At 43.5% G+C, this 72089-nt stretch overlaps 3 protein-coding genes across 3 annotated transcripts; all 3 read right to left on the minus strand.

Moving 5' to 3' along the window:
• Nucleotides 1-341: 341 nt before the first annotated feature.
• On the minus strand, nucleotides 342-5986 carry tslig3b (tRNA splicing ligase complex subunit 3B). Its single transcript, XM_039651105.2, has 8 exons — nucleotides 5811-5986; nucleotides 4860-5008; nucleotides 4608-4727; nucleotides 4299-4459; nucleotides 3946-4026; nucleotides 3569-3685; nucleotides 781-948; nucleotides 342-669 (listed from the first exon to the last, which is right to left on the minus strand). The coding sequence occupies exons 1-8, from the start codon at nucleotides 5846-5848 to the stop codon at nucleotides 493-495; spliced, it is 1011 nt and encodes a 336-aa protein (XP_039507039.2). The 5' UTR covers nucleotides 5849-5986; the 3' UTR covers nucleotides 342-492.
• Nucleotides 5987-7697: 1711 nt separating this feature from the next.
• On the minus strand, nucleotides 7698-20447 carry spred1 (sprouty related EVH1 domain containing 1). Its single transcript, XM_039651101.2, has 6 exons — nucleotides 19796-20447; nucleotides 13973-14141; nucleotides 12867-13035; nucleotides 11636-11685; nucleotides 10595-10738; nucleotides 7698-10515 (listed from the first exon to the last, which is right to left on the minus strand). Exons 1-6 carry the CDS (start codon nucleotides 19822-19824, stop codon nucleotides 9913-9915), a joined length of 1164 nt encoding a protein of 387 aa, XP_039507035.2. The 5' UTR covers nucleotides 19825-20447; the 3' UTR covers nucleotides 7698-9912.
• Nucleotides 20448-31653: 11206 nt separating this feature from the next.
• On the minus strand, nucleotides 31654-54226 carry LOC120462453 (nuclear factor 7, ovary). The gene is made up of 6 exons (XM_039651091.2): nucleotides 53582-54226; nucleotides 47784-47879; nucleotides 47325-47555; nucleotides 47226-47248; nucleotides 47026-47144; nucleotides 31654-32418 (listed from the first exon to the last, which is right to left on the minus strand). The coding sequence occupies exons 1-6, from the start codon at nucleotides 53987-53989 to the stop codon at nucleotides 31925-31927; spliced, it is 1371 nt and encodes a 456-aa protein (XP_039507025.2). The 5' UTR covers nucleotides 53990-54226; the 3' UTR covers nucleotides 31654-31924.
• Between the last annotated feature and the right edge of the window lie 17863 nt (nucleotides 54227-72089).

Here is a 72089-nt window from a genome sequence, read left to right on the forward strand (position 1 = left end):
TAGATGGACTTTAATCATGTATAGATGCACTTTAATCATATATAGATGGACTTTAATCATATATAGATGCACTTTATTCATATATAGATGCACTTTAATCATGTATAGATGGACTTTAATCATGTATAGATGCACTTTAATCATGTATAGATGCACTTTAATCATATATAGATGGACTTTAATCATATATAGATGCACTTTAGTAATATATAGATGCACTTTTATGGGCTTCAAATTTTCACCAGCCATTCACAGCCATTATAAGCTTGGAAGAGCCAGGGCATTTTTAATCTAACTCTGATTGTATTTGTCTGAAAGAAGAGTCATATACACCCAGGATGCCTTTGGGGTGAGTACATTTTCATTTTTGGGTGAACTATCCCTTTAAGAAAACACTAGTTTAAAAGAGAGGAAATGACGTCTCCTCACAGACGCACGTGAATGCGCTTCACTGTCGGCCAAACCTTCAGTAATTCGTCCATTATATCACTGTCAGTGATGGTACTGCCCCCCTCGGCCTCCTCTCCTCCATCGCCCTCCTCCTCCTCCTCCTCCTCCTCCTCTTCCTCCTCCTCCATCACTTCTCTTCCTCCACATGGGCATCTCCGGCAGAGGCGCCTGGATCTCCGACGGCCGTCCCCCGCGATCAGGAACTCGTCCCATCAGGATCTGCCGATTACACCACACTCAAATCATCAAGTCAACTCGCCTTCATTTATCATCATCATTATCTTAAAAAGCATGGCGTGAGCTGGCGTGAGATGGGTTGAGCTGGCGTACCCTGTTGACGGCGCAGGCGGTGTTTTCTCGGCTCGAGCCGCTGCTGGTCTTCCTCACGTAGCAGACGTCCTCTCGAGCGGCGAGCAGATGCGCCACACACACCGCCGGCTGCAGCGGCAGACAGAAGCGCTTCGGCTGATACGCCCGCGCCATCCTGTCAACCCGGACCTGGAGAACAAACACAGAAACTCACAGCTGTGCCAACACTCCACATCAGACGCGGCAGCGCCAGTTTCTGCTATACAGCGGCTCTCAGTGTGATCGTGTTGAACAGAAGAAATGAACCGGAGATTTACAACTCAGAGACACACCCACCTATGACATCATCACCACCGACCAATGGGAGTTGGTCACAATTGCAGTATATATAGACCGACTAGTTTCTCATAATTCTGAATATTTTCTTTGCAATCACGAGTTTATATCTCCATTTATGACTCCGCTTTTACAGAGATACCAGGAAAATAATGCAACAAAGTTTGATTCTAGAAGAAAATAGCATCACAGTCCAGCTTAAGTAAGTTCAGTGATGCTTCATTTTTGTTTAAACTAAATTATTCATTTATATATATATATACAGCCACTCTGGAGAAAGCCGTGATGTCATTGACCAGTTTAGTTCTCATATTATAGGTGTCAATGCAGGAGATTAATAATATTGTTGAATATTAAATTAAATGTTTTTACCTCAACTTCTGACATTTTTCTTCCTAATTACGAGATATTTAAATTTCTGACACTTTTTCTTCGTAATTACGAATGTCTCAATTTCTAACTTTTTTCTTTAATGGAATGTATGAATGTGTTTAAAAGCTAGACAGTGTCGTGTGTCGGGCTGGACCAGAATATTCGAATATTCGTTCGTTGGGTTGGTATTCGATTTGAAAATGTGACATTCGAATGATCATTTTGTTTTTGTTTGTTTGTTTGTTTGTTTTTTGCACACCTGGCATCCCAATCGAAACGGTTCTCATTCGTGCTTGAATATGTTTTACAGTATAAAATCTGGTGAAATATAATATTTAACATAAAACTTCGTTATAGCTATTTAATAAATGTATTTGCTTCTTCTTGGACGACTAAAAGTGTTCCTGCAACGGGAGTATACTCTGGCTAGAGAGCAGAAAACAGCGGAGTTTATCTGGACAGAAGTGCATGCCTGCGCTTGTACGTATTTTGGGTTAGGCTGCATTGCTTTGACATTGTGGAAAATAGAATAATAAAAACGAAATGTATTATCCTTTTTATACGTTATTATCGATCTAAATGAATTACTGCGAGACTTTGAGATTTTACTGGGATCTCACGTCACAATTTAATTTTTTTTATAATATTCCGTTTTTCTATATTTAAGTTATTCGTTTTTATTTATTTAAATTCTGTTTTTATATATTTAAATTTTGTTTTATTTATTTATTTAAATTTCATTTTTATTAATTTAAATTTCGTTTTTATTAATTATTCGTTTTTATTTATTCATGTGTGTGTTTTATAACACAAATGCAGTGTCCGTTCTCGGAGCATACGTTCTGCTCGTGTGAGGTGCGCCGCTCGCGCTGTTCTCTAGTTTATTAAAAGTTTATCAATTCTGAACGTGCCGCGTCTCGCCTGTCTATCTATATTGCACCATATAGAGATTGAGGCCCTGCTTACACGAGAACGCTCTCGAGTGAAAACGTAAATATATTTTATCGGATGTGCCTTTCGTTTACACGGCGACGGCGTTTTTGAGGCTTAAAAACGCAAAAAAGTGAAACCACCCTCCAGAGTGGAAATCTTAAAAACGCTCCACCGCCGCGTTCCCGTGTTTGCTTGACGGTGAAAGTTGTACGCAGGCGCGTGGACTTGGTGTTGTTGTAGTATGCACTCCTAGCCGCCTGAAGTGCACACTACATTGAATTTCACACACTTTTGCGTCTCCATTTGCACGCGGATTTCCCACACAAAACGCTCGTCTAAACGCAGAATAAAAAGTGATGACGCAACGCCACTTTTACGTTTTCTCTTCAGAATCGTTTCCGTGTAAACATCGCCTCAGAAGCTTCAAAGCTCAAAAAATGGTATTCGGACCAGCCCTAGTCGTGTGCAGTGTCGTGTGCAGTGTGTGTGCAGTGTTGTGTGCAGTGTGTGTGCAGTGTTGTGTGCAGTGTGTGTGCAGTGTGTGTGCAGTGTCGTGTGCAGTGTGTGTGCAGTGTCATGTGCAGTGTGTGTGCAGTGTTGTGTGCAGTGTGTGTGCAGTGTTGTGTGCAGTGTCATGTGCAGTGTGTGTGCAGTGTCATGTGCAGTGTGTGTGCAGTGTTGTGTGCAGTGTGTGTGCAGTGTTGTGTGCAGTGTGTGTGCAGTGTTGTGTGCAGTGTCATGTGCAGTGTGTGTGCAGTGTCGTGTGCAGTGTGTGTGCAGTGTTGTGTGCAGTGTGTGTGCAGTGTTGTGTGCAGTGTGTGTGCAGTGTCATGTGCAGTGTGTGTGTAGTGTGTGTGCAGTGTCGTGTGCAGTGTCGTGTGCAGTGTCGTGTGCAGTGTGTGTGCAGTGTTGTGTGCAGTGTCGTGTGCAGTGTGTGTGCAGTGTTGTGTGCAGTGTGTGTGCAGTGTTGTGTGCAGTGTTGTGTGCAGTGTGTGTGCAGTGTTGTGTGCAGTGTTGTGTGCAGTGTGTGTGCAGTGTTGTGTGCAGTGTGTGTGCAGTGTTGTGTGCAGTGTTGTGTGCAGTGTTGTGTGCAGTGTTGTGTGCAGTGTGTGTGCAGTGTTGTGTGCAGTGTCGTGTGCAGTGTCGTGTGCAGTGTGTGTGAGCGTGCCTTGGCTCTGTCGCTCCAGCTGAAGGACTGCACCGTCACGTCCAGCCGCTTGATCAGCATCCGCCGCCGACACTCGTACTCCGCCGCCAGCGCGCCGTTGATCTCCTCCAGCGCGTCCTGAACACACACACACACACACACACAGATCAAACACACACACTCGTACTCCGCCGCCAGCGCTCTTCCTCAAGCGTCCTGAACACACACACTGATAACACACTCATACTCCGCCGCCAGCGCGCCGTTGATCTTCTTCAGCGCGTCCTGAACACACACACACACACCAGACCATGCAGCTCATCTCCCGTTATTCACATCCACTCTTTGCACAAAAATGACCTCAAGCGAGCGTAAAAACTGTGGATTAAGGGACTCACCCATTGGTCGGGACGAAGCGTGCTCTTGAACGCAGGATCTCCGAGGTGTGTGTGTGGAAGCTGCGTCAGCAGAGCCGTCACCTGCACACACACACACACACACACAGAGATGCTTAGCTGAATATCCCTGTCCTTCACACACACACACACACACACACACAGGCCCCGTCCACACTACTGCGTTTCCGTTTAAATACGGAGACCTTTTGCTACGTTTGCACCTCCCGTCCACACTAACACAGAGAAGTTTAGAAACACTGCAGCTGCGTTTAGCATTTTGAATCTCCGGAGGGCGTTTTAGTGAAGACATGTGTGTGTGTGTGTGTGTGTGTGTGTGTGAGGCGCACACACACCTGCTGCTGGACGGCGCTGAGGGCGTGGGGTCCGGCTGGATCCGGCAGCTGAAGCGTCTCACACACGACTCTGAGCTCCTGCAGCGCTGAGTCCTTCACACACACACTCGAGTGTTTACAGGCCTCCATCTCAGCCGCCTGCAGCTCCGACGCCACGAACACTGAGACCACACACACACGGGTGAAAAACACACTCACACACACACGGGTGAAAAACACACTCACACACACACGAGTGAAAAACACACTCACACACACTCTCTCACTCTCTCACACACACACACACACACACACTGGTGAAACACTCACAGAGGATCTTCAGGCAATCGCTCGTCTCTCTGATGTCCCCGTTCATGATCCGTGACGCCAGTCCCTCATACGGACAACAGCAGTCCTTCAGCAGAGCACTCACACACCTGTGGGGGTCCTCTACACACACACACACACACACACACACACATCAAACTAACAAGCTGCCCATTTTATTCTGTGATTCAGTTTATCAGTTCAGTAATACAGTCTTCCTCACATGCCGTGTGTGTGTGTGTGTGTGTGTGTCACCTGTGATGAGCGACTCCTGTGTGTGTGTATCTGTGACGCGTGAGAGTCTGCAGGAGAGCCACGTCACCAGACTGACATATTCAGATGAGCTGAAGCCCCGCCCACACGCATCCAGAAGCCCCGCCTCCTCCGATAGCGGCCCCTCGTACCTGCCAATCATCACAGGTTTATGCATACATCCATACATAATTACTTTCTAATGGTTTTGGGTTAGTAAACAAATTAAAAGGTGATTGCTAATTTTGTGTATTTCTACCCTCTAACTACTGATTAGCAACATTTAAACTATAACTAGAGATGGGCAGATCGAGGCTTCGTGAAGCAAACGTGCCATACAGTTTCCAGGCTTTGAATGAATCCGACACCCGTCTCCACGGCGACACCTAGTGGTCACTTGCAGGTGTTGATCTGAAACAACCTTTACAACGAGCCATTCAAAAATGTGTTTTTTTTTATTACTGTTTTTATTATTATTGTATTTTACTAATATACGAAGCTTGTAACCTGTAGTCTCTTCACATTGCAAAGTGCATATAATGTTATTTTGGTCAAGAAAAATGAATATTAATTAAAGAAATCAAGCCACAATGTCTCAATTTCTTATAGATTTTTATTCAAAAATATTAATTTCTCTGCTGTCGAAGGACTCAAAGGACAATTTTTTTAGCAAACACATACAAATGAGGAAAGATTACTGCTTTCTCTTTCCAGTAAGTTAGGGGATCATCCCTAACTATAACTATACTTGCATTACTTTTAATTTGCTCTTCACAATAAACACAACACTTATAACCACTATGACGATCCCAGAGGAAAACACGTTAACTGCTCATCATCGTGCAACAAATAATTACATCCGACCATTAAACATCATCATTTGATTTGATCACAGTTTCTGATCATTGTCATAAAAACAAACACTATTTCTCATGTGATTGCTCTCCTGCTTACCCGAGCTGATCCAGGATGTCGAGAATATCGCTTTCCATCTTAAATACATTCACATTTGATTAAACGAAAACCATAAATCACAAAAATGTGCATTAGTGTTTCATTTAAATCCCCCACGAGCGCGCCTGCAGCAGTGCGGCACTGAACCGGGACCGGGCAGAAACCACCGCAGAACTAGAGTTCCTGTCGACACACAGGCTCGGGGTGTAATCTTCTGACTGTGGTCGCTTGAGTGCCGTCGACTGGGCTGTAGTTTCCACTGTTCATCAGATTCTGTCATAAACATTCAGCATTCAGTATTCGAGCATATCACACAGACAGAAGTGTGGAAATAACGGTGTTATTGAATATCATAACTGATAAGCCCTTAAATAAGAAACCATTCAGCTAAAAACGGAAATTTAGCCAAGAGCTCTTGATGTTATGTTTTCAGTGGAACACAAAAGAAGAGTCACGTGTGTTCGCTTTCTCTAATTTTAACCCTAAGCTAGAGTGTAAACGGGTTATAACTTATTTAGTACTTCAAGCGCCTGCACGTGCACTGTCCGAGGACGTGCAATCTCCGTCATCAGGACAACCACAGCGCGTGCGCAGATGTCGAGGCAGATAAGTCCACAGTCTATGGTCCATCTTCGTCATTATTGCGAATTAAATTATTAAGTCAAAATTATTAAATGCATGAAAAAATATTGATGTATTTTTGGGGATACATAAAATTCGCATTAGTAAGAAAAGTGTGTTGGCTATTTTATGCCAACATGTGAAGTCTAGCTAGCTCATGTTGGTGTTTTTTTTTTAATTTTTTTTATTGATAACAATAACTAGTACAAACAAGAAGAACATCAATATACAATCAAGCGTTTGTACAGACAAAACCAAGCTCATGTTGGTGTAAATGTCTGCTCAAGATAACAAAATCGTCTCTTCCTGTGAAATTGGCGTAAAATATTGGTAATAAAATTAAAACTAATAAAAAAAATTACAGTCTATGAATAAAACACAAGTTTCTGCGTTTGAGCCCAGACCATCTGAGATGCTGCGATGGCATTTGTCCACAGGAGGAGTTCAATGAAGTGTGTGAAGTCTTTGCATGAAGGTCTCTCAGTTTCATGTGTCTCACGTCACGGGGAATGATGAACACACTCCGCTCGAGGGGAACTGGGAGATCACACATCACTGATAATGTGTGTGTGAGTGTGTGTGTCGCTGGATGTCATGGTTTGACCAGAGATGATCTTCGGCTTTGAGCTGGTCTGGAGTCGGTCAGTGAGGGGAAAGTGTTCAGTTAAGGCACGCTTACACGACACTGATGTACTAAAAATGTGTTTACTTCTACGTTATCAAAATTATCCCGACACGGATCCTCGAAAACGACTGTAAAAGCTGTGTTCTGCTGTCGGACCAGTGTGTGTGTGTGGTGCCTCTGTAACGGAGGCCAGCTAGTAGTTGCTGTGCGAGTAAACCTCACTCCCCTGATCTCAATAGGCGCTCTAGCAACAGATGCTAGAGGCTGCAGTCTTTAGCCTCCTTGTTAGCGCGTCCAACTCTCAGGCCAGTATTAGTGTGTGTGTAGTTGTGTAACGTTATCAAACCTTTGCACTCTGAATCCCATTTTCAAAAGTTCGAGTCTTCAGTCCCCAATGCTGTTGTCGTACAAATGAACGGCCAAAGCGCATACATTTTTCCGTTCCAGTTGTAAAGGGAGTGTGACATTAAACGGCCCCATGTAGAGCAGTGGCTAGAAGAAATGAGAAAGCGGCTTTGGCGTGAGCTAGCCATCAGAACACGCGTCTGAAGAAATGAAACGCACAGTAAACAGTTTCTTATTTACTTAAACATCGTTCTCATATATGAAGACATCCTTTAGCTCAACACACACACACAAAGTTCTATTTATATTCACCTTTTATTTGTATGGTAATGTTAACTGATGTAATAAGTGTACGTGTAACATAAAAACAATTACAAACATTTGTATGCATATTTACATTGTATATTTATGAAAGTAACAAGCTACATCTGTATACTGAAAATACAACTATGACATGAGTTACTGCACTATAAATATTACATCATATATTTAGTATTTTCAAACCATAATAGAAGTAGCTATAGGTGTAGCTAGCCGAACCGGAGCGTTAGGAGAGAGGGATGAGGCACTTCTGCGGAGGGGAAGAAAACTACAGTTCACAGAATAAACCACTGAAACACTGAAGAGTTCAAGAGAACGACACCATCTCGCCTACGGTAGGTTATGCATTCCAGAGATATATTTCCATGAAGACAGAAGAACAACACGAATAAAAACAATAGCAGCACATGATTAAACTGGTAGTCATAAAATCGCGACGGTTGCGTGACGTCACACGAGGAAAGCGTTGCATATCCGCGAGATCGTGGAGACCGCCCGCCGCCTCAGGGTTAAATACTACAACTAGATCGTGTTTAACAGTCATCCGCAGAGGAACGAGACTCGCGACGCAGTTAGTGATTGTTTCTAGCAGCTTCATAAGACGAGCTTCACAAACCTTCCATCTTTCGGCGATACAAAACTAGAGACAATCTCGATTAAAATCTCGGACGTCATTTATCATCATCATCATCTCCACTACTTTTCAATGTGAAACAGTATTAACAGGTGATCTATGTACATAATGCTGTCAAATCAAACCACGACACGTACCATCAGCAGCGATCACGAATGCAGGAATAGTGTTCGTTATTTACAGCGGGTCGTCATGGAAACGCGCGTTCGCGTTACCGTTGCTAGGGGAAACTTCGCGGGCGAAATCCTGTCAATCCAATCAGAATTCCGCGTGCGTTGTGAGGGACAAAAAAAATGTGCGTTCAAGTCATGTCATAAAGATCTTATTTATTTATGAACTTTTTTATTTATTTATGTCGTGAACACCTGTGGGAAGCTCGGGATTTTATTTAACACACGATCTTTACGAATTGTGGGCGTGTCAGTTAGCGAAAACATGGCGAATACCACAATACTTAAGGTATTTAGCTGTGATATAGTCATTTACAGCGAAGTAAGCTAACTGCCTGCACGGATTATGATGGCATTATAATATACAATATAATATGTAATGATAAAATTTGCAGTGGCTTCATACCGGTAAATTAAAAATATAAAAAAAGCAAAGCACATTTCTTTGTTCTTCATTTTCTAGAACTAGGACCTTGCTGTATTTTTGTGTAATTAATTAAGAGAAGGTACACCGCCATCTTACTCAGAAGGAAGTGACTGTCATAAACACGACTTGTTCCCACCTCGTAAATACGAACTTCCCAAGAGGACTTGAACGCACAAAGTTATCAGACCAACAGAAAGCTGATTTTAAAGTGACTTCTGTGCAAGCGGTGCTTCATACACTAGTGACAATAGACAGGTTTTCCGCGCGAAGTTTCCCTGAACGAAGGCTAACGCGAGGAACGGGACTGTGTGTGCGGAGGTCAGAGATTCTCATGGAAATACTTGCATAGAAAGTTAACCGTGACGGGATTTCACCCACAACACGTTTCAAATACATGTGTCAACTAACACATCATCTTTGCACAAAAAAAACATCTGGTTATTAGTCAAAACAAGGTTGATTTTAAAAACAGAAAACACTTTTTAAACATGCATGTAAAATATAAACACTTGTATTCCACAGTAAGAATAAACGTCCGTTTTCTGTGGCTCTCCAGGGTTTTAAACCGTCAGCGGTTAAAAGTCTCGAACAGGAGCGGGATTATAAGTGCCTGTTGGATTAATGATTGACAGAATCAAAAGAAAACATCTGGAATATATTCTACAGCCGCGTGAAACAAGAGTCTTAGCGACCGCTGTCGTTAATGCTAACAACATGTTTAGCGCATCTGCGCATTAGCGCGCGGTTAATAACTCACGGAAAAGCCAAGTGTTAGAACCACTGTACAAGTACACAATATCATTTCTTCATAGTTGCACGCGATGTGTTAGCGTGTTCTCCGTGTCCGTGCGGCGAGGACGCTCCTGCCGCCGCTAACGCCTGCGGTCGACGCTCTCTCCACAGGATTGAGTCGTGCTACGCCCGTCGAGGGCCGGTGTAAATCCACGGGCTCGTCCCGCTCAGCCGGCGGCCTTGTGCTTCCCGCCGCAGCATCGACAGGCCTCTCCGCAGCGGTGGCAGGCTAGCAGAGGCGGGTAGCAGCACATGCAGGGCGCTAGCACCGCCAGTCCCAGCAGCGCTAGCCAGCGCAGGCAGAAGTGCGGGTCGCTGGTGTCGCAGGAGCAGGGGTCGGAGAAGTCGCCCTCGGCGTCGGACATGCAGTGGTAGAGCATGCTCTCGGCACACAGCATGCAGCTCACCCTGTGGATGCACTGGCGTATGGGGTCCGGCGCGTCCTGGCACTGCCCGCGCCGGTTGTCCTCGCGGTTGAACACCTCGCGGCAGTAGATGCAGCGCGAGCGCTCTCCGTCCTCGCGCCGGCGGCGGGACGCTTTAGTCGCGGGCTGCTGGGTCTTCACCGCGAGCTTGAGCCGCTCCGGGGCCTCGGCGTACGGGTACGGGATCTTCTCGTCGGGGGCCTCGCGCTCCGGGTCACGCTTCCACAGATCCGGGTGCCGGTAGTCCTCGTAGCCGCGGATCAGCACATCCTTGCGCGGGTTGATGCGCACGATCTCCTCCTCGTCCATGTGGAAGCTCACGTGACGTCTGGGGTTGAAGGAGACCTGAGAGAGACACACACAGTTTGTATTTCTGCACTTCTGATGGGTTTTTGTGAGTGTGTGTGTGTGTGAGTGTGTGTACCTGTGGAGGCAGGAACCGCTGGTTAGCAGTGAGCGTCTGGTCGAAGGGCTGCACTCGCACATAAGAGCCGCGGAAGTGTTCAGTGGACCCGATGGCTCGAGGACAGAAGACGTCTCTCACCGGCGTCTCCACACACACACTCTCCTGTCAATCACAGCACACACACACTGTGACGCCCCAGATTACAGAAGCTCTTACACCTGCAGCTTTGATGAGCTCTTGTTAATTGAACACATGGAATATCTGGGTCATTCCTACAGAAGGTGGATTTTATGTCCCCATGAATGAATACTGCATATTTGACATGAAATATTAATCAACTTTAATGTCACATGGCCCATCCAGACACCTATATGCTTACCTTGGCGAAAGCCATGTATAAATTATCATGAGGTTTAACATCTACTCTCGTGTAATGGGAATAATAACAGGTCTCCTATTTAACACAGATTTATAATGATTGTTACCTTAGAATAATGAAAACTTTTTAAAACACTTTGACAGGCAAATTCCCACAGTCACGTTTCTCAACTTCACTTTCAAGTAAAGGGCCAATCATGAATGATTTGTTCATTTTTAATAAATCTTTTAAATGACTCTGGAATCATTTTGTACATGCGCATTTGCGTGGCATCCTTTCGTTTCATAAACATCATCTTTACAAAACATGTTTATTACACACGTCTGACGTTCACACCGGTGAAGCATTACTGCGTCACGCATCAGAACACGGAGGTCATGTGACCCACGCGTGTGAAAGCAGCAGCTCAGACGGCCGACGCATCATAAGAAACAGAAAGAAGAAATGTCACACTGATAATGCCGTGTGTGTGAGTCACATGAGTGAGGAGTGTGTGTACAGGTCTGTTTATATCTGCTCCAGTAATGAACATCCTGTGGTTGCTAAGAGACACTTCCTGTGAATACAGTCTCCTGTCAGTACTTTCCACACACTCACACACACATTTATCAAATGTTTATTATGTTGATATTATGCTCTTTGTTGAATGGTAATTCCCTGTGTGTGTGTGTGAGCCTCACCAGTGATGAAGCGTCCTCGGGTGTGTCCGTGTCGCTGTTCTGCGGGCCGCCTGCAGGTAACACACACACACAATCAATTCACAAAGGACCAGCGTTAGTTACACAAGCATCTCTAGCACTGAACATCACTGAGACACACACACAACAGCGGCTCATTAAGGCCCTTGAGCACGATAATAACTGACAATATTTGGTATTTTTAAATGATGGGCTTCTGCTGGTAAGTTTTTCTGTTGGGCCAATAAGTGTCATAGGCCGGACTTTTATTTTGACAGTGCTGAAAAACCAGAGCAGCAGCACATGAGCTCTTTATTTCATTTCATACTTTACTTGTAAATAATCACTATAACACTTTGTGTGTGAGAGAGGGGTTTGCAGTTCACCCTGAGACCGCTGTGAAACGCGCAAGACCCGCGTTACGCAAGCGGGAGGAACACCGATGACCCGCAAATTTTTAGCCGTTTGTCTGCTGTCTGTTAGCTTCACGTCACCTCGGGTAATCCGCCCCATTTCCGTTTATTTGACAATGACGCTGCCAAGTTGGCGACGGCCGGCTCCGCCCACTTTAGGGCTTTAAAAATGCTCTTCAGAAACACTACGGGTGATGTCAAGGACACTACGGCCATATTTATTTACAGTCCATGATGAAAACGCATTTCAGAAATGTTATACCATATCACAAACATTTAACATTTTAGGGGCCTCTGTGAGCAATGAGAGTGAACACAGACGTCACACTGCTGATGGACACAGAAGATTCTTGATTTATTAGCACACAGTAACGCTGTTCTGTCGATTTTTGCTGCCTTGTCGATAAATGCTACCGTAGCGCGAATTGATCACAGAAAGCCGATTAAAGTCGTATGAAATACAATTATAATACAATTCTAAGTTATGAGTAGCTACTGTATACTGTAGACTACTGTTTTTATTTTTAAAACGGTGTGAAAAGTAAAAATTATCATAAAATAATTATCATCTTTGACTTGTCAAAGTACATCTTTCCTCATAGTAACTGAAACTATCAGTTATTCTGTTTCAGCTGGCTGACCGTACAAATATTCATATGGTAGTAAGCATTTTTAAACGGAAATTATACATTATAACTGGAAAATGTACCTTTTATAAAAAAAAAAAAAAAAAAAAAACTGTGAGTCTGCACATGCGCATAACCGTAAGTAGCAAATCTCGATGGGTAGCATGAATCGTCAGAACAGCAGTAAACACTCACCTTGTTTAATGTCCTCCATGGCCCGCCGTATCCCTCGGTCGAAGGCCCTGGCGTCCGCGGGGCTCTGGAAGGTTAGTCCAAACTTCATGTTGCCGATCCTCCAGTGGTGGAAGATGGGATTGACTTTATTATACACCAGATCCCTCCGGATGCAGCAGTCCAGCAGCACCTGAGGACCAGATGAAGCTCTCCGTTACACGAGATCAGACCCGCGTCTGCGCAGACAGCAGCTCGCTGAGGCACTCAAACACTGCAGAACTACAACTCATACAAAACCCCCCAAAAATAATCATTATTTCAAATAAATGTTTAAGTCAAATATTTTTAAAAACAAGACCAAGGCTATGGAAGCTTGTTTTCGCCACAGAATATAAAGTTTTAAGAGATAATTGCAACTTTTTAACTCAGAATTTTGACTTTATTTCTCAGAATTATATGATATAAAGTCGCAATTTTGTTATAAAGTCACAATTCTGACTTTTTCCCCTCAGAATTGAAGATTAAAAGACACAATTACCTTTTTTTATTTATTTATTCAGTGAAACAAGCTTCCATACAAGCCAGCATTTCTTATTTAGTTTGATGTACAAAAACTAAAACTTAAATAAAACTAGATAACAAACAAACAAAAAATGTCAATTCTTACACAAAACTACTAAAACAACTTAAAAAATAAATAAATAAATAAATTAAAAAAAAACCTTCGAAATATTAATAAAGGTGTTATTAAATAGCTAACGCTTCAGTCAGGATTATTTAATTAAAACTAAACCTATAAAAACATTGGAAATTAAATAAACATTAAAGGAGAGAAAAGATTATATCTTTTCTGCAGGGCAACATAGTTTTTTTTTTTAGTTTAACTTGATGTGCTAAAATAATATCATTATAAAATATAATTTAAATATTTAAAATATATATTTTTAGTTTTACTGAAATAAACAGAAAACATGAAAATTAAACTACTTCAAAATATGAATAAAAATTAAATGTTTGCTATTGCACAGTTTGGTGGAGTGAAAACAAGCAGCGTGTCAGGCTGTTCACTGACGACATCAGCAGCGCCGAACATGCACTTCCTGTGAGAGTGATGATGTCACCGTTACCGATTTGTCCTTGAGCCGCTCCCCGTGGATGAGGAACTGGTCTTCGGCCTCGGCTCGGCTGATCTTGAGTACGGACACGAGGCTGAGGCCGCCGGCGCCCTGAGGAAGCCATCCGCCACTGGAGTCATCTCGAGTCATGACCACCGCTCTCACACGCGCAAAACTCTCACTGCGGGACAAGAGCACACACACACACACACGTCAGACACACGTCACTTCCAGCACATCTACCATCACGGACCGTTCTGTGCCGGTAATGACACTTGAGGCCAGACTGAAACGCATTAGCCGACGTGTTTGTCTGGCTAAGAGTCTGACAGCATTACAGCTTCAGTGGAAAAGACACGCAATAATATCCCGATCGTATTCAAAACCAACAAGAGTCGTAAAATCAACTCAAACGGTGAAGTCACAGATCACAAAATTCACAGTTCAGATCATTAACGGCTTTTGAGTCACAGATTTGATAATTTTTTCAGATCAGTCAAAAATAAAAATAATAGGGCTGTCAAATGATTAATCATGATTCATCACATCCAAAATAAAAGTTTTTGTTTACATGATATATGTGGGTGCACTGCATATGATTATTTTATATACATATAAATACACACACATGCTTATTTAATAAATATTTTCACTTATATGCTGTATATAGATTTATATTCACTGATCAACCAGCATTCATTAGCAGAATGCTAGCATGTTATGGACAACAACTCAACCTGTAGGAAATTGAAAGGACATAAGTACTCGTTCATTCAACTTTGGACCTATAACCCATATTGAACTTGCAAAACCTACAATAAAATCTGAGATTTCACAGCGGCAATCGGGCGAGAGAGACACATTTAGCCGTCTAGCCCCATAGACTCCCATTCACTCATGTGTGATCGCCCCCAGTGGAACTCTAGTGGAACTACAACCACAATTCGGTCCAATAGCACTCAACAGGGAGTGGCCAGGCTCTCCATAGACGGCTCTGTCCATAGGGAGATATTGTGTACATCAGGCTATAGATTTTGCTAACGCATTATCCGTTTTGCTGTCATGCTTTGGCTAGCTTTACATTATGACCCCGCTCTTATTTATGCGAATGCTTTTAAACCATTATAGACAAAAGAGCATGCAAATATCTGTAAATGTCCCGTTTATGTGACACTGGCGTGTGTGTGTGTGTGTGTGTGTTTGTGTGTGTGTGTCGTGCACACAGACAGCGCTCCAGAATACAGTTCTCTTTAACGCTTGAAGAAACGATAACACACACAATAGCGATGCTCGTGTTCGGCAGCGGCTGCTCTTAAAGGGACGGCGTCTCAGCTCATCACTAAAGAACGCTTGCAGCTATAATAAGAATTCATCTATTTTTAACTTATCATTTATGCAGTGCAGATTGTATAACTTTAATCACAGGTAAATATGACATTTATTATGGGTTTATGTGAGGATTGTTTGAATTTCACTTAAATTATTTTTTAAGCCTAATAAAATGTAAAAAAATAAATAAATAAATAAAAATTGACAGCTTTTAATAACACTGTAATGTTGAATGTTTATAAGTAATGTTTAAAATAAGGGGGTATTGTTCATCGAGACATCAATAGCTGTCTTAGTATCAGTGATACGGACATTCATTCATAAATGTCTCTACCTTAATTTGGAAATTAATTATGAAATTATGAGATTAAATATAGTTTGTAATAAATGTATGTTTTAATTAGGATTAATAACAGAACAAATGTGTGATTAATCAAGATTATTTTTTAATCGATTGACTTCACTAATTGTAACAGTGTTGTTCTATAAACCCACACGATTACTTGCTTTTAAAGGGCACCTATTATGGAAAATTCACTTTTACATGGTGTTTGAACATAAATGTGTGTTGGCAGTGTGTGAGCAAAACCACCCTAGAATGATAAAAATCCACCCAGTGTTTTTTTTACAATCTCGATAAATCATCTGCACTGCCCCAGAACGAGCTGTTCTGAGATTCAGATCTTTGTGACGTAGAAAGGGAGACAGGGGTTTGATTGACAGTGTGGTTGTGGCCTAGACCCCGCCCTCTGTGATCTGTACACACCATCCTCCATTGTTTTAACGACAGCCGGTAATGTCTCTTGGAAACATAAGTGTTCTGTCATGGGATGTAATAATGACATATATAGTAGTTTTTACTTATTTCCGACATCAGACCCACAGAAAACACAGTGGATGTATTGTATTTTGGAAGTTTAAGTGGTGCCTTTCCTTCGTAAATAAGTTTATGTTTGAGCGAATCATTTTCTGACTGACTGCTTTGTGAACGAGAGTCAATTGAAAGCAGGTCTTGCTTCAAAGTTAATCCTCTAGTGTGGATCGTCTGTTTGTTCTGTTTGCGATCCAAAAATTGTATGATTTTTGAGCAAATAGTCTTTTCAGTCAATGTCAGCCAATTCAACAACAAATGCGTCTAAAGTTGTTGTCGTCCTAGGATGTCTGTGTATGTAATTTAAACATTGTTTGTATAGTGTGTAACCACACATTTATAAATATATATTTTTTTAAAGATATTGTATTAAAAACTGCACATATGTTGTTGTTTTGTAAGTTAGCCATCTTCTCACATTTGCCACAGAAGCACCCGTATGACCAGTAAACATGACGCCACAGGTCCCTCATATAAATGTAATTTCGCTTGTACTTAGCAAACTTTATCACAGCATGTGTTTGTAGTTTCAAAAAATTGTGCCAACGTTAGTGTTTGTGTGTGTCTGTGTGTGTGTTTTGCACATCCATAATTGCAAAGGGGACGCGATTACAACCCTATAGTACATAAATGTATCAAATAACCATACCGAGACGTCCTGGTCCATTCTCATTTGTGTTTATTCTGCCGGAGTCTCTTCGTCATCTGGGTCTGATCAGAGACTATTTATATATTCCGATTGAAACATGTAAGGCTGAATGACATTCAAAACAGCGGGTCTCTCACTCTCTCAGCCCTTCTGCTTACACAGCTATCAAGTGACGCCCTCATCCAAAGGCAGCTCATTTGCATTTAAGGTGGTATACACCAAAACAGCTCATTTTTAAACAGGCCCCAAAAATGACATTTTCAAATGGTTATAATAAATTAACTATGGGGTATTTTAAGCTGAAACTTCACAAATACATTATGGGGACACCCAAGACCAATATTACATCTAGTAAAAAGGGCATAAGGTGCCCTTTAAAACTTAGTTAGAACCAATTATCATTGTATTCTTAAAGAGCCCCTATCATGGATTTGTGAAAATGACTGTTCATGTGGTGTGGAATATAGCTCTAAGGGAATGAAAACATCCTGCAAAGATTTATATCTGAAAGTGCACCGTATAAAAAAGTTATTGTCTTTCAAAAGTGAGAGTCGACTCTGAGTCTATGAAATGAATTGTTTTTGAAACGAGTCATTAGCTGGTTCGTAGTGACGTAGATACATACTGGCTGCACGCAGACGGAAGTGTAAACTTGAAGTCTACACATTCAAATACTTCATCATAGCATCATGTCGAGGAGACGCTGTGTTCTACATTGCAAAGATAGATCAGCCACTTTGTTTCCATTGTCCAGGGACGAGCATGTGAAGAATCAGTGGTTAGAGTTCATATTTGCAGTGATACCACAACAGTATAGCCCGATTGTGTTCTCATCATTTTATTGACGAATCGTTCAAAAACATAAATTAATTCAAATGTGGATTCGCAGGCGGTTGTTCCTGAAGGAGGGCTCAGTAACTTACTTACCCAGTGTATATGGATCAGCTTCCTCCTCCGAATCACAACCTGTAAGTATTATTAATAATTGTTGCTTTTGTGGGTTTTGAACGGTTTTATAGCGTAGGGTGCGAGGAGGGAAGGTGCAATAAGTATGTGTGTGTGTGTGTAAGTTACACTCAGCGCAGCTTCTAGGTCTCCAATGTCAATTTTTTTTAAATATGTGAAATGTTTGACGCTGTTATTGGAGTTGTCATAAAGAATGGAGCGTCTTGTAGTACTGCAGTGCTTTATCAATATGTTTATGCGTTATGCTAACAAACAATAACTGACTGGGTCATCTGACCAATCACCGCCGATTAACGTCACGCAAAGGAGTGGTTTGGAAAAATGAGTCGTTGTACGAATCATTTGGGAGTCGGTGAGCAAATCAGTTCAAAATAAATGCATATTATAAGTGTTTTTAATCCTTGCATGCATGTTAAACTGTTTTTGGGAACTCCTTAAACAAAAATAGGAACATTTCAAATGCTATGATGATAGGGGCTCTTTAATTTCTTAATGTATTTAAAGTTTAAAGTTAAACTAACAACACAACTCTCCTACAGCATTTATTTGTCTTATTATACATTTACTAATACACATTTTTTTTAATCTAAAGTTATATAATATTAATGCACAAACATAAACAAACAATGAAGAACATTTTTCTTAACATAAAAGTTCCTATAAAAATATTATTGTTAGCTCATTAACTAATGCATTAACTATGTTAACGGATGTTTTTTTTTATATTTTGATGGATGTTTATGATTCACCTTGGATCTAATGTTGTAATGTAATAAATTGAGTTCACTGAATGTCCATCACACAATCTTAGGCAAAATATGTCCAGACCTGGTTAATCAGATGGCCGATAATAATAATCATGATCAGGCCTGAATATATGATCATGAAGATGAAATGGCAAAACTAATGCAGTGACGAAAAGCAAAACGTGGGGAATAGATTATACACTATTAAGGAAACCAGCATTCCTCTCCAATCATGTGACAGGTCATGTGACACTGCGTGAATACTGGCAAAGTGGACTGAAGATATGACAAAAACAAAATGTGTTTCGTAAACATTAATTTCTTAAATATGATTAATAGAAAATGCGTCTACAATCAAAAGAGTAAGACAAGTAGATTTAAAATGTCCACTAGCGTTTGGTGGCATGGCATTACTTTCAATACGTTCTAAAAACTGCCATCAGACGTGTGTGAGTGTGTGTGTGTGTGTGAATGGGCACGCGGGTTCTTTATGAATGGAGGCGGGTCACGTGATCAGGGCAGCCCTGTCTCTCTCGCGCGCTGAGCTTCAGAAGGGAACATCACGAACATTACTCATAAACGCGGAAACGGCGAACACTGAACAGCAGATCAGTCGCAATGCGTCGTTGACAGCTCTCGTGTTTTGGACATTTTTATGAATGAGGTCTGCGATGATTGAGAAAACATGGCGCCCTGCTCTCTGAGGCCGCGTGTCAATCCCACTCGCGCGCCCTGCCCTGTGCGCGCGCGCCACGGGCCTGTCATGCGCGAGCCTGCTGCCTAGATAGGGCACTCACTAGGGTTTGAGACGCGGCCTGACACTGCAGTAAATAACATTAAACACATCACTAACATATAAAGCGTCCAAAATCAACACAGATCAAACGAGCAGCTCTCAAAGACCAAGGAGGAACCTGTACTGAGTTTATCTACCAATCCATTATAAAACTTTCACATCATATTTATTTCCAAATAGGCCCGAGTGTTTTCATTTGAGACTGAATAACGCAGATTGACACCTTGCCAATAGCTCATGTTGGTCTTAAACTGCCACATCAAAGCTGTGTATTGTTCCAATGGTAATAAATGTGTTACGGGTTTTGTAGTGCTCGATATATGATCAAACATCTTGAGTTTAGAAATGAACAATCAGATGTCTTTATAATATGGGTCTATGGAGACGAGACATACTCAGCAAAACAAATAACAGGCATATTCAGCTCCATATTCAGTGTAATGTACGTGTGTGTGTGTGTGTGTGTACACACACTTACTCGTTGTTTGGATTTGATTCTTCGCTCATTTTTTCTCACGGGGATTCAAATCCTGGAAATATCATCGAGTTCGCACTCAAGGCGGGGAAATAAAGTGCAAATATCTCCATTTTCTCCGTGAAACCGCCACGAAAGGCCATTATTGACAGAAAGCGACCCGATCTGCAGTCGATATGCTGCGCGAGACGCCAAAACAGCGGATTCAGATCGGGAATGGTGTGTGAAAGCAATGAAAGCAACACTTCGATCCATCGGCACTATAAATCACATCCTGAGGCGAAACCATCGGAGTCTTCCTCATCCTGGTCGGACAAAAATCCCAAAATCCCAGCGAAAGCGAGTTTGGAAAATCCACAGGACCCGATCATAGACAAGTTCACACGGCAGTATTTCAGCAATGAAACGAAGCCCTGTGTAATGTACGCTTCCTCGACGCACAGGGGGAGGCTGGAGCTGGACGACAGTCTCGCTTCGGAACAGAAAGTGTCACAGGAACGTGCAGAATGACTGCGATTCTTCGTGGGAACTTTGAGGATCTGCTTTACGCGAACTCCATTTTCAGCGCAGGCGAATCACATAGGAAAACTGGGCGGAAGAGCGGACGCGGCCTGCGCGCAACACAGATCCCTCCGCCGCACATTCCTGATCCCGCTCCTGACGTGCGAGCTCAGATGATTGACAGCGCGTTCTTGACATGATCCACTGAGTGATGTTGCACACCTGACCGACGTCATCTGAGGAAAGTCCGTTTTAAAAGCCACTTAGATACACCAAACATCATTAGAGTCACCATGAAATCCAAATGAACCATTATTTTATTTTATTTATTTTATGGAATATTGCAGCATTTATTAGACATGATTCATTGGTGCACATTAGCACCAGCTCAGTGTCTGTATTATTTTATTTCTTCCGTAAAATTACAATGTAAAAACACAATTTCCTTAAATGTACAAAAAATTCTGGGAATGTTCCTAAACCATGTTTGTAATGTTTGATTTGTTTGTTGAATCATGTTTTTTAGGTTTGCAGAACGATCCCTTAAGGTTATATTAAACTCTTTTAATCAATTTATTTTACATTCTCCCGCGTCCCATGGTAGAAGTGGCATTCATTTTATTCACAGACATTAAAAAATTAATAGCAATAATGTGACTAACTGATAACATTACATTCATTTCTTACCACTAACGCGTTCTCTTCAATTAGATGTGTCAAATCTCTCTGAAATCACACGATATAAGCAATTATTCAGTAAAGAGGTTGATAAACTGCTTGTTTTGACAGATTGAGCAGTTTTTTTGTGAACTGACCCTTTTTAAACCACTCATAAAAACAGTGTGTTGTCATCTGTGTCAGATTTAACGCTCTCTAGATGTTTATATGTGCATCTCCATAGTGCAACATCCTAATGTTTGTGATTCATTGGTGAAATTGCTTCTAGGGCTCATTCTCTGAAAGCAGCCGATCCAAGCAGATCCCATTGAAAAGTATTGTAAAAGAGACAAAACACAAGACTGTGAGGAAATGAAACCTTGCAAATGACATAACTGAAACAACTGTTGACATATTCATATATATATAACTGTGGATATCACCTTTATTTATATAGTGCTTTTTACATGTTTAAATATATTAAATTGATATATATATATATATATTAAAATGTTTGGCACATGTAATGTTTCAGTATTAGATTGGTGAATCTCTCATCAGGGGTCAGTAGTTATTCACTGGGAATAAAAAATTCTTTCTTTTGAAATCCATGAAAGGGAAATTCACCTTCTTTTTGCAGTAACTTTGACAGTCCCTCACGTGACCTTCGGTAACTGAGCCGTTCGTGATGACTGAATATTTCATTATTATTATGAACTTCTCAGTTCAGTTTCAGGACTCTGCCGGATGTGTTCTCATTAAAGTGAAGAGGAAGTGGACTCTTGAGACTGGTCAAATGGAAATCCCCAAACCTGCTCACGTGACACGCGCTGCACCACAACATCTGCTGTTGACCAGCTGAAAAATACACTTTATTTCTCCAGCACTTTTGCAAATCATCATTTAACGCTTCTATTGTCTGCGGGTCATTTATGGCCTATATTCATAAAAAAAATAAACGCTATAAATACCAACATTAGTTTTGGCTTTGCGACATTGTCAAGAACAGTTGCACAGTTGCTTTTATAAAATAAATTATACAAATAATATCGCAATTGCGAAGCAACAACCTTTTCAACTATTCACAATCACCCCAGAACCCGACATCACAACATGTTGAGGTGGATCAGTGAGTTTGTTAACCATAGCAAAGAGTGATTTGGGCCTGCACATGGAATTGCTATTGGTAGTGAGTGAACCGAGGTGAGGTCCGAGTACATGGAACCAGTCTAGCTTTAACAGGACCATGCCTCTTAAGTGTTTGAGACGAAGCATTATTGTAAATACAGCAGATTTCTGATGGACAGTTAGAGAGTAGACATTCTGACAAGGAAGAAGCCCTTATTGAGAAAGAAGTTGGATTCACAGAACTGATTTTACGATAAGTCAGCATTTTCTTCAGAGGTGATATAGATACTGGAAAACTACAACTGAAGTTTATGAGTTTGTGATCCGAAAATGCAAAATCAGAGCCACTAACAACAATATTGTTCAAGCCAGATGTCAACAAGTTTCCCATCCGGACTTTACATGTCAGATACAGCTTTTCACTCCTCAGATGTAGTTCCCTCTCAAGCTCAAAAACATGACAGCAGAAGTCCTGTGGCTCTTTCTTGAACACCTGGAACAGATCTGCATCGTTTGCAAGGAATGGATTTGTTGTGATTGATGTGCAATGTCCTGCCATGGAGGAGATCTCAACAATTACTGCTGAAATACTAACAAAATGCTAAAAACTGAAAGCTCTATACCTCGATATTTATTATAAGTTCTTGTAACACATGTGTTAAATTATGATATAGCAAATATATGCGTTAGGGAGTCACTCCATATGGAGCTCTAACCCAATAGGAGGGCTCGGCTGAAGGGCACAGGTAATGGCTGTGTTAACCGTGGGGGTCTGAGGGGTTTTCTGGGTCCTGGAGGTGTTCTGACATGCTCTGACATTTGAGATTATTTCTGTTACTTGTGACATTTTCATTGATAAACTCTTATTACACTGTTTTCAGAACAAACTCTGCTACAGTAATATGTTAGCAGCATGTATGTAAAAGTTTGTACTTATGTTGGGCCATGTGCTCTCGTTATTGTTTGATCCCTCCCCCTTGTTACCTGATTAGTGTTTGAGTTCTTCCACCTGTTCCCTCTTGATTTGTTCCCTCCTCTTGTTTGCAGATCATTGTCGTATGTTTTCCCAGTTTCCGTGTGATGCAAATCTGTGTGCCACAGCAAAGTCCAACCAAAACTCTGCCTTGGCTTTATTTGCCCTTTTAATCACTTTTGCTTTCACTCTTGTGCACTCTTGCTCACTAAAGCTGCGTTTCCACCGCAATTACCAGGAACTATTTGTCCCAGGAACTTCTTCATAAGAACTTTTTCTGCCCCAGGCCGCTTGCTTACTGCGTTTACACCGCGGACTAAAGTACCGGTCTGGGGCGGGAAGATTAATGAAGTTGAACTGCGTGCGACTGCTCTTCCCAACCTGCGCGTTTGTTTTGAGTTTTGTATGGAGGATATTCAAGCTGTGCTGCTTTTGTGTGCGAGTGGTTTACTAACGAGGTAATTAACAAAACGGCAGACAAGAGACGAGCACCCAAAACGTATTCTGAAAGCTCGTAATGCTAGATATAAAAGTAGACGTTTGTTATCAGCGGACATTGACCGCGAGATGGACGGGACGAACGTGCGCCATCAGGCAGAAAGAGTGGTAAGAACCAATTAATCTACAACCTGGTGCCTCAGATACGTCTAGGTTTAGGTTTCACAGTATTTACAGTCATTACGTTCCTGTGGATATTGCGTGAATGACGGTGGTTGGCCAGATGTTGTGTTTTGCGGTAGGTGGTCTGCCATACGGAACCGTTGCCACTGAAACTGCATTAACGCACCAGTGGGGCTCGACAGCCTTAGTCAAGAGGATGAGATGAGCGGATGAGAGGATGAGCCGATGGGATGAGCATATTAACGAATGAGGGGGTGAGCGGATGGGATGAGCGGATGAGGGGATGACGGCTGTCTGTGTGATTGACAGCTGATGTAACAGTAATTCTCTCTGGTTCTGGAGGGATCATAAATGCGATGGAAGTCCCTCAGATGGTAGTCTCGTGTAGCCAGACCTTTAGACTGACGGCTGAAGGTCTGGAATTCATAGCAGCTTTCTTTGGCCAAGGCCCACCCATAAGGCCGTTTGACCGACATTTTGACCAAACAACCAATTACAGTTCGTTTTGTTCAGCGTCACATTTCGGGGTGTGGAAATGTCAGCATAATAAGGATCCCTACATTCAAACCGAAGCATTGAGAACTTTGTCAGTGTCCATATACAGTTTAATAAGAAGATATTTTATACACACAGTCAACTTCGCGAATACAGGAAGAAGCCATCTTTGAAAAATAGTCTCTACCAGTCGATCGACGAACGCCGACTCAAGTGCGCTGGTGAGATGTGAATACGGTGATAAGGTGAGCGCGAACAGTAGGCTACGTGTACATATTGAAGAGAAGAAAACGGTTTGACTGAATATTTCATGTTGAAATTAATATTTTAAATTTTAATATAAATTCATGAATATATTGGTTTCTGTTTCTTCTGGAAACAACGGATCATATGAGATTCTGCACAGTTCAGCGCACTTGGATCGGCGTTCGTAGATCGACTGGTAGAGACTATTTTTCCAAGATGGCTTCTTCCTGTATTCGCGAAGTTGACTGTGTGTATAAAATATCTTCTTATTAAACTGTATATGGACACTGACAAAGTTCTCAATGCTTCGGTTTGAATGTAGGGACCCTTGTTATGCTGTCGTGTTACTGTGGGGCTATTTTGAGCCTTTTTAGGGGTAATAACAAGCGATTTTTATTTGTCATTACTCTATGCCCTATATACTAGCATTATACTAGCGTTATAGGCTAAACTGTTTTTAGAGATAAAACTATTTACATTCGGCAATCATGAAAACAAAACTCAGATAATGGTTGACTAGGAAACAATGTGTAATTAGACCAAAGGTTCATTTTGCACCGGAGTTGTCCTTTAAATTCGCCCGTGAACTCGCGCTCGTGTTCATCTTATGCCCGCTCTGTCACACGGCCAGTTCAACCTCGTATAAATCAGGTTATGTGTGTAAATGACGTGCCCGCTCATGAGCGCTCACTCTTAACACACACACTGTCCCCGGCACACTGTAACCGAGTCGTCTCATTCAAAACAGACAGCCGTTGCTGTCAGAGAGCCGCCGCACATTGAATGCTCACATGAGCTGCGAATGTAAGTTACGTCCCCGCCCCAGCGTGCTCACGCCTACTAATAAATGCCTCACCTCCGGCGCCGTGCACTCGCTACATTCCCTTTAGCCTTTAGCACATCTAGTGGATGCATAACGCAAACCCAGTCAAACGTTTGACTCTGCAGTATCTTATGCGCCTTATAATCCGGTGCGCCCTATATATGAACCAGCTGCGATGTCAGCGTCTGTTGTTTCATGTTTGTCCACAAACGCGGCTGATATCCCATTCGCAGTCAGGGACTTCACTTGATCTTCCATAATAGATAGGAGGGGACATACAACTACATTAAGCTGATCTTGATAAATTCTCATTGTCACTCATGTAAACACAACAGTTTTTCTTCCGCAATCACACGTCTGCGCTTTGTTTCCTGGCGGACCGAAAATAAACGCGACACTGACGCCCCCGGAAATCCGATAAAATTCAACCAATCAGATGACGACTTCGACATTCCTGAAGTGTTTCCAGTTAAGTGTACCATATGCATCAGACGTTTAGCCAACGTTCTGTGGGCGTGACGTCTGAGGCTGAGACTACCAGAGCCCGTCTAACGGAGAGCCTTGGCACTTCCTATTAGCCCTGTTGTGCGTCATCTTGGTTGCAGTTCCATTATAATTCCACTGGAGGTGATCATGGGCGAGTGCAGAATGAATGGGAGTCTATGGGGCTAAACGGCTAAATGTGCCTCTTTCACCTGCTTGTCGTTAAATCAACATAGATTTTATTGTTGATTTTGCAAGTTCAATATAGATTATAGGCCAAAAGTCGAATGAACGAGTACTTATGTCCTTTTGATTTCTTACAGGTTAGGCTGTTGTTAGCCGGAGCACGCTAGCATTCTGCTATTGTGTGACATCATCACAGTTTTGAACGGATTTTTAGAGCAGATAAGTGAACTTAAAAATGTAATTTTCACCTGAGTGTATTATCTTAGCCCTCCCTTTTGAATGCAACTTTCTCTACATTTTACTCGACAAAAAATTACATCCTGATAAAAGTGGATTTCTGGGGGTGAAACCCCATTGACTCCCATTCATTCTGCACTCGACCGCGAGCGCCCCCGCATGGACAGAGGCGCGTTACTGCAGCCAGTCCAGAACCCGGAAGTAACCAGCCAGTGCCAATTCTCTTCAATTAGACATTCTCTGAGACTACTCAGATGGTGTCGGCAGTGCTGTGTGGCGTTCAGGACCCCCGGTCCGAGTCCAGCCGAGACGGAGAGGTGAAGACGGGCTGGAGGAGAAGAATGGCTCTGATTCAGGCCTTTCATGTATGCCGGCCCATGCGTGTCCAATAGTGTGTGTGTGTGTGAAGGGGAAGCGGCTCAAAGTGTTGAATGGAGCTTTTGTTCTGGGCCGGCTGCGGCTTTTTTGCATTCTGCAGTGCAGATGGAAGTGAAGCGGCCCGCGTGAGGCGAGCTCCTCCGCCCGGGATGATCCGAGCACCAACCCCTCATCCCGCAGGAGTGAGTCCCCGGAGTTGCCGGAGCACACAGCCCGAACACACTCCGGACCGGTCCCGGGACCTCAGGGGGAACATTCACAGAAAAACTGTAAAATGTAAAAAAAATAAATAAATAAATAATACAAAGATTTAAAATGAATAATTAAACAAATATATTTAAAAATAATAATAAAGTAAAACTGATTATAATAGTATTCGATTGAAATAGATTAGATAACTAAGTAAACAATAAAAGTGTTTTAAAATATAGATTTAAAAGAAGTAAACCATAATTTTTTTTAAATAAATAAATATTAAAATATTCGAATAAATAATGAAATTAATATTTATTAAAATAAATGAACAAAACGAAATAAAATAGTTATTATAGTAATACAAAGTATTAAAATAGATTAGATAAATAAGTAAACAGTAAAAATATTAAAAGAAATAAGTGAACCAATAAAGTTTATTTAAATAATTAAATAATGAAAACATTAAAATTAATAATAAATACCTAAAATAAATATAAATAATTTCAAATAAATACATAAATTAATAAATTATATTTCCCATATTCAAAATGTGTTTACAGGACAGTGAGAATGGAAGAGGATGATTGTTTAGGTTGTTTTATTTCTCGTCTCGTGACCCACACTGACTCTTCCAGCTGTTCTTTAGCGATCAGTCACTGTGAATGAAACTCCGTCTGGAGCTGCTCTCTGGACCAGGGATCCAATCCTACTCTCCACTGAGAAACCGGGACTAAAGTGAATGGATTACCTGATCCCGGACAGCAGAACTGATCAACCGGTCCTGCAGTCACTGATCATGAGTCTGGCGCCCCCTGCTGGATCAACAGGCATGCTACACGCACACGGGATAATAGTTTTTAGGGTATGACTTGTAATAATTATTTGGTCAGAAAAGAGTGCTCACCTCTGGTATGATGCTCTGACACGTGTTTGTGTGTGTGTGTGTTCATGTGTTTCTATAAGAGCTGAAGCAGAAGCAAATCTGTGTTTCATTTTAACACACTGAGCTCCCTGACGTGATTAACTAATAATTAAACAAATTTATTAATGATTAAAACAAATGTATTGTTTTTTTTTTGTGTGTGTTGTTGTTGAAAATAACCTGTAATCAATGTTTTGAATTGATTTATAAGTACAGACCTTATCAATTATCAATGCTAAAAATGTTCTCCATTCAAACTGGGATCGTTTTGAAAATAATTTTCCCTGAAAGTTTGAGTGAGAATAATTAGCAAGAGCGCGATTATAAACTGTGAGTATACAGTTCACCTGTTTAATGTCCTGTCCTCTCCCATTTACCCAACAGAAATATGTTGCTAAGATTCACATTAAGTTATGAAAATGTTATTTCTGAATGTTTTTTTTAAAGATACAAAACTTTATTTTTTAATGCATTAATAACGTCTCAGGTTACGAATGTAACCCTGGTTCCCTGAGAGGGAACGAGACGCTGCGTTCGAGACGCTGTGGGAACGCTCTGAGTGATTGCATCGTGAAGCACATGTCTAATCAGTCCAATGATTGGCACCCTTTAACGTCAATATGAGACGCAGATATATATGGGACAGAAGGCGCCTCCTAGTGGTCTAACCCTAACCCTACCCCAGACCTAAATCAGCAGGAGTCTCAAACTCAACTGAACTGGGGGCCGCTGGAGATTGAGTCTGGGCTGGGCCGCATCAAGTATTCCACAAAAAAATAAATAAATAAGTATTCCACAAAAGGATCTTCTCAAACTTTATTATTAACGTTTCTTCTGAACTGTTCCTCTGAAGTTGAACATTCGTTTCTGTACATGACTGGTTCTTCATGAGCTGTCCTTCTGACAAGTTCATTTTACAAACCTTTTTTTGTCTTTTCCTTATACACAACATCTTTGTAATACTTATATTATGTCCTTTTTATTTTCTTTATACAACACTGTTATATTTAAAGTTTTTTAGTTTTTTTTCCGGAAAGGCACATTTAATTTTATTATACTTAGAAAAACAATTACTTTTGCTTTTGAAATACAAATTTTTGCCGTCATGTCTGCCTGTCTTATTGAATTCTTTCTACACATGTATAGTGTCTCAGGCAAACTGCTGACTTTGCACAAATCATAGCAAACCTTCTTATCAACCTGTTGGACCAAGTTCATTTTCTACATGAACTACGTAGTTTAAAGTGCAGTTCACAAATTTTAAAATGAACTAGTTCATAGTTATTTTTTTCCATATGTTGCTGCGAGCTTCTTTTTTTTTTATTAGTAGGCTATTATTATTGCCACAGCCCATATACAACCACAGATAACAATTATTTTATCGACAGGCAAAGTTTTCACAGACATGTAAGATTTTCCCATCCTCACCGACCTCGTCATAAAACCCTTTTAAATGATCTTACGACGCCTCCTCGCGCTGCTTTGTCGACGGCGGCCGCGGAGCGACACTGGTGGCTGGTGTTGCCAGATTGGGTGTTTTTTCGCTACATATTAAGGTATGTTTATGGTGTGTTTTAGCCGGGCTTTCGCCTGGAAGCTTCTATAGAAATCTGGCACCCTATTGAACGAAGTTAAACTGAGGTTGTGTCTGAAATCTCCCACTACTCACTATATAGTGGACTGTATAGTGAGCTCGCCATTTTGTAGAGCTGTCCTAATGTATAGTGATGATTATTATACCCTATATAGTCCACTCAATGTATCCCAGAATGCATTTTGAAAAGTAGTGTATAACCGATGGTCAGTAACCCAAGCCCTACATACCATCATGCATTGCGCTGATCGTAAAAATGGCGGACGGACGACAAGGGGAGCGGCGCGACAACAGAGATTTTCATACAAATGTAAGTTATGTTCTGTCTCGTTTAAGTTATATGTAGTAGCTTTACAATTTTGTCAGACATGTGTAAATACGTATATGTAAGCACGTACGTCGTGTTTAAATAGTGCGACATCAATGACGTAATCAACGGCGCCGAGAGACGATCGAGTAGTGTCCGAAAGTGGTGTTTCTGTTATACTGGTGAGCTCACTATATAGTGCTCTACTCCCTAACTCCTACATAGGGGGTAGGAAGTTGTGGTTTGAGTGGAGATTTCCGACACAGCCTGAGAGAGCGTGCGTTCACACACACCAGAATGAACGAGTTCACTATAACGTTCATCAGGCAGTAATACAGTATAGGCTACGTTCAGTTCACGGTCGCCCAAAATATGAATGAGTTCATGAACTATCGTTCATTAAACGCGTTCAGACACAACACATATTACAAGCTCAAAATGATTACTCTCACATTGTTTTAGATCAGGCGTCTCCAACACGTCACTCGCGAGCTAACAGTAGCTGTGGCCTGATTTGGTGGTGCTAGTTCGTCTTGGGCCTGTTCACAAATCGGGCTCACATATTTTGCGCGCTCAAGTTTGTTTCAAATGTAGGCGCACGTCAATTGCGCTCATAATTGAAGCATCACGCTCATTTTTTCCAACAACTATGACAAATACTGACAACAAACCCACCGTAAGCTGTCACGAGACTATCTTTGGTAGCCATAGCTGCCAACTTTTGAGTTTTCAGGCATTTGACCGACCCATAGATGTCAACATCAATTTCCCAGAATCCATCCCCAAAATAAGGTGTTTTTTTTCACGATTCTTACTCACAAACTTAAAAAATAAAGCACTAATCATTAAAAATCGAAAGAGTTTATAACTATCTTACATACAGTATGTGTGAGAGAGAAAGAGAGAGTGTGTCATGTAAAAAAATACCATAGAGCTATATTCCACACTACATGAACAGTCATTTTCAAAAATCCATGATAGGTGATCTTTAAAACAAAGGAAAAGGTTACGTTGAAGTAGTCTAATTAATACTGCACAGCAGATGTCACAGGGTTGGTCAAGGAAGACGAAGAAGAAGAAGGCAGAAGTAACACTTTTCCCTTTTAATGTTACAAAAACTCAGGAACAGGTAGACACCGCAGACAGGAGACAGCGTGTAAAACACAACAATACCGGACAGCGGACACGGAAGTGAAGACAGGCAGAACTTAAATACACAGTGAAGGTGATTGCAGAATGACTGGCAGCTGTGAGGGAGGTGATCAGTGTCCATGGAAACGGATTGATGGCGGGAAACTCAGACGACGAACACACGTGGCAAAATGAAAACAAACAGACAGTCCAAAGATGGTGACAGCAGACACCACTGATAAATAAGAAAGAACCAAACTCAAATTGATTAGGCCTAAAAGCAAACATTAAACTTTAATAAATCTGAACTAAATAGGATAAAACAACTAGATGAACAAAACTAGTTGAATTAGCACAAATAGAAGGAAACCTTTGGGGGGAAATTCATTTGATAAATTACTTTATTTTTTATTTTTTTTTCCTTTCATATTGTGGATGGTCATTTATTTATTTTCTTTGTATTGTGTGTAAAGTGAGGTTTTTCGAGCGCTCACTTTTTGTCAGTATAAGTTGAAACACATTTAGTGGTCTGTGTGTGTTTTCTGCTCCAGACACTGGTCCAGCTCACCTCAACAACAACTCTTACATACGGGTGTCATTATGAGACTATTGACTAATTCTTAAACTTTTTATATACTAAATTGGGAGAATTTACACCCAAGCAGTGTTGAAACAGTACACTTAAAAGTTTATTATTGGTACATTGACATTAGTATTTTCAAGGGCTGTCAAACGATTAATTCCAAAATAAAAGTTTGTGTTTATGTAATATATGTGAGCGCACTGTGTGTAATTATTTTGTATATAAATACACACACATGCATGTATATTAAAAAAAAATTATTTATATATAAAATATTTATATTTATATATAATATAAATTATATATAAATCTATATTCAGTATATACATGAAAATATTTCTTAAATATATACAAGCATGTGTGTGTATTTATAAAATAATTATACTCAGTGCACCCACATATATTACGTAAACACAAACTTTTATTTTGGATGCGATTAATTGTTTGACAGCCCTAGTATATTCACTACGTAAAGTATAATAGAACGTTACTTAAGTATACTTCATAAAATGAACTTGAAGTATCCGTAAGGGATATCAGTCATGTGATCATCACGGGCCAATCACAGCAGCCGTACTGATACTCAGATCTACAGCACTCTTACTCATGAGATATGGAGTAAATATTGGAAACATGATGAAAGCAGGAAGATCCAGATCTACAGGAGTCACTTTACTGAGTGTTGACCGGTAAGATCCTCAGAGAGGAGGAAAAACACAAGAAGAATGGAAAGAGTGTGTGTGTGAAGGTGGCTGTGTGTGTGTGTAGATGTGTGTTAGTTACAGGATCAGAGAACGACACTGTTCCTCCATTATAGTCCAGATTCACTCTCACACGATCAAGCTTCTGTTTAACATGAAAACTAGAACGTGGAGTCCATCCGTACGACACACTCCAGACATCATCAGTGTAGAAGAAAACACGTCCCTTCCTCTGGACTGATGCTGAAGATACTCCAAGACTCCAGACTGCACTCTCTTTAACCTCCACATCCCAGCAGTGTGTTCCTGAGTTAAAACCCTCTGAACCCAGAACACAGTCACACCAGTCAAATCTCTCTGGATTATCAGGAAGAGTTTGTCTGTTCTCGCTCCGTCTCAAACTGGTCAGATCATCAGACAGGACGAGACGTGGATCTGCAGTGTTTGGATCCAGAATCACAGGAGCTGATGAGACACAATCAACACATGCTTTAATTCTGATCTTCATCTAATGATCAACAGTGAACCCAACACAGATGATGTAAGCAGTAAGGTACTCGAGGCTGTGCTGTATGGTGAATCAGTAACGGCTGAAGGGTGTTGTTAGGCTCGACGCGAGCAGAGTAACCCCTCCAGCCGTTACTTATTCACCATACAGCACTTGCCTCGAGTACCTTATTGCTTTTATAAAACGTCTCGGTTACGTATGTAACCCTCGTTCCCTGAGTAGGGAACGGAGACGTTACGTCAGAAGTGACGGAGATTGGGGGATTTCGCATAGAAAGCCAATCCTCTTCGAGTATTAAAACACGAGCCAATGGCATGCAATGCCTTGGGGCTGCGGAAATTTGCATAGCGTACTCCGCCCTACTCCGTGAGTATAAAAGGAGGAAGTGAACGCAACCGCAGTATGTCTTCGCTGAGGAGCCAAGACTGAATTTGGCCTCTACCCAGCGATACAGCAGAAGTGGCAGGGAGACGTAACGTAGTCACTTCGAGTTACGTCAGAAGTGACGGAGATTGGGGGTCTGTGCCATCACGCCAACTTCAAGCTGTCTTCCAGTGCCCTGCGAAAGACTGAACCCCCGAGCTTTATCTCTTTTTTTTTTTTTTTTTTTTTTGGGGATCCGAATTTGACACAGGATTACCAAGGTACACTGGGAAACATATCCCGAAGGGGACATGCTACCAGTTGCCTACCGAAGGGAGGACTTATGAACACATATGGCCACATAGGAACGCATATGGAACACTGGAGTACCAACCGCAGGTGGCTATTAATTTAAACTCCAGGGGTGGCAGATGGCTTGCCAAGGGAAGACACATGCTCAGAGAGGCTTACAGTGGAAAATACACATGAGACGGTTACCATGGGGAACCGTGCGCATGGAGGCACCTAGCTAGCATCCAGAGCAACAGCAGTGGTGCCCGCATCGTCGGTGCTGGAGGACTCAAGACTTAAATGGAAGAACCGAGGAAATATCGCACTTATCCAGTCCGGGGAGTGGAGTGGCGAGCAAGCGAAGACACCTGAGCGGGTCCAGTACCGGCCGGAACGAGTACAAGAGAGGACACTGGCTCAATTCGCAGATTATAGAATCTGGCGAAGGTGTTGGGTGTCGCCCAGCCTGCAGCTCTGCAGATGTCTGTTAGCGAGGCGCCGTGCGCTAAAGCCCAAGAGGAGGCTACACTCCGAGTGGAATGGGCCGTCACACCAAGGGGGCACGGAAGGCCTTGCTGCTGGTAAGACAAAGCAATGGCATCCACTATCCAGTGGGACAGCCGTTGCTTTGAGAGAGCCCTTCCCTTCTGGCTCCCTCCATAACAGACAAAGAGCTGGTCTGAGGTCCTGAAACACCGCGTCCTGTCGACATAGGTGCGGAGAGCACGTACCGGACAGAGCAGTGCCAAGGCTGGGTCTGCCTCCTCCGGGGGCAGCGCTTGCAGGTTCACCACCTGGTCCCGGAAGGGAGTGGTGGGAACCTTGGGCACATATCCAGGCCGGGGTCTCAGGATCACGTGAGAGTAAGCCGGCCCGAACTCCAGGCACGCTTCGTCAACGGAGAATGCGTGCAGGTCCCCCACCCTCTTGATGGAGGCCAATGCAACCAGGAGTGCTGTCTTCATGGACAGAAACTTTAACTCTACTGATTGCAAAGGCTCAAAGGGATGCCTCTGCAGAGCACTTAAAACTACTGAGAGGTCCCAAGAGGGTACGAGGGGAGAACGAGGCGGATGCAGCCTCCTCGCTCCCCTCAGGAACCTGATGACCAGGTCGTGCTTCCCTAAGGACTTACCTTCCACTGCTTCATGAGAAGCGGCAATGGCCGCGACATAGACCTTAAGGGTGGAGGGCGACAGCCTGCGCTCCAACCCTTCTTGCAGGAAGGAAAGCACGACACTGATCGGACATCTCCGGGGGTCTTCTCCGCGAGAAGAGCACCAATTGACGAAGAGGTTCCACTTTAACGCATAAAGGTGTCTCGTGGACGACGCTCTTGCGGAAGTGATGGTTGCCGCCACCGCAGGTGGCAGCGAACTCAAACCTGCCTCGTCCCGTCCAGGAGCCACACGTGTAGCCTCCAAAGATCGGGACGAGGGTGCCACAGAGTGCCCCGTCTCTGAGAGAGTAGGTCTTGTCTCAGAGGAATAGGCCAAGGAGGTGCTGTCGCGAGGAGCATGAGATCGGAGAACCACGTCTTGGTGGGCCAATAGGGGGCTACCAGCAAGACCTGCTCCTCGTCCTCCTTGATCTTGCACAACACCCGTGCAAGGAGGCTCACTGGGGGAAACGCATACTTGCGTGGGCCCCGTGGCCAGCTGTGCGCCAGCGCATCCGAACCGAGAGTGCCCCAGGTCAGAGAATAAAACTGGGCGCAGTGGGCTGAGTCCCGGGAGGCGAACAGATCTATCTGTGCCTCCCCGAACTCTTTCCAGATCAGCTGGACCGACTGGGGATGGAGTCGCCACTCGCCGGAGATAGGACGGACACGAGACAGCTCGTCGGCTGCCCAGTTCCGGTCTCCAGGAATGTGAACTGCACGAAGGGACCTCAGGTGCTTCTGACTCCATATCAAGAGGTGGCGGGCAAGCTGCGACAACTGGCGCGAGCGTAAACCCCCCTGGTGGTTGATGTACGCTACAGCCGTAGTGTTGTCTGAGCGGACAAGCACATGCTGGCCCTTGAGCAACGCTCTGAAGCGGTGCAGGGCGAGCCGTACTGCCAGCAGCTCGAGGCAATTGATGTGCATGAGGCGCTGGGCCCCCGTCCAGGAGCCGGCGGCTGCATGCCCATTGCACATGGCACCCCATCCCGTGGTAGATGCATCCGTGGAGACGATGAGATGCCTGGAAACTCGCTGAATAGGGACGCCCGTCCGTAAAAAGCTGAGGTTCGACCACGGGAAGAAGGTTCGCCGGCATGCCGGAGTCACTGGGACTCGGAGCGAGCCGCGATGCCATGCCCACCTCGGGACTCGATCGCGAAGCCACAGCTGAAGCGGTCTCATATGAAGCAAACCGAGCGGCGTTGCCGCGGCCGCGGATGCCATATGCCCCAGGAGCCTCTGAAAAAGTTTCAGTGGAACCGCACTCTTGCCCTCGAACTGACGAAGACAAGTCAGCAGTGAGTGCGCACGCTCGTTCGTGAGCTGCGCGGACATGGCGACCGAGTCTATCTCCACGCCGAGAAAAGAGATCCTCTGCATGGGGCAAAGTTTGCTCTTTTCTCGGTTGACCCGAAGGCCCAGACGGGCTAGGTGCCGGAGCACCAAGTCTCTGTGTTCGCAAAGCTGAACTCGAGAGTGTGCTAGTATCAGCCAGTCGTCGAGATAATTCAGGATGCGAACCCCGTGTTCGCGAAGGGGAACAAGGGCTGCCTCGACGATCTTCGTGAAGACGCGAGGGGACAGAGCTAACCCGAATGGGAGAACGGCGTACTGATATGCCTGGCCCTCGAAGGCAAACCGAAGAAACGGTCTGTGTCGAGGTAAGATGGACACATGGAAGTACGCGTCCTTCAGGTCGATCGCTGCAAACCAATCCTGATACCGAACACATTCGAAAATGCGTTTGGCCGTGAGCATTTTGAACGGTAGTCGATGGAGAGAACGGTTCAAAATGCGCAGGTCCAGGATCGGTCGTAACCCACCGGTCTTCTTGGGGACAATGAAGTAGGGGCTGTAAAACCCGGACCTCACCTCGGCTGGAGGGACCGTCTCGATTGCACCCTTCGCCAGCAGGGTCGCAATCTCCGCTCTCAGGACTGGGGCATTGCCACCGACTATCGTGGAGCGAACTCCCCTGAAGCGGGGAGGAGACCGCGCGAACTGAATCGCGTAGCCGAATCTGATCGTTCTGATGACCCAGCGGGATACCCCGGGAAGCGCTAGCCAGGCTTCCAGGAAGTGAGCCAACGGGGTCATGTGAACCACAGACGTCCCCCCGGAGGGGCAGCGTGGCGGGTCGACTGGCACGCGTGCAGGAGTTACCCCGCTCGGATGCGTCGAAGCCCGCTCCCCGACAGAAGGGACCAGGGAAAGCGGAGCGTTCCACGGGGGTCCGTTCTGCCGGGGGTCTGGCGAGAGAGGGGGAAGGGATTGGTGTAGCCCGGGGACGACACACGCACCCTTCCGCGCCCTCCGAGACAGAGAGGAGTGAGTGGGCCGACACACTGGGGCATCGGGGGCACTCACTCCAGTCTGTGAGCTCAGTGAGGATGTCAAGTCTTTCTTCAACCAGTTCAGGGTGCTGCCCACCCGTGGGTGAGCAGCGGGGAGCTGCGAACAAAAGATTCTCCCCCGGCCCTCCACCGGGGGAAGGAGGGGGCCTGCTACCGCCTCCTGGGAAAGACTCGAGATCGACACTGAGCTGCCCGTGTCAGGATCTTCGCTTGGCCTGGTGTTTAGCGGGGCGAGCGGCCTGAGGGGGCTGTGACGCCGGCCTGCGGCCTCCTCGACGCCGGGGCCCGGGTGAAGGCTGCTGCTGGGGCCGGGCGGGAGGGAGGGGAGCCGCAGGGGGGCGTCCTCGGCGGCGAGCAGGGGGAGGCACCTGTGCCGACGACTGGGTGGAGGCAGCAGCTGGTCGTCGGGGCAGGATGTGTTTAATGGCCTCCGTCTGCTTCTGGGCAGTGGAGAACTGTTGGGCGAAGTCCTCGACCGCACCGCCGAAAAGGCCAACCTGGGATAGCGGAGCGTCGAGCAGACGAGTCCGCTCAGCGCTCCGCGTATCCGCCAGGTTGAGCCACAGATGACGCTCCTGAACCACGCTAGTGGCCATCACCTGACCAACGGCGCGAGCAGCCACTTTCGTTGCCCGGAGAGCAAGGTCAGTGGCGGACCGCAGTTCTTTAAATGCCGTCGGATCAGTCCCGCCCTCGTGCATGTCTCTGAGCAACTTCGCTTGGAAGACCTGCAAAGTGGTCATAGCATGCAGAGCGGAGGCCGCCTGTCCCGCCGCTCTGTAGGATCGCGCCGCCATAGCAGACGAGAACCCACAGGCTTTGGATGGGTGCTTAGGAGGACCACGGGTGGAAGCGCTCTGTGGACACAGCTGCATCGCAACAGAGCGCTCCACCGGGGGCATCCCAGTGTACCCACGGGCGGCCCCGCCGTCGAGGGGGGGAAAGGCGGGGGAGAGATCGCGTTCTCGAGTGGACAAAGGAGCCCCCCAAGAGCGCGATAACTCCGCATGCAGCTCGGGGAAAAAAGGTATTGGAGTCGGCCGTGGCTTTGCAGCGGCAGCTTTGTCCAAAAACCAATTATCCATCCGTGAGAGGTCGGGGCAGGATGGAGGTTTCCATTCTAGCCCGATACTCCCAGCGGCTCGAGACAGCATGGCCGTCATCTCGGGATCTGACGCGGACAACGCTGGAACTCCCGAAGGAGGCAACGCAGCCGGATCTTCCTCCCCCGAGGAATCAAGCCCGCCTAGTGATGCTGTGATAGACATCGCATCATCATCTGGGGCGCTGCTCGAAGCAGCCGGTGCCGCCGAAGAGACAACCGACCGAGTCGAACTAGCGCCCGCTGGCTCACGCACTGAGGCGGGAGGTGTGGCCCGAGGAATCGTCGGGGCTTTATCCCACACCGTCACCGTTAGATCGCCCGGTCCCCGGGTCGACGGGCCCCCTTTCGTGAAGGAAGCCGATCGAGTAGGGGGGACCGGGGCTCTCACTCTAGTGAGATCATTGAGCCGCGACCTCAGTGTAGAGATGGTCATGCTCCCACAGAAGGAACATGAGTCATCCACGAACGCTGCTGCTGCATGCTGAATGCCCAAGCAAACAAAGCAGCGTTCGTGACCATCAGATGACGATAGAAATCTACCACATCCAGAAGGGCACGGGCGAACCATCTTTAAAAAGACGTGCCGCGTGCAGCTCTTTTACAGAGAGGAGAGAAATTCACTCTTTCAGCGCTGAGGCTACCAGGGAGAAGCGCAAAGTCTGGCAAACCACTGCACAGATCGCAGGCAATGCAGAATCTCGCTGGGTACCGCCGTCACACCAACACTGAAGAGGACGCTCGTCTCGAAGAGTCTTGAATCAGCTTTGAGGAGTGAAGAGGTTCTCTTGGCTCCGAAGCGAAAACATACTGCGGTTGCGTTCACTTCCTCCTTTTATACTCACGGAGTAGGGCGGAGTACGCTATGCAAATTTCCGCAGCCCCAAGGCATTGCATGCCATTGGCTCGTGTTTTAATACTCGAAGAGGATTGGCTTTCTATGCGAAATCCCCCAATCTCCGTCACTTCTGACGTAACTCGAAGTGACTACGAAAGGGAACGGTTGCCACACAATATTAAAGTAAAAAACAATGTATTAGTGCAACTTTCATGTAGTTAAATCAATAAAAACATTCCTTCCGCTAGAAAAATATAGTCCCTGACTGTGAACAACAACGTTCCAACGTGTAATATGCATAAAGCTCAAATAAAAACAACAAACCATTCTCAAACTTTGTCTCTTCTTTTTATTATTTTTTTACAACACAAAATTTGTGAAATTTCCTCACACAAATAGGCATAGCTTATCTCTCAGCAAACTAACAAATAAAATAAAAATAAAAACGCAAGGGCACATATTTTGATAGATAACAGTTAGGTCTTTAATCTAGTTATTAATTGAGTTGCTAAAATGCTGCCTAACAAGAGATACTTTATTTATTGTTGTTTTAGGGATGCGCGGTATACCGGTATTGCAAAAATACCGGTATATAATAAATTTCAAACGGTACAATATCATCATTTCGTTAAATTCGGTATTTGATGAGCTGCTGTTCCGAAGTTCTCTCACGCGAAACCGGCAAACGAAGGAACACGGTGGAAATGAAGCTCATTCGGATTTCTACACGCCCGAAATGAATAAATAGAGAGAGCAGAATGAGTGAAATAAGGCATTACTTTGCCTACTAAATTAATGAGAATAGTGTAGAAACAGACCTCAATGCACCACTCTGCAAACTTTGCTTTCAATAATGTGTTGCCATGGAATTAAACACATCAAATCTGCCGAAGCGCTCGTCAGTTGCTCATCCTGACTTGTTCAAGAGATCAACTGGTGAGTTCATCATTCAACTGATTTAATTTAGACTTTTATTGAACACTGAACAGCGCACATAAATAAGAGCTTATCAATTAAATATGATACGGTAAACACGAAAGCTCAAATCTCCTTGCATGACACGCTAGAACCAATTCAGTTTACGTCTCATCATCTCATCATTTTTGCAGTTTCAAACAAATATATTCATTTAATTTAAATTAATAAAGCATAAAAGTAATAGTAAAATGAATGGCATTACTGCCGCTGTGGCGACCCATAGAGAGAGAGATGGTAGTAATATAAATATTAATAATATTAGCCTACAATTAAGCTACATTTGTCAACATTCACTAAGGAACCTGGCCTAACAATATAGCATTGATTATTCTAGATCAATCAGTAATAAAATGACCTAAAAATGTAATATCCTAATAAATGTTTAGCATCATAACATTACTTTTTGCAATGCATTATATGCATAATATGAGCCCAAACACAAACAGTAACCAAACCAAGATCAATAAATGCAATAAATGTTGATAATTCTCTGTTGATGCATGACAGCTAATGGTTTACGTCATTTCATTATTCTATAATGTTAATCTATTATTATAGATATTAACCTATTTTAATTGTATAATATCAGTGTTTTTTTTTTCTCCCCTCAAATCAAAATTTTACCTACACATAATTTGTTTATTTTTTAAATTTTGATATGTTTTGGTTTTTTTTGGATACTTTTCTTTGCACATATGGTAGTTGAGAGTTTCAAGCAGTGTTTAATAAAATTGTTTCAATTCACTTAAATTTAGACTTTTTTTTTTTCCGACTGTGGTATTGATTTAGTATCGATACCGAGGTATTAGGTTCTGGTATCGTATCAAAGCCAAAATTGTGGTATCGAGCCATCCCTTTGTTGTTTATTTAAAAGTATTTGAACATCTCCGTTTATTGTGCACGCATTAAATATTTGTCTCATTTCAATCGGCTCCACTGTGGTGATATTTTAGTTGGGGCTCAGCGCTGTCAGCGGTGTTTTCTGTTGCAGCAAGAATGTCACTCCAGTGCTTTCTTTGTTTTAAGTTTGGCCTCCAGTAGCTCTTTACTTTTACACTTATGTCCACTCACAGACATAATTTAAAAAGGCTAAAATGTTTAAAGTAAATTTCGATTTATACTAGGTGGCATGACGATGGATAAGTGGTTTGAGGAACAATTTGGAGAGACTTCTACAAATACGAAACGTCATGCTGAAGTGCTGAAATGTAAAGACTCGTAATGAAAAAAAAAAATACCGTGCAGCAAACCCAATGGGCAGAAATGCTTTGGTGACTGGTGTAGTGACAGGTGTGTTGGGATTAAGCCCATCGGACAGTTTTATGGTGCTGAAATCTTTAGTAGAAATCCAGACTGATCTCATGAAGTAGCGTGTGTATGACACGCCAATTTGTATTTCCATTTTTGGCGTGCTATCAAGACGCATAATCGCCTTTCAGCGTGTTTATGAACGCCGTTGACTTAACGTTATATAAATATATGACTTACCTCAACCCCGTCCCTAAACCTAACCGTCACTGGGGTTAATGGCATTTATGACTGGAGATTTGACTGCGTGTTCGGACACGCGGAATGACGCGGACGTTAATGGCGTAGACATATACGCATACACGCGGATACACGCGGATAGCACAAAATGCGTGAAGATAACACGCCACCTGACTCGAAAGTGGCGTATATGTTTACGCAAAAGTCATGATGTCATGTTGCAGAAATCGGTGTGTGATGCTCCGTTTTATCACGACCCTCTCTTCTCATTGTCTTTACGAGTCCAACGAAAACATTATTGGATGAGGTGAATTCGCTGTCTCTTATCCACAAGTTTCCGAGGGGCGCTCCTGTAAAAAATAAAGTGGGTGAAACTTCCGGTGAGGCGGCGTAAGTAGCATTCCAATGGTATTTTGTGTGTTAGTTAGCGAAGAGGCTAGCTGTTTTTCGGAGAATTATTTTACTATTTAAAGACGCAAATCTTTATGAGAGATGTCGTTACGGAGCTCAGGGACAACATGTGCTGTTCGCGGTTGTATGTATAACCGGACTAAACTAATTCAGTGGCTTAAACGTGATTGTTTTGAACATAAGCTGAAAACGAAATCAGAGTGATCCTGCCAGAGCCCGTCTCTGATCCTGCCAACGACTGTAGTTTCCATCACCTCCCAAAAGACGACGAATCTTCCTGTGTACATTTGTTTAAATTCTTAATATTCTCTAAACTCTATCAGCATGTGATTGGCTGTTCTCTATACTGATGTTACACCTAAACTCAGGATCAAACCCTGTGTTGACCGAATACCAAATGTGCCAGTTAATGTATTAAAGCTGCACATTCATTTATAATTTTGAATAAACTCCAAAACACAATGACTACGTGTGTATTTTTTATTTTAATTGTTTGTCAGCTCGCACAACTGTCTGTCACCATGCCTTGATGAGTATTGATTATTAATAATGTTATTATAATACTCCCAATCAGCTACTGCGGAGGGTAAAGCTACTGTTATTTCACCCTTTTGAATATCGTTGAGGTTGTGTTCCCACATCGTTAGCTAGTTTGGATCGCTATAACTTGAATGACTGTCAACTGTTGAATGAACGAGTGTCAAGCATGTCAAGTCGCGCTTTGTTTACTTCCAACCGGAAGTCGCGCCCACTTTTGACGCAAGGCCTCATGGGGCGTAGGAAACTTGTGGATAGGAGGATCATTCAGGAATCTGTTCAGACCTGCACGTAACGCTAGCTATTGATCCCATATTTTTCTCCTTTGCTAGTTATGTTGGATTGAGAAATTATTATTATTGGCAAAGCATCACTTCTGTTCTCTTGCATACGAATTATTATTCTTGGACAAAATTCTACGCACTACTCCTCCCACAGTGTTAGTCATAGAGCCGTTATTGAGGAATGGTGTGGTTTATTTGTGTGCTTTAATAAGAGATCGGGGAGCGATGTTCATCCAGCAGGCGGAAAATGGGCGAAAAAGTCCCATAAGCCTTAACATTGAGAAAACTTTAACGAGTCGTAGCTCTGAGCGAGGAATTTGCAGAAATGTGTGGGTTCCCACATTCGACGAGGCTGGCAGGCTCTGTAAGAACATACCTCACAATGGGGTGAAGGTGGCAGGAGCGAACCACAGTCGCCCCACTGACTTACTAGGGCTGAGGACGGCCCATGAAACACGTGTTTCTCCTACTATGGTAAACTGCATCGGGATTTTGTATTGAACGTAGCTCTGGATCACGGTGTCGTAGAGACAAGGGGGCGGGCTCATTTTACTCAGACCATCCAATCGGTCTCTCAGGATCAGTGTGAAGCTATAAAACTCTAGCAACCATTTAGAGAACCATAGCAACAAGTTCCATATATTTCCATTGAAGGAGATTAAGGGATGTATTTGAGTAGAAGTGTCATGGAAACATGAGGGTGTGTGCGTTTGACTCGGGGCAGCAAACAGCCAATCATGAATCACCTTCAACACTTCCAAACTACGCCCTAGCAACCACTGTCGAGCACCCTGGCAACCCAAATTTAAAGAGGGATATCTTTACATCTGAATGTCAGGAGTTGCGGTTGGTTTATATAATTTATACTGCCAAGCAGCCTTTGGTGTATCATCACTGGCAGCTGCCAAGCCACTCCCTAGCAACCAAACACAGTAGCCTAGCAACTGTTCAGCACTAGAGCTGTTGATTGGCTCTGTTGATTAATTCTATAAAATAGGGCTTTCATCGTGCTACACATGCTAGCAATGAATAGCTAGATACTGATAGTGATTAGCTAAGTGTTAAAACATGTCAAAAATTTTAACTAAAGTTAACATTAGCAGCATGCTAATCATACTACTATCATGGTAATAATGTTAGCATCTTGTTAAAACATACAAGCAAAATAATTGTGTTAGCATCATTCTTGCAAAATGTTTATGTTAACATTTTATTTAACACCATGTTAATTGTGTTAGAATCATGCAAGCAACATGGTAATCATGCTAGAATCATGGCAATCATGTTATCATCTTGTTTAAACAGGAAAACAATATGTTAACCATGTTAGCATAATGCTAACAACGCTAATTGTGTTAACATCATGCTAGCAACATGCAAATTGTGTCAACATCATGCTTAAAACCAACTATACAAACCAACTATTCAAATGTAATAATATTTGTATATTCTCATTCTTAAATATTGATTAAAACTATAGGGAGTTGATGCCTCAACTAAAATCTAAAGTCTTTGGTATAATTAATTAATAATAAGGAAATGGAATAAGCATAAATACAAACTATCCCTATAGACCTTATTCGCAAACACCGGAAGTTGCTAACCGCGGCCATATTGTTGACATGACATCTGTCCTGCTGGCCCTTAGCAGCGTGCAGATTTGAGATGAGGGGGAGCTTCATCTCGTCGGTATCAAGATTATCAAGAAGAAAAGCTTGATTGGTGTGTGGACCCACATCAAAATCAAATAATAGCATTAAGTAAAGATCCGTCCTTATTGCCAGCCGTAACCTATCCGGATATTTATATTTATCTCGATCAGTATCCATATGTACAAACTACTACAAGGCAACATAATGAACGACACTCGTCTCATTCGTGGAGGTGGAAAAACAAGTGCTTTGTGAGATGCAAGATTTGTTGTATTAAAATGTAAGTGCAAAAGAAAAAGCATGAGAGTCGGTTGTTTTTGTCAAATTTTCATTTAAAATGTTTGTGATTTTAATATAAGTGATTACATATTTGACTACTTGCTTGAGCAACTTAATATATAGAAGTAATGCATGGAATAATTGGCTTACGTTGTTGCAATAGTGAGTATGTGTTAAAATAAAAATAGTGAGTAGCGGGGTGTCTGTGGTACAGCCGTTGATCAGTTATGCACTGTAAACGCAGCACACTGTATAAAGAGCGTCCTGCTTCTGTGCCGTACACACACCGCACACGCATTGCATACGGATCATGTGTGAAACCTGTGGTAAAATGATGGGAACAGACTTTTCTGTGGGGAGTTGGCTGAAAGTTTAGCCTATTTATCCTAGCTAGCCTCTCCTGCGCTGTCTCAACTGTGTAGGGGTCGAGTAGAAATTGGGAACAGGAGGTGGTTGTCGGGGTTGCTGTTGGGTTTGTTGCACCAGGGGCCAGTTGGGTGTTGCAATGTCTGGAGGATCAATTGCAACAAAAGTGGATTGTGCCATGGTGGAAGTGTATGTGTGAATATGGCAACGGTCAATTGTGAAATGTTGGAGAGGAGAAAAAAATAAATAAATCAGAAATGAGAACACTATTTGAATGGTACGACTGGCACATCTTGTCAACTTGGTCATTAGTAACAAGTTTTTAGTTTTTTTGGGTAGACTGGCCCCTTCTTTTTTACCCCCATGCCCGCAATCCCTTCTGTCATGCAAAATAAATATGGTGGACGGATATCTGGACTGGATTTGGTGTCTCTGGCAAGAGAGTTAACCAGTGTACACCAGTGTCTAAGCGACAGATGACCAAACTTGACTTCTGTCCTGTCAGGTCACAGTCTCGGTGAGCTGGTCTGGGGCCTGTTCTGGTGCCCCATCTTACTCAGCGGAGGAAGTCTATTATTATCATGAATGCTGTTTGTTGCCACTGCTACCGCTACCATCGCTGCTATTTTTATCTTTGTTATAATTATTATTATTAGTATGAATACTGCCTCTACTTCTACTACAAATCTATTACAATTACTATGAATATCTCAATATTGCTTCTATCTATATCTCTAAAATATCCCATTGCTTAAACTTACCAATGTACCTGCATACATCACTATATTTTTATTTTTATAGGGTTATTCGTAAGGGAGGGAGAGGACGCAGGCGCTGTCTGTTCGCCGCTTCTCCAGTCACGCTAAAATACGGTCAAGTTTTTAATGCAACTAATGCATATTTTTTTACTTTGTTTTATTACTTTTAATGTCCGTGCCACCAACCAGTGGACATTTTAAACAACGTTTACTTTCCGCACCACCGAACTGAGGATCTGGATAGGTATCAGGTAGCTTTGAGTCTAGCGGTGGCCTACCTGTTGCCGCTAGCAAAACACCTGCTCGGAGTCTCCCTGGAATTGGTCATCGCCGCTGATACTGCAGCCGGAAAAGTCTCCTACTGGACAGCCTGGACACAATTGTCCATGCCAGCGTAAAGTGCATCTAGGAAGCCTGAAACCATCCGTCGGCATTCTCCACTATGTTGAGTTATTCCGTCGAACAGCTGGTGAATCTCAACAGTTTTTTCACTCCAGCGTGTACTGCAGTGATTAAACAACTAGGACTTCTTCGTCGCCCGCGCTATATACATAGAAGTTCCCGCAAAACGTTTTTCTGCTCTCAGTCGAGTGACGGGACTACTATCCCGGCTCTCTGGTCAACAACGCGAACTGTCGCTCCACGCACACCATCATAACCTGTGTAAGACTTCTTTCTACCATCTCCGTAACATCTCCAAAGTCCGGTCCATTCTCTCCCTCTCAGATGCTGAAAAGCTGGTTCATGCCTTTGTCTCCTCCAGACTGGATTACTGCAACGCACTTCTCATTGGGATTCCTAAAAAGAGTCTGCAGAGGCTTCAGTACATCCAAAACTCTGCAGCTAGGATCCTGATGAGAGTCCGGAAACATATGCACATTACCCCCATTCTCCACTCACTCCACTGGCTTCCCATCTCCACCAGGATTGAGTACAAGGTTTCTCTTCTCACACATCAGTGCATCTATGGTCATGCCCCCCCCTACCTCAAAGAACTTATCAACCCACATAACACAACACGTTCTGTCCGCTCCACTCACTCAAACCTCCTCCACATACCCAGAACCAGACTTACGACAATGGGAGATAGGGCCTTTTGTGCTGCTGCCCCAAAACTGTGGAATGCACTCCCTGACACCTTGAGGGCACCTCAATCCACTGAATGTTTTAAAAAAGGCCTTAAGACATTCCTTTTTAGCAAAGCTTTTGATACCCTTTAGATGTTATTTTTTTTTCTTTTGTTTTTTTTCTCTTTCTTTTTTTTTTCTCCCTCTCTTTTTAAAGAACTGTTTATCTTTTATTGTTTTAACCTGTAGCACTTTGAGATCCTTGGATGAAAAGTGCGTTATAAATTAAATGTATTATTATTATATTATTATTATATTTATATTTAGCTGTTTTTTTGTCGTGTTTTTGTTTGTTTTAGTTTTCTTTATTTTGTGTGTCCTCCATGTATGTCTTTCTTTCTTTTGTATGTGTATAAAATTCACTGATGTTTTATCGTGTATGAACTTCAATGTTTTGTTAACTTGCAATAATAATAATAATAATAAAAACATCATGCTAAGGAACATGGCAGCAGTGTAGTTTCGCACGGCAAGCACCACTCATTTCCACTCATCTATCTATCTATCTATCTATCTATCTATCTATCTATCTATCTATCTATCTATCTCAGATCTCCGCCATCAGACTCACTGTTTTGGACGATGTCCTGCATCTTCTTCCAGACTCTGAACGGCAGGTTGCCCAAGTATCGTGGCACATGAATCAAAGCTCCAGACGCCATCTGTGGATCCGGCCGTGAGCTCTGGACTCTGGAAGAACATTCAGGAGTCAGAACTGCAGTGGCTTTGGATCAGAACCAGAGAGACCAGAGACAGGAGCAGATCACTCACCTTTCCATTGAGACTGGAAACTCCTGCAGAACAAACACACCATGATCATCAAGAACTCAATCAATCAACCAATGATCAACCAATGATCTGAAATCAGACCTTCAGAAAGCAGACGTCATTGGCTTTCATCATCTCCTCCATGTCTTTGAGTGTGTGTGAAAGAGCTGAGATGTGTGTGTTCATCTCCTCTAGCTTCTCCTTCATCATCTGCTGCTTCTGCTCCTCTTCCTCCCTCAGTGCAGTGACTGTAGATTCTTCTTCATCTCTGAGAAACCGATGAAGCTTCTCAAACTGCAGTTTAATCTGACGCTCTGTGTGCTCAGCTTGAGCCTGAAATCACATCACATTCACTTCAATCATCTCAATCCACACACATCAACACTTCACATCATTCATATCAGAGATAAACTCGACATATAACGGATCCAGAAGCAGATTGATGCTCGTCATTTACAGAAATAATCAACTGGAATCCATTATATTAACTATATCATATCATAACTGTATACAGTGATCCTACAGCTGTACTGAAGATAACTCCTGATTGTGTTTCCTCACCCTGATGTGTTGAACTGTTTTCTCAAACTCTCCTTTAATGTTTTCTTTGTGTTTCAGTTTCTCTTGTAAGGACTTCAGTGCTGTATTGAACTCCTCCTAGAATTGAACAACAAATACAGAGAAGAAGAGAAGACGATACAGTGATATAATCAATGATCGAAATATTATTTACCCTCGTCCTGATTTCTTCTATTTTTGTGCAAATCTCAAACTAAATTGATTCAGAAATTAGAACCTACCATAAATCAAAGGCAACCTGAGTAAACACAAAGTACAGTTTGTAAAAGACAATGTTATTTATTGAAGCTAAACGTTATCTAAGAGTAACAAGGCCTGTGTAAAAAATTTATTTGCCCCCTGTAGTTATTCATTCCTCAAATATATGAAATTTATTTATATTGTGGTTGAGCTGGACTAAACACAACCAGTCCCGATTACTGCAGTCCTCAATGAAACCAACACTGACTCGGATTGATACGGTAAAATCGACATCATCGTTACTGTCTTTACAGTGTGTACCAGCGCAGAGCTTTATGAAGTCTCCAGACGGAGCTGATGTTGAGTTATGGTAATGGCGTGTAGCGTCCGAAACACACTGGAATCACTAGAACCCGACCAATATAGATTTGTGGAGGCCGATACCGATATTAGGGAGTAAACTTGTACTCCTGATGATTTAAAGAAAGCCAATGATTTAAACTATTTTTACTTAAAGGTCCCCTGACATGGGGTTATTTTATTATTTTTTAATGTTTCCTGGGTTGCCCTTATAATGTTAGTATGTTTTCTAGATCAAATATAGTCATAATTTTGAAATAAAAGGCATTTTTCCTAGCCTGATTTTAGCCTCTCATTTGAATCGTGCCTGGAATTCGGACCAGTAAACTCTCATAAAATCTGTGAGGGAAGCATCCGTTGTTAGCGTAACGTAACAACAAAGAGCCCCCAACACAGGACCTTTGGATAGGAACCAAGTTTCTTTCCACATGACCAGAGCACGAAGGCAGCACCGTGTGACTTTGATCGTGCAGAGCGGATTTATCCTCGGGGAGAATCCCTTGGTCCTGAGCCACCACTGTAGCGGTCTCGTACAACAGGCCGCAAGGTATAAGATTGGACGCTGCTGCCATCACACCCAACAGTCTCAGTCTCCCAACTGCTTTACAGTGAGGAGCTGGCCTAGCTTTACTTGCTTCACAGCTGAGAGAATCGAAGCGATGCGGGTCGGAGAGAGTCGCGTCCGCATCGAAACTGAATCCCAAATGACACCCAGAAAAGTGGTCTTCTGAGAAGGAGATAATACACTTTTCTTCAGCCTCAACCCTAACTTTCTGATATGACCGAGAACGACATCTCGATGCCAAACCGCCATCTGCTCTGTCTGAGCTAAAATCAACCAATCGTCGATGTAATTGAGGATACGAATACCCTGAAGCCTCAGCGGCACTAGTGCTGCATCCATGCATTTCGTAAAAGTGCGGGAGACGCCTCACCCCCGAAGGCGAACCTCAGGAACTTCCTGTGCTGTGGAAGGATGGAAATGTGGAAGTACGCGTCATTTAGATCTATCGTGACAAACCAGTCCTCAGATCTGATTTGTGACACGATCTGCTTGATAGTGAGCATCTTGAATTTTAGCTTCCCTACCGAGCGATTCAATAGGTGCAGGTCTAAAATTGGAACAGGTCTAAAGTTCCTTCTTTGGAATGATGAAATATTGGCCGTAATAACCTGACTCCAAACTGGGAGGAGGAACCTGTTCTATAGTCTCCTTTTGAAGGAGCGTTTTCACCTCTTGTTCCATCACCAGAGCCTGCTTGGGGCCCACCACTGTGGGCAGAACCACTCTGAATTTTGGTGGAGGACACCTGAATTGGATAGCATAACCTCTTACTAATAGACAGCCGCAAGGTATAACATTGGACGCTGCTGCCATCACATTCAACAGTCTCTGAAACTGCTTTACAGTGAGGAGCTGGCCTAGCTTTACTTGTTTCACAGCTGAGAGAATCAAAGCGATGCGGGTCGGAGAGAGTCGCGCCTGCATCGAAACTGAATCCCAAATGACACCCAGAAAAGTGGTCTTCTGAGAAGGAGATAATACACTTTTCTTCAGCCTCAACCCTAACTTTCTGATATGACCGAGAACGACATCTCGATGCCAAACCGCCATCTGCTCTGTCTGAGCTAAAATCAACCAATCGTCGATGTAATTGAGGATACGAATACCCTGAAGCCTCAGCGGCACTAGTGCTGCATCCATGCATTTCGTAAAAGTGCGGGAGACGCCTCACCCCCGAAGGCGAACCTCAGGAACTTCCTGTGCTGTGGAAGGATGGAAATGTGGAAGTACGCGTCATTTAGATCTATCGTGACAAACCAGTCCTCAGATCTGATTTGTGACACGATCTGCTTGATAGTGAGCATCTTGAATTTTAGCTTCCCTACCGAGCGATTCAATAGGTGCAGGTCTAAAATTGGAACAGGTCTAAAGTTCCTTCTTTGGAATGATGAAATATTGGCCGTAATAACCTGACTCCAAACTGGGAGGAGGAACCTGTTCTATAGTCTCCTTTTGAAGGAGCGTTTTCACCTCTTGTTCCATCACCAGAGCCTGCTTGGGGCCCACCACTGTGGGCAGAACCACTCTGAATTTTGGTGGAGGACACCTGAATTGGATAGCATAACCTCTTACTAATAGACAGCCGCAAGGTATAACATTGGACGCTGCTGCCATCACATTCAACAGTCTCTGAAACTGCTTTACAGTGAGGAGCTGGCCTAGCTTTACTTGTTTCACAGCTGAGAGAATCAAAGCGATGCGGGTCGGAGAGAGTCGCGCCTGCATCGAAACTGAATCCCAAATGACACCCAGAAAAGTGGTCTTCTGAGAAGGAGATAATACACTTTTCTTCAGCCTAAACCCTAACTTTCTGATATGACCGAGAACGACATCTCGATGCCAAACCGCCATCTGCTCTGTCTGAGCTAAAATCAACCAATCGTCGATGTAATTGAGGATACGAATACCCTGAAGCCTCAGCGGCACTAGTGCGGTAAAAGTACGGGGAGACGCCTCACCCCCGAAGGCGAACCTCAGGAACTTCCTGTGTTGTGAAAGGATAGAAATGTGGAAGTACACGTCCTTTAGATCTATCGTGACAAACCAGTCCTCAGATCTGATTTGTGACACGATCTGCTTGATAGTGAGCATCTTGAATTTTAGCTTCCCTACCGAGCGATTCAATAGGTGCAGGTCTAAAATTGGACGCAACCCCCCATGCTTCTTTGGAACGATGAAATATCGGCTGTAATAACCTGACTCCAAACTGGCAAGAGGAACCTGTTCTATAGTCTCCTTTTGAAGGAGCGTTTTCACCTCTTGTTCCATCACCAGAGCCTGCCTGGGGCCCACCACTGTGGGCAGAACCCCGCTGAATTTTGGTGAAATTCAGAGGGGTTGAACCTGAATTGGATAGCATAACCTCTTACAACTGTCTGCAGGACCCACTGAGATATTTTTGGAAGGCTTTTCCACTTTGCCAGAAAATCTACTAAGGGTACCATTCACTCGAGACTGGCCTCCGGTGTAACTTGAGCAGCAAACACAGTGCCCCGTAATGGCGCACCGGCAGGGAACGACTGGTTTAACTGCTCTGAGACCCTCCTCAGAGGAAGTGAGCGTCAGTCCCTCGGGAAAGCGCTCGCTGGGACCATCTGCGCCCCGGCGAAGAAGAATGGGCATCGTAAAAAGAGGTGAACCGCCTTTCTGCCCACCGCCTTTCTGCCTCGGTGGGGACCACCCTCAATGTCCTGTGGGTGGTCTTCTTCTTCTTCTTAGCTGAAGCCTTCTTAGCCAATATAACTGTCCCCAGATCAGTTCTATTACTAGAAGACTTCGGCTGAGAGTGCCGCGACTGAGCCCACTGTCCAGCAGGGGGAGCACGAGACGCGACACTCTGCTTCTGCTGCGCCCTATGAGATGAGCTTGTGGACGGCCGGGGCTGCTCCCGCCCAGCAGCTCCAGGGACGTGAACTTTTAAAGGGAGAATTTTTATTGAAGCTGCTGTTTTTCTCCTCCTGAAATGTATCGATTACAGATATTTACAGCATCACAAAATAAACCCAGGGGAAAGAGAGGAGTGTCTAAAAGGAAAGCTTTTTTCTTTTTCTTTCATATTGGTCTGATTTAGTCACAAATGTCTTTCCGTGGCCACCAGAGCTGCTTTTTGGTGGCACGCAGTGATAAATCAGCAGCCGTACTGACCTCCTCACTCTCACTAGCAGGACAGCCTGGTATGCCTGCAAGATGGACATAGTATGCAGACATGACGCAGCCTGATCTGCCGCCGAATTCGCTTTACCCACCAAAGCCGAGGTATTTCTTAGAGGATTGGTGGGTAATGATGGTGCCTTGAAAGATGATGCAGCCTCGGGGGAGAGATGGCTCGCAAGCGTCTCTTCCACACGAGGCATAGCACTATAACCATAACCCATAAAGTTTGAATAGGTTGAAGTCTGAGGACTAAACACTTTCTATGATACCGGTTTCTTCCACGATCTCCACACTGATCAGCGTTATCAGCTGTCAATCAAAGTTAACCGCCCTTATTTGTCATAGATTTTATATCTAAATATGATCTAAACTAACGAGTTAGAAAAAAAATTCACCCCCCTCACAGTTGTCAGGCACTCGGAACATATTGAAGATTACAATAAAAGTCCATGGGACCAAACTGTAAACATATATTTATGCTGTGAAAATGGATATTTTAACATGACATCTATGGATATTTGCTCCCTTTGGGACCGCCCTCTAGCGGATTTGAGATGTATTGCAGTTTTTCGCACTTCCGGGTAGGCTTTATCTTTCAGATTAGAATGTTGCCGCTTGGTCAAAATACATGCAGTCCAGGGAAATGAAACAAACAACCCCATGAATCTCTTCAATAATAGCAATACAAATACGTGTTTTTCCTTCGGGACGGGAGAAGACACAAAATCAATGCATCTCTATTATTATAGTGCGGGATAAAATTCTCAGAGTTTTTTGGATATGGGCCAGAGTGGACATACATATTGCGGGAGCGGGCGGTATTGGTCAGTAATTCAGCGGGGTGGGATGAAGAAAACAGTCCCACGCAGGGCTCTACTACAATGCTCAACATGTAACAACACAATGTAAGTAGTTTCAAAACAATAATATATTGTGTCCTCCAGTGCCCGGACTCGACTGTACTCGTAACATTTTCCAAGTCTAAAATGTCAGAATCCGTGTCAAGTCCAAGTACAATTTTATTTGAGTGCGTGAAAAGCCCAAGTTCAAAGTCTAAGATGTCAGAGTGCATGACAAGCCCAAGATAATTCAAAATTGAACTCTGAGTCTGAGTCTGAGTTCTAGTTCCCCACATTGTTTTTTTAAAGAATTATTTAAATTAGTGCGAGACACAAAAACAGAAGAAATCAGGAAAGGGCCAAATACTTTTTCACAGCACAGTAGATTATATTTTAATTTGTGTAAAAAGGCAGAGATAAATATTGAGAGCATGAATATAATATTTGTGTTTATGACTAAGTATTGTTTTTTATTGTTAATTTAAAATAAAGTGGCCTAATGGTTAGAGTCAGGCTGGCTACTTGAACTGTGTGTTTTATTCTCAATACAGGCAGAAAATGACTCAGGATCCTTTGAGCCCCAATCAATGCTCAGTGTGTGTGTGTGTGTGTGTGTGTGTTTACTAATCACTGAATATATGTGTGCTAATTCTGGGTATGGGTTCCTATCACATTTGTCTTACCTTATATGATGAGACCACTTCACTGATGGGTCTGACTGTGTGATTGACGTGTTTCTGTGAAGTAAAGCACACTAAACACACCGGCTGTTTGTCCTCCAGGCAGAAGAGTTTGAGTTTCTCACTGTGTAAACTGCAGATCTCCTCAGATCCTGATGAACAAGTCTCATTTCTCTCCTTCTGGATTGACTCGCACAAGTTTTTTAATGCCAGATTAATGGGAGGATGTTCGTTTGAGGATCTTCTCCTGCAGACGGGACACTCCTGAGTTTTCTTGGTTCTCCAGAACTGTTGAAGACACTCTTTACAGACACTGTGACTACAGGATAAAACAACAGGAGCCTTGAAGATGTCACAGCACACGGGACAAGAAAGCTCTTCTGCAAACACATTTAGTGAAGCCATTTCCATAGTTTGAGCTCCAGCAACACAAACTTTACTTTTACTTTCTGAACGACGGGTTTAAGAATAAATCACCTTGAGAATCACGACGATCTGATCTCTGTTCAGAAACAAATCTCTCACAAATCCTTCCTGAAAGTGTTTATCTGCATTCTCCACTGATCGCTGCTTCTTTATTGCTTTTGTCAGGAGAGAAGAGAGTCATCATGACAGAAAAGAGAAATAACTCAGTCTCTTCCTGGTGAGTGTTGTATGAGGGTGGAGTTTATGAGGGAGGAGTTTATGAGAGTGGTGTTTATGATCACCTTTGGTTCAAAGAACAAAATCAGGATTTCTTCAGGTTAAATTTTAACAAAACTTGCATTGAAACTCTCACAGGTATAATGCTATAAAACCTTGACTCAAACACTAGAGAACAATAAAAAAACATAAAAATATTCAGACACTTTATTTGTTGTTGTTTATTTGTTTTATTTATTGTAATGTATTTGTACAGATTATTTATTCAGGTATCCAATGACTTATAACTTAGTTTTATTTTAGTTTTTATAAATCATTTTGTTATATAATCCATTTTGTAACTTCATCATCGTTGGACTAAAATGTTACATGTCAATTCACAGCTGCTCTTGAGTCACTGCTCTTACAGTTACACTGTGTTTTTACAGTACAAATGGTAGCAAACAACAGTGGGATATTTTACACAAGACACATCTGAATATAAATAAAACCAGTGCCTTTGAGGGACTTTGTTTTTACTCTCTGAAAATCTATAATCAAAGTAATACATCCTAAATATTTGAATCCTGTTCTGAAGTTTAGTGTGAAGAGAAGACCATGCTTTCTATTGAATGAGGAGGTGCTGCAAACATGAAACTGAGGCGACTCAAGCCACTGGCCGGAGAGGTCCACATATGCCTTTAACAGTAAACACTGGTCTAAACATTATAATATTCACCATATTAGAATAAACACTCTAACTAGCCTACTTTTATATCGTGCTGTGTTTTATTATCGAACATTAAAACATCCTCGTGTTGTACATGTATAACGTAGACTCACTGTATTCCGGACACTTTGCACAGTAAAACGTCCTTTAAGATATCAATCCGCTGAAAGATAAACCTGATTGCTCGTCTGTCTCTGGGGACACGCCTTCCACACGTTTCAAAGTTTGTTTCACACATTTTGAGCAAATCATTTTAGAGAAATCTTGAAAAAACTGCCGGGAGACGCAGTGTCCGGATTACCATGAGGACTCACGGTGTTCCGGACACCTGAAAATTTCTACTCACTGTGTTTCGGACAGTCATTTCTAATATAAAACAAATAGATTTTAAAAACTATACGTTGATAAAGTAATCATATTAATATATATATATATATATATATATATATACCGTGACCTGAAAGTGTTTATTTATAAAATTTGAAAAAAGGTCAAGTGTTCGGAATACCATGATGTCCGGAATACAGTGAGTCTACGTTACGTTTAGTAAAAGGAGGGGGACAGAAAGAGTGAAGCATGTCCACCTGAGAACGGAATGATGTGGGACATAACCAGGTCTGGGTCACAGAAACACCTTCACAAGAACCAGGGCAAACTCCATGCAACGCTCATTCACAGAAAGAGCCTGCAAATCCCCCACTCGCTTGAGAGAGGCCAATGCTAACAAAGTGCAACATTGAGAGTCAAATCTGGTCTAGACTTCAATAGCCTAGACCAGAACGCCCGCGAGCAGTGCAAGCGTTTTCCCATAAGAACGCTCCGCTCCCGCGATCACTCTTCGAGGAGAGTGGTTTGTTCACGCTCCCCGCGACTCGGGTCACGCTTCTGTCGAGGCAGAGTGGCGGCATTGTTGTGGGGATTGCAAATGGATATGAAAGCGGGGTTTGAGCTGGGCTCTGCCTTATGTCAGCCTTTACCTGCCTGTTCCAGTGCCTCTGTCCCAGGTGTGGAAGCACGCTCTGCGGTTTCTTCCCCCCAGGCTGAGGCACCAATACTGCAGCTATCTGTTCTGTTCTGAGGAGCTGGATGTTGTCAGTATTGAGAAGGGGGGTTCTGAGGACTCGTCACCTCATTTCCCAGAACATATGGAGCTTATGGAGGTGCTCACTCCTGCTGTTTCCAAACTAAGCATTGAGTAGGCAGGAGTGTGTTTCTAGAAGTAAGCTTGATGAAGGATTTCTGCCTTCCCGTGTTCACCCTCCACGGCGGAGCCTACCATTTCTTCCCAAAGAAACCTGCGTCTTATTGTGTTTTTAGCCCTCAGACCTCCACCTATTCTAATATTTCGGGATCTAAATTGCTGCGGCATGTCTGCATACCATGTCAATATTGCAGGAATACCAGGCTGATCTTTTAAAGGATGTGCAACATGACATCATGACTTTTGCATAAACATATACGCCACTTTCGAGTCAGGTGGTGTGTTATCTCCACGCATTTTGTGCTATCCGCGTGTATGCGTATATGTCTACGCCATTAACGTCCGCGTCATTCCGCGTGTCTGAACACGCAGTCAAATCTCCAGTCATAAATGCCATTAACCCCAGTGACGGTTAAGTTTAGGGATGAGGTTGAGGTAAGTCATATCTTTTTTCTTTCCTAGGATGGTAAGGGAACAGTCATAAATGCCATTAACCCCAGTGACGGTTAAGTTTAGGGACGGGGTTGAGGTAAGTCATATATTTATATAACATTAAGTCAATGGCGTTCATAAACACGCTGAAAGACGATTATGCGTGTTGATAGCACGCCAAAAATGGAAATACGAATTGGCGTGTCATACACACGCTACTTCATGAGATCAGTCTGGGATGTGAGTGAGAGTGAGGAGGTTAGCTCTGATGTGGTTCGTGAACTACGTCAGGCTGCAGATTTATCTCTGCGTGCCACCAAGGAGTCGACCAAGCTAATGGGCCCTGGTGGCCGCAGGAAGGCATTTGTGGTTAAATCTTTCTGGGTTGAAGGATAAGGAGAAAGCTTTTCTTCTTGATGCTGGCTGCGACCTCCCAAAAGTTCCTCCCACTCAAAGTCCACCGCCCAGGGTCTGCTGGGCGTGGACAGACCAAGCCGTCGACATGCTCCTCACATTGGGCACAACAAAAGCAGAGTGTCGCGTCTCGTGCTCCCCCTAAAGAATGGGAACAGACACGGCACTCTCAGGCGAAGTCCTCTGGTAGTAAGACTGATCTGAGGACTGTCATTATTGCAAAAAAGGCTTTAGCTAAGAAGAAGTCCTGACACCACTGGCTTTATCTTCCCGCATGATCACGAAGTGCATGAATGCAGCTTTAGTTCCACTGCGCCTCCAGGGCATACGTATCCTGAACTATATAGACGATTGGTTGATTCTAGCTCAATCGGAGCATCAGGCAGTCCGGCATCGAGATGTCGTTCTCGCTCACATCAGGAAGTTGGGATTGAGGCTGAATGCCAAGAAAAGTGTGTTATTTCCAGCACAGAGTACTTCTTTTCTGGGTGTTATATGGGATTCGACGAGGATGCAGGCGTGCCTTTCGCCTGCTCATATCACTGTAATTCTCTCAGCCATGAATCAAGTAAAGCTAGGCCAGTTGCTCACTGTAACACAGTTTCAGAGACTGCTGGGTCTGATGGCAGCAGTGTCTAATGTTTTACCTTGCAGCCTGCTGTACATAAGACTGTTACAGTGATGGCTCAGAACCAAGGGGTGATGTGGAAGGATCCTTGGTTTCTGTCCCAGGGACCTGTGTTGGGTGACGTTGTGTAATGCTAACAACAGATCCTTACCTCACAGTCTGGGGGTGATCAGAGTGGTCGTCCAGCCCAGGGTCTGTGGCAGGACCATCATTGGTTGTGGCATATAAATTGTCTATAGATGTTGGCGGAGTTTCAGGCTCTGAAACACTATCTCCTAGACCTTTTTGCACCAAGGGAGACATCACACTGTCCACTATGGTTTTCGTTAAGCCATCCAGCCCCTCTGGGGTTGGATGCTATGCTACAGCAATGGCTGAGGTCACACCTGTACGCCTTTCCCTTAAATGCTTTGCTCCCAGGAGTTCTGGAGAGCGTTCGCCGGGACGGGGTCAGTCTGTTATTGGTAGCCCCGTTCTGGCCGGCCCAAGTATGGTTTGCGGACCTAGTATCTCTCCTCGACAGCTCTCCTCTGGAGATTCTGATCAGGAAGGACCTTCTCTCTCAGGCGAGTGGGTCGATCCTTCACCCCCACTTAGAACTGTGAAAACTATGGGCTTGGCCTCTGAGGGTGCCCAGCTCATAATTCAGGTCTCTCAACTGAGGTTGTTGAGACCATCCTTCACTCCAGAGCTCCGTCCACAAGAAAGTTATACGCGTGGAGATTGTTCACTTCTTGGTGTGGAGAACACCAGCTGGACCCAGTTAACTGCCCAGTAGGTGCAGTTTTGGAATTCCTGCCGGAGCATTTCTCCTCAGGGCTATCCCCCTCCACACTAAAGGTGTATGTGGCGGCACTAGCTGCTTTCCACGTCCCTTTGAGTGGAGTCTCTTTGGGGAGACATCCACTTATAACACGCTTTCTCCGTGGTACTTTGAGACTGAGGCCTGTAGTCCGCACGAGGGTGCCGACATGGGATTTGGCCATTGTATTAGAGGAAGCTCCTGAAAAGTTCATCACTTTGAAGACTATATTTGTCCTCGCTATCTCGTCTCTCAAAAGGATTCGAGAATTTCAGGCTCTTTCGGTTTCTCTTTCGTGCATGGAATTTTCGCCAGGTATGGTGAAGGCCTTTTTCCACCCCAGCTCTGGGAGACACTGCAGCCGCACACACACACACACACCAACCCGTAGAAGAGGACTATGACAGTCACAGTGTGTGTCAGACCTCCTGCCGCCAGCTGGTGGCGCTGTGAATAAGATTTACCCGTCGCTGAACACTCGAGGACATTTACATGACTGTCTCCTCTTCACATGAACACCTCGACACCAGTATAGACCAGTAACAGAGACAGACTGATCCTCTTCAGAAGTTCAGCTCATTCCCAGCACATTATGGTGTGGTGCAAGGCAGAAAATTAAAGAGATAAAAAAAATAAAAATCCAAATCTAGTCTTTTTTGGATCGGATTAGCTGACTTCATTCATATTTTTTAGATTTTAGACATTTAAAAACATGAATGGAAAACAATATATGTGTATAATGTAATACATTGGTAATTGTCATGTTATCATGAGCACAGCTGTTTATGAGCTCGTATAACATCAGAGGTTCGTGATTCTTTCTGACTGTCCACTAACTCAGATGAAGACGAGCAATGCCAACAATACATCTCTAACGAGAAGAAACAATGGAGATATGATATTGTCTTTGCTTTCAGGGCTTTATCAAGTCAAGTTGCATTTATTTCTATAGCGCTTTATCAACGCAGTTTTGTTCATTAATTATGAAATGAGTTCAATTCAGCTGTCGAGCAGCTCTACAGAAGTCAACAGTGTCATATTCACATCAGTTCAGCTCAAGTTTACTTTCATTCAAGTGTATTGGAGTCAAATCTAATATTACTGAAGGTTAATTGCTGTTCACTGTTCACAGACTGTGTATGAACTTAATTTGGAGCAAAGGGGCATTATGGTCTTTGCACTTAAAAAACAAATAGGACCTCATGTTGTATTAATCAGGTTTACACATCCGAAACTTTCATCCGTCATAAAAAAAAAACAAATCGTATTGAGTTTGATTTTCTGTTTTTTTTTCTCGCTTCCATAGCAAGTATTGGAGAAGTGTTTTGATTTCACAGCCACCGAATGACGAATACGAAAGTTTCAGACTCAGTGTGCAAGAACCTTTACAGTCAGCATGAAAGTGAAGTTGATCTGGTCTTTTCTCCTCTATTGTGTCGTTTATCTAGTGTAATGCTTCAGGAACAAGAACATGTGGGCGGGGCTTGATTGTGTCTGTGGAGAATTGATTGGAATGTTGTGGTTTGCTATTGGCTGATCTCATGTGAGTGACAGGTTATAGCTCCGCCCTCATCATCAGACAAGAGAGGCTGGAAGAACTGATTCTGATTCAAGATTATTAACACACTAATGTGCACCCATAAATAATTTACTGTACAATTAATACCACAATATTCCACGAAAAAAAAAAATAGAATGGTGAATTGTGATTTCATGGTGACTTCAATTGCTTGCGAGGTCTATAACACTGATCACTGATTGAGCTCAACTATATCTGTTCATGAACAACAATTGGCTTTTCCCACACGATCAATGTTCATCTGACTTCCACAGAACACCAGACTAAAACATAACCCGTTTCATTTGAGAACCAAAGCCGTCTCCGACACAGAAGAGGCTCGGCGCCGCTGACCCAGGAGCCTCATTAAAACCTGTTTGGGCCCGTGATTCCTCTTCCTTTGCAGAGACTCGACGGCTTTGTTAACTGGAGCTTCACCCAGAAGAGCGCCAGAGGAAAGCTTCTCTTCTGATAAACACACACGCGCGCGCGTCCCCCCGGCCTGCCGCTAAACGCGCGCTTGTCTGAGAGTGGGACTACAAGAGGAAGCGTTTGTCCCTGAGCTGTTCGTCTGAGATCTCTGCGCTGAACGCTGGAAGACTCTCCAGACGCTCGGCTTCACAGGAACACACGCTCGCTGTCGGGAGAGGATGAAACAGCCGGGGTGTGTAAAGCAACACGTACATGTGGCAGCACATTGTTCTCTTTCAGGTACTCTTCTGGGCTTTGTCATCTTGGGTTTGATTCTTCCAGTTGTTACACTCAAAGGAAGCAGCCGCGACTAATCGCTTCAAAGCGCCGCGATCCCGCGCAGAAGAGCGAGTTCCTGGAGCCGGGATCCTCGTCTCCGTCTGAGCCGGCGAGAACAGCAGAACCGGGGGGACTCCGCAGAGCTTCTCCACGAGCAGACGCTCCCTCTCCAACATCAACCGAGTGCTTATTAAATAATCTGTTTAAAATCTTAATAATGTTCTCAAAACTTTACCACAAGAATGTTAATGCATTTTTCTGAAACGTTTTGGTTGGGTGTTTGTGTAACATTTTTTATGTGTTTCAGAATGTTCCCATAACATTTACAAAAGTACCAAGAAAAATGTTTTAAAACATTTTTAAAAAATGACGTTTTGAAGGAACATTCAGAAATAACGTTTTCATAACTTAATAGGAACGTAAGCAAAACAGTCTCGGAATATATTTTAGACTGTAGATAAATAACTAGAAGAATTCAAATCTGTGCAATAAACCAGTGATGATGCACATGGCCAACACATTTCTATCTGGATAATGTAGATCGGTCATGGGCTCTGTGTCTTACTTGGTTGTTCATTGTATCATCCCCTTAAAGTCGTGATAATAAATAAAAATAATATGTTAATAAATAACAGTTTGCAATATCAAGATATCAAGCAGCTTACCAGACTTCGTACAGGTAAAATAACTGACAAATTCAAGTTACAAATGAGGCACAGCTGCTCTTATATTGAAATAAATTGAAGTAGATGTAATTCTCCACAAATGTGTATTTTTCTTGCGTCCCTGGATGTCCCCATTCTCTAGCTGAGTAAGCACACACACACACACACACACACACACACACACACACACACACACACACACACACACACACACACACACTTCAGCCCTTGAGTGATAAAAGGAAGACGAGTGTGTTTTGAATGTTCTGGATCGTTGTGAGAGTTCACAGGCTGGTGGATATAACTTGGTGGATATATAGAGTATGAGGTGAGGTTAGAGACGCACCTGACCTTTGACCTCTGCGTATGAGGGTGAGCTTTTGCAGTCTCACACTCACAGATCCAAGGGTCGTAACAACAGAATACCAACAACCTTCAGATTTGGAAACAAAATGCATGCTCTATCAAGAAACAATTATAATGTTTAATCTGCATTAAAGGGATACTTCAGGATTTAGCATTAAGCTTTGTTTCAGTAGAAAACCAGTAGTATTTTCGAATTACCGTGCCCCCCCCCCTCCCTCATATCCCCCTGATATGAGAGAAAAATGAACTTTAAGTCTGAAAAAATCCTCTGATGACGCAAAAATCGTCATTTTGCGTCATCCGAGGATTTTTGGGCCAGAGGCTAAAGACTACAGTCAGTGTTCCGCATGTTTTCACCGCGCCCATATGGGGCAGGATCTCACTCACAGAAGGTAAACATCGTGTCAGCCATCTTTCTGTAGAAGCTAAGCTAACGGGCTCTTGCCTCTTGGTTTGTGTAGAAAGTTTGTATAGTAGGCTAATCACGATGGTGGAAAGTAGTTTTGAAGTTGAAATGGCAGAAGGGATATTCGAAGATCTGTTGCGAGAATCTGATGCTCGCGGCTACCTGTACGAGCCGCAATACAGCGATAAACAGTTGCAAACAGACTGATCTCATGAAGTAGCGTGTGTATGCCACGCCAATTCCTATTTCCATTTTTGGCGTGCTATCAAGACGAATAATCGCCTTTCAGCGTGTTTATGAACGCCGTTGACTTAACGTTATATAAATATATGACTTACCTCAACCCCGTCCCTAAACCTAACCATCACTGGGGTTAATGGCATTTATGACTGGAGATTTGACTGCGTGTTCAGACACGCGGAATGACGCGGACGTTAATGGCGTAGACATACATGCATACACGCGGATACATGCGGATAGCAAAATGCGTAGAGATAACGCGCCACCTGACTCGAAAGTGGCGTATATGTTTACGCAAAAGTCATGATGTCATGTTGGCAAACAGTTGCGGGAGATGGAGGAACAACAGCCAGCCGGAGCGAGACAGACTCGAGCTGGGATGGGCGAGAATCTGATGCTCGGGGCTAGCGGCTAAACAGTCGCGGGAGATGGAGGAACAACAGCCGGCCGGAGCGAGACAGACTCGAGCTGGGATGGGCGAGAATCTGATGCTCGGGGCTAGCGGCTAAACAGTCGCGGGAGATGGAGGAACAACAGCCGGCCGGAGCGAGACAGACTCGAGCTGGGATGGGCGAGAATCTGATGTTCGGGGCTAGCGGCTAAACAGTCGCGGGAGATGGAGGAACAACAGCCGGCCGGAGCGAGACAGACTCGAGCTGGGATGGGCAAGAATCTGATGCTCGGGGCTAGCGGCTAAACAGTCGCGGGAGATGGAGGAACAACAGCCGGCCGGAGCGAGACAGACTCGAGCTGGGACGGGCGAGAATCTGATGCTCGGGGCTAGCGGCTAAACAGTCGCGGGAGATGGAGGAACAACAGCCGGCCGGAGCGAGACAGACTCACGCTGGGACGGGCTAGAATCTGATGCTCGGGGCTAGCGGCTAAACAGTCGCGGGAGATGGAGGAACAACAGCCGGCCGGAGCGAGACAGACTCGAGCTGGGACGGGCGAGAATCTGATGCTCGGGGCTAGCGGCTAAACAGTCGCGGGAGATGGAGGAACAACAGCCGGCCGGAGCGAGACAGACTCGAGCTGGGACGGGCGAGAATCTGATGCTCGGGGCTAGCGGCTAAACAGTCGCGGGAGATGGAGGAACAACAGCCGGCCGGAGCGAGACAGACTCGAGCTGGGATGGGCGAGAATCTGATGCTCGGGGCTAGCGGCTAAACAGTCGCGGGAGATGGAGGAACAACAGCCGGCCGGAGCGAGACAGACTCGAGCTGGGATGGGCGAGAATCTGATGCTCGGGGCTAGCGGCTAAACAGTCGCGGGAGATGGAGGAACAACAGCCGGCCGGAGCGAGACAGACTCGAGCTGGGATGGGCGAGAATCTGATGCTCGGGGCTAGCGGCTAAACAGTCGCGGGAGATGGAGGAACAACAGCCGGCCGGAGCGAGACAGACTCGAGCTGGGATGGGCGAGAATCTGATGCTCGGGGCTAGCGGCTAAACAGTCGCGGGAGATGGAGGAACAACAGCCGGCCGGAGCGAGACAGACTCGAGCTGGGATGGGCGAGAATCTGATGCTCGGGGCTAGCGGCTAAACAGTCGCGGGAGATGGAGGAACAACAGCCGGCCGGAGCGAGACAGACTCGAGCTGGGACGGGCGAGAATCTGATGCTCGGGGCTAGCGGCTAAACAGTCGCGGGAGATGGAGGAACAACAGCCGGCCGGAGCGAGACAGACTCGAGCTGGGACGGGCGAGAATCTGATGCTCGGGGCTAGCGGCTAAACAGTCGCGGGAGATGGAGGAACAACAGCCGGCCGGAGCGAGACAGACTCGAGCTGGGATGGGCGAGAATCTGATGCTCGGGGCTAGCGGCTAAACAGTCGCGGGAGATGGAGGAACAACAGCCAGCCGGAGCGAGACAGACTCGAGCTGGGATGGGCGAGAATCTGATGCTCGGGGCTAGCGGCTAAACAGTCGCGGGAGATGGAGGAACAACAGCCGGCCGGAGCGAGACAGACTCGAGCTGGGACGGGCGAGAATCTGATGCTCGGGGCTAGCGGCTAAACAGTCGCGGGAGATGGAGGAACAACAGCCGGCCGGAGCGAGACAGACTCGAGCTGGGATGGGCGAGAATCTGATGCTCGGGGCTAGCGGCTAAACAGTCGCGGGAGATGGAGGAACAACAGCCGGCCGGAGTGAGACAGACTCGAGCTGGGATGGGCGAGAATCTGATGCTCGGGGCTAGCGGCTAAACAGTCGCGGGAGATGGAGGAACAACAGCCGGCCGGAGCGAGACAGACTCGAGCTGGGACGGGCGAGAATCTGATGCTCGCGGCTAGCTGTACGAGCCGCAATACAGCGATAAACAGTGATAAACAGTTGCGAGAGATAGAGGATCGTCTTCTGGTGAGATCGATGAATAAAAGTTATAACTCACATTGGTTGTGGTTCTTTTTATAAACCTTTAGTGTTAGTAGAGTATGGATTAGCCTAGATAATGTTAGAGAAATAGTGATTTCAATTGGAGGAAAACAGTTCATAAGCAGAGCTACTAAGCTACTCTGTTAGCATGGTCCTGTCTTGCATCATATTTTAATGTTAAAGTCTAAGTCGTGTTATATACATTAGGCTAGTACATCCCGGTACAATGGAATTTAGCACCATTCGATGGAAATTTATCAAATAGCTCACGCTGTATCAAAGCAAGCCTAGTTGTATCCATTTTGGATTCTGTAACCGGTAGGTGTGGTTTGGGAGTGGCCCCGTAAGGGCAGCAAAACAAGTGCATTCTGGGAGTTGTAGTCTTTCAGCCACATGAGTAAAAAAATACATTTTCTGCATTTTCTCAGTCTACAAAGCCTCAATTTCAAAAATCATTTCACATTTCTACTATATAAATGACCAATATTAAATACACCTTCATCTTCCCAGAGGCGAAGTATCCCTTTAACTTCTTCTGACAATATCAACAACACCAGATATAAAATATAACAACTTGCATAAAATACATAACATGTTATGATCCCACTTTATATGACGTGTCTATGTAACTGTACTTACATTTACCCTTTCATGAACAGATAATGACAGCCTCAGTCGGGATGTTTTCCCTATAATTAGACTGCATTTATATTGCGCCTTCATAGACCTAATGGCCACCAAAGCGCTTTACATTTGTAGACAATTCGTAGACAACCCACATGAACCACTGAGCCACAGCCGCCCCTAAAAAGATCCTCAAGTGAAGATAAGATTTTAAGATAAGAGAATAGGCATAGCCTAAAACGATTGAGAGAGGTAATAGATCTCAATGAAACAGGAAGATTATTCCAGTCAGAAGGGGCTTTATACAGAAATGACCTACGTCCAACTGCACTAACCATTTTTGGAACAAAGAAAAAGGATGTTGCGAATGTCTAAGAGAGTAGGGAGCTCTATATGGAATCAACAGCTCATTAAAATAAGAAGGACAAGCAAAATAAACACATTTAAAGATAAACAAAAAACAATGAAATTGTATTCTAATAACACAAAAATATTTATTTACAGAAAACAATTTACTTCAGATGAAGTATTTTCAACAGTCAACAACAATCACAGTATTACTTCACTATACTGTATTACTATACTTATACTGTAATATAAGTTTCAGCTGAAATGAAGCTAGTGCATGATTTCCATTTTAGTTTAATCAGAATTTCCTCTCAACATAAAATCTATATTTAGAATGTTTAACAAGGATATTAGACTCCTTAGATGTTACTTGATGCTACAACATTGTCTTTTCCCTGCCAGAGTGTCCATTGATAGAAGAAATGGATTGATATTCCAGAGCAACTATCTGGCATTTCTGACTGTCGGCCATCTTTGTTTGGAGAAAGAAGAGTTCCACATGCAATGGTTCGCCACATGGTGGCAGTGTATAACAGGAGACACTAGTGTCCACTGTAGAGGCTGATGTGCAACTAAACACCTATGCACACTGTATCTAAGAAAATGCTTTTTGAATAGCTGTCCACTGCTGGCTCAGCTGGACGACTTCACCGTCTCGTGAGGAGAAAATCCTTCTGACACATCCAGCCTCGACAACACGGCCCACACCTTACTCTTCCTCCTCGTCCTCTCGTTTCCATATATTATTCACATCATCATCCACTGCAGGTGTGTCGCTTGTGCTCTCTGAACTATTTCATACAGTTTGTTTGGTCACATCATGAGAAATAAGAGTGAACACATTTGAGTCGTGTGTGTAAACGATGACAGCTGTGTTTTACTTGTGTTTAACTGTTGCCTGCCTGTGTTTAGTATTGGTGTGACACAATCATATGTGTTTTAGAGATTGAGATTCGCTTTGATATTATTTTCAAAAGTATGGTGTACAGCTGACCCCATGCTTTACAGTAATACACACATCAGTCCACATAATCATCGTTTCAAACACAAGGCTATTGTAATATGTAATGAGAACATTTGGTTTAACCACTGAAACACAACAGTATGATCCTCTTTCAGTACTTTAACAATCAATTAATTCCATTACATGTCTCAATTCACCCTTGTTGCTAAAATGATTACAGTAATACAGGCTACAGTTGGCGCATTAGAAAATACACTTACAATACATGGTGGTTATAACTATTGGTTATAAGAAAAATCACTTATAAGGTAAAAATAATTTGATTATCTGTATCAGAAATATCTGTATGCATACAAAGTAGAAACTATGGAATCTGTATCTACAGAAATATATAGATGTGCCTGTGCCAAATGATTCATTGAATTACTATTAAGATCAGGTGGATTAAATAATAGACAAATGTATTAAACTGAACAATAAAATATGCAAATCAAACGTTTGATAGTAATGGCATTATGAAAGGTAGTTACTGTGAATCAATAATTTATATCGATGAACCGTTGTGAAAAGGATACTTAGTGATTTTGAGTTTTGTGCCAACACAATTGAACATGATGAAATGTTTTTTTTTAAAAAAGTGCACTTTTGATGATCTGTTGTAATATTAGCACTGAGTGTACACACACCTTGTGAAAATAATACCAAAGCGAATAAAAACCTGAAAACAGCTGATTTACATTCTAATGATATTTCACTATTACTGTACTTTTAATCAAATAAATGCTGCCTTTTCCATGTAATATTTTAATCTTTTGGTTATAGTCATAATAAGCAGAACACTGATTAAAATCACAAAATAAATTCAATAAACTAAAATATTACTGATAGAATATGTGTAATCCTGTAATATAAATGTGTTCTGTTCTTTTTAGTGAGATATTACATATATTGGAGAAAGAAGGAAAACATAAAATAAATTAAATTAAATTTAAGCCTTCCATCTAATATCAAAATACAATTGCTCTTCAAATCACAAATAGTAATAGTTTCTAGAGCAACAAAATCTATATTAAAAAAATTCAGAATAAAAATTAAATTGTAAATCTTAAAATGCTAAAATCAAAATGCAAATAGTACATCTTTACCAAGTGAAGCTGCATGCATATGATTTTCGATTGTGCCGTCGTTTTTACTAAATCTACAAATAGTTCCCCTTTCAGTCTGTCACGTTAGTAATTTTGAGCATTGCCTGGTCTATACAGTTCATCGTAATATTAATAATATTTGATTTTAAGAACCCTGATGATTCTGCGGTATAAAACCTGCAGCCTGAAGCAAAGCGTGTTTATTGGCTGTTCGACTGCAGTGTGTGTGTAAAGTAAGCGGTGTGTATAGTGCACATCACACACTCCTCAGGCATGATGTGTGTGATTCCTGAGGCGTCCACTGGGTGGCGCTGTCTGTCTGCGCATCAGCTGCCTCATTACAGCCCAGATCCTGGATCACACACACACACACACACACGTGTCCAATCTCCCTCACACCTCACATGACAATTACCTACACACACATCTGAGATGTATTTTCCATTATTAATGCTTTATGTATATCTGCAGATATGTGAACTCTCTGACAGTGCGTGTGTGTTGAGTGCGCAGTCGCAGGTAATGCCGCCGTCTCTCTCCGCGGCGCGTGCCCTTTCCCGTACCTGTCCTGCCGGAGCAGGTGGACAAGGCGCTTTGTTTTCACGCCCGACACGTCATTAATCATCCCTGAAGCCGCTCTTGAGCCTGTAATGATACGCGCCGGCTGCCGCGCGGGACCCGCCGCACAATTGCCTTTCTTTGCACGGCTGCCAAATTGGAGGTGAACGTCCGTAGCCAGACAGCGCTCCCTCGTCCCCCGACTGTCTCATCATTTAGCTATTTATCCATCTCTCCTGCTTTCCCAGGAGGCCGCGGATTGTGCGGTCTTGGGGGGGGGGGGGTCGCGAGATCAGATTTGTTGCTCAGGGTTTTTGCCTTTGATTGTGTGCCTATAAGTTTGGGATTAAAGACAAATTTCCCACAGGGCGAGGCGGCTTTGCTGCTGCCGTTTAACTGTTTAACCTGGCTTACTCCGGAGGAGGGGCGAACCGGTCAACAGGCCCTCGAGACCCGGACGGGCTGAACCGGAGCCAGGCGGCGTCGATAAGAGCGGGTCGCGTGGGCAATCGGATCAACACCCCGGGAATGTGTACAAACACAGCCAATCCCTCGAGAGCAGCTCGATACAGTCGTATCGCGGCGTAACACCATTAAAAAAATGGTAACACTTTATTTTACAGTGTCCTTGTTGCATATGATACGTGTACTTACTGTAGTAATAACAGTAAATTATGCATAATTACATGCAACTAACCCCTTAACCAAACCCTATCCTATAGTAAGCACATGTTGTTCAATAATATTACTCAGTACTATAAATAATTACACTGTAACAATGACACCTTAAAATAGTGTAACCCACTTTATTTTAGTGTCTTTGTTACATGTGCTTACCATAGTAATAATAGTAAATTATGCATAATTACATGCCTAGCCTTATAGTAAGAACATCTAGTTGCTGAATATTACTCAGTACTTGCATATATACACTCTAAAAAATGCTGGGTTGTTTTAACCCAATTTTGGGTCAAATATGGACAAACCCGAAATGTTGGGTTAAAAATGTAATGTAAAAATTTAACCCAACGGCTGGGTTAGTCCATATTTGACCCAAAGTTGGGTTAAAACAACCCAGCATTTTTTAGAGTGTAATTACACTGTAATAATGACACCTTAAAATAAAGTGGGTAACGCTTCCTTTTACAGTCCAGTTACCCATGGAAATACTATGTACTTATTTTAGTAACTACAATTACTGGGTAACAACTAGTACTAACCCTGAACCTACCCCAGTTTCATGTACTTACCTTATATTAGCAGTACTTTCTAGGTAAGTACACTGTAAGCGTTAAGCTGGTAGCAGATCCTTTACTGTTCCCCATGTACATACTGTGTATTGTCTTATTATAGTAGACTCTAAAAAAGCTGGGTCAAATATGGACAACCCTAGCCATTGGGTTACATTTTTTAAATTACATTTTTAACCCAACGTTCGGGTTTGTCCATATTTGACCCAGAGTTTGGTAAAAACAACCAGGTACTAACCCTGACCCTACACCTAAACCGGTCTACATTACCCAGTGCTTCCTCAGGTAAGTTCACTGTGAATGCATGAACTGTAAAATAGAGCGATGTGAATATGGAGCGGCAGTGCACTAGCAGTGTGTGGACGGCGAGTCGTCATTAACCCGCATCTCTGTTCTGTCGAGCTCAGTCCGACGCACTACACAGATCTGAGGGAGCGCCACAAACACACGCCTCAGGTGTGTGACGGAGAGGCCGGAGCTTTGATCCAGATCCAGGTACGGATACGGCCACTGTTAGCACACACACACACACACATCATTATGATGCAAGACACAGACAAACATCTCGTCCCACTTTACAGTAAGTGGCTTTCAGTGCTGTGGACTTGCATGGAAATATAAGCAGTTATTGTGTTGATGTTGTGTTGTAAAGCGCTTGTGCTGTTGATGTGATACGGCGAGCTGTGATCTGTCATTTCAAAATATAAGTACAATATAAAAACATGTGAGTAAATAATGTGTGAGCACATCTTCAGCTGTAACACATCAGTGGACTGTACAGAGAGCGATCTCTCCGGGGACTCCTGCCGAATATACAGTATTGATCTTTAATTAAAGCCTCTCTTAACTGCAGCGAGTTAATTCATGAACTAGTGATAATATTTGTGCTCTGCATGAGGAGGTGCATAAAAAGTTATCTATTGTCTGAGCAGTTTATCAGCGCGGCGCTCCACACACACACACACACACACACACTCCACGCCTGGGACTCGCGGGCAATAACTCAACATTATGGGTCAATTTAAAACGGGCCCTCAGATGTCCTTATCCGCCGTCGCTGGATTACCGGTCCGTCCGCACGCGCAGGTGTAATCCACACACACTCGGAGAGCGATACACACACACTCCTCTGGGGAAGGGCAAAGGGTGTCCAGATACTGTGATTTCACCCTTTCTGGTCTTATCGATTTGTTCAGCGGATGCAGCTATTAACATTGAGCGCGTTCCAGAGGAGCTTGCGGCAGGTATCGCCGTGTGTGAGCGCTGTGTTTTTATAATTAAGGTCAGCTGGGATGCATTAAAGCATTTGAGGTGTTAAAATTGGCCGTCCTCAGAGAGCGAGCTGGCATCGTTCGCACTCGTAAATTAGACCCGCCGCTGGAACGGGCTGAGCGGATGTTCGGATGAGAATCTCACGAAACACACACCCTCGGAAAACCTTTGGGAACGCGGGAGACAGACAGTGAAATGCTTCGTGCTATTCTCAACAGTGCTAGTGACTCAACCAATAGAAGAGCAAGCACACCTGTCAGGTGACACACAGCAGCCAATGAGAGGAGAGACGCAAAATCACTCCCTGCTAAGAACGAGAAAGAGTTTGTGTGGTGATCAAACTTTATCAGTGATTTGAAAAGCTCAAGTGCCAATCTCCCAGCAAGCAATTTTGTGTGTAATAGCTGTTCAAACAGCCTAAAACAAGGCAAAGTTTGGGCTGTCAGTGAACAATTAATAGACATCGCCTTTACAGAGTTATAATAGGAGATTACAGGAACAGAGACGATACAGCAGCTCTAGAATAAAGTTAAAGTCCGGCTAAATTAGTTTTGATTGATTCACTTCCGTTGCAAAGATCATTAGTTATTAGCTTAGCGGCCGCTAACACAGAAAACTTTTAATGAGTTCCGGTCGTTAGACGTCTAAACCATCGCCCGAGATTAGACGAGTCATCAATTAGACAACGTCAAAGAAATTAAACCCCTTGTAATCAATGTTGACTTCGCTTACATAATGGAATATCATACATCTCACAAGTTATTTTGGCAAAAACGACATGTAACCAAATCCAAGGTTATTTTGTCTAGAAGTGTGTTACTCATAGCTGGACTATATCGAGTCTACAGTTCACCGAGACGGAGAAATGCATGCTGGGTCTATAGCCTCAAAATGGCTTTTAATGAAAATCCCCAGTGTGAACATTATATTAATGGCTTCTAGCAGTGAGGCTTCAGTAGCATGAAAAATACATATTAAGCATTTATTAATCTTAGCTAAATTAATTTCAACATTTACTAATACGTTATTAAAACCAAAGGTTGTTTTTGTTAGTTAATGCGAACTAACATGAACACACAATGAACAGCTGGATTACATGAGCAAAGATATGTATGCTGATTGTTAGTTCATGTTGGTTAACCTTACGGTAAAGTGTTAGTGCCGAAA

This window comes from Pimephales promelas, chromosome 15 (assembly GCF_988280905.1).
Source record: "Pimephales promelas chromosome 15, fPimPro1.hap1.1, whole genome shotgun sequence".
Classification (NCBI taxonomy): Eukaryota; Metazoa; Chordata; class Actinopteri; order Cypriniformes; family Leuciscidae; genus Pimephales; species Pimephales promelas.

Coding starts and splice junctions, on each gene's coding strand:
- tslig3b (XM_039651105.2), bottom strand. CDS start 5,848: ATGGAAAGCGATATTCTCGACATCCTGGATCAGCTCGG. Junction 3,686..3,945: donor CGCTTCGTCCCGACCAATGG/GTGAGTCCCTTA, acceptor GTGTGTGTTCAG/GACGCGCTGGAGGAGATCAA. Junction 949..3,568: donor GCTGGAGCGACAGAGCCAAG/GCACGCTCACAC, acceptor TTTGTTCTCCAG/GTCCGGGTTGACAGGATGGC.
- spred1 (XM_039651101.2), bottom strand. CDS start 19,824: ATGAGCGAAGAATCAAATCCAAACAACGA. Junction 14,142..19,795: donor GAATCAAATCCAAACAACGA/GTAAGTGTGTGT, acceptor CTTGTCCCGCAG/TGAGAGTTTTGCGCGTGTGA. Junction 10,739..11,635: donor CCGAGGACGCTTCATCACTG/GTGAGGCTCACA, acceptor TGTGATTGACAG/GAGAGTGTGTGTGTGGAGAC.
- LOC120462453 (XM_039651091.2), bottom strand. CDS start 53,989: ATGGAAATGGCTTCACTAAATGTGTTTGCAGAAGAGCTTTCTTGTCCC. Junction 47,249..47,324: donor ATGACGTCTGCTTTCTGAAG/GTCTGATTTCAG, acceptor TTTGTTCTGCAG/GAGTTTCCAGTCTCAATGGA. Junction 47,145..47,225: donor TTTCCAGTCTCAATGGAAAG/GTGAGTGATCTG, acceptor ATGTTCTTCCAG/AGTCCAGAGCTCACGGCCGG.